Below are 72,089 nucleotides of genomic sequence, written 5' to 3' on the forward strand. Positions count from 1 at the left end.
CAGATGTTTGGATTATCAATGCTTTCTGGGTACTTCCCAAGGAGTTACTCACTGACAGAGGTTTTTAGGACCAGTTTTATTGGCTTTGTACTTGAAGGAGACACAGGTGTGCTAATTTTCAAAAGGAATATAAAACATAAAGTAGAAGCTGTGACCAGTTGTGGTCAGTATCTGGGCACTTTTATTTTATTATTTTTTTTAATTTTCTCTCTCTCTCTCTCTGTGTTTTTTGTTTGTTTGTTTTGTTTTTTCAGGAGAAATTAAAACTTCATTTCTGGAAAAATGCCAACTCAGTAAGTCTTATTCTTTCTGTCTACAGGTGCAAGCAGACTTATAGATGAGGCCCTTGGGAAGGTTACAGGTAGTCCTTATATCTAAGCCATTTCCAGGAGAACACAATTGCAAGTTCCCATCATCATCACTGAGACAGGATTAAGGTTTTATGCATTTCCCCTCTTTTATCACAGCAGCAGCGATATTTTAGTATTTAAAAAGTGATCCCAGTCTTACCTAAACAAGCTAAGTGGTGATGAATTTTTAGAAAGCACTTTGAAAATCTGTCAAATCCTTCATGAAAGCTATGCCTTTAACACACTGCCCTCGTTGGAAAGAGTTGTATTGACTGCATCATGGACAAGCTGTTGGCTCTTCATGCCATTTAAGGGCCAAATCATGCTACGTGCATTCTTCCCATAGTTTCACTTCCACCAGTGGATAGTTGGCAAATTGCTTCAGTCAGATAATGTATCCAGCAAGTCTTCTTGAATGTTCAGCTCTTAGAAAATGGAGAAATAATTCTCTCTGAACTGTGAAGTTCTGGTGGCACCAGGTATCTGGGAAGATGTAATGTCTTCTGTTAGGCCAATGGATACAACTGGGAAAAAAATATATGCAGAATATATAAAGAAGTTTTCCCTGTAGTCCTTATAATGAGAAAAAAGTTTTGTCTTATCCTGAGAAAAGACTGAATTTTACAGGTGGTGAGGGCTGAATTGTGATTCCCTATTCTCCTGTTAGACTTCATCTCATAAATGTTGCTGCTTCACACAGAAATTGTGCTTTAGATCTCTACCAGTTTGTTTTTTGTTCTCTTTGAAATATTTCTTCTCAAGTGTTAAATTCTTTGCATGTCACAGGACGGTATGTCATGTTTCGTAAATTCATGCATATGGATAGAACATGAATAAGTATTTTTCAAATATATTTTTCCAAAATTTTGATGCAGAATTTCTTGATATCCAAATGGTCCATTTGGAGTCACTCACATGTCAAGGGGAATTAGGTTCATCTTAGCTAATTTTTGATGATTACTGTATTAATATCTACACCTGAGTTGATGATACAGAGCCCATTTACACTAAATGGGCTGTAGTTGGGATATCTGCATCATAACTGATTAGATGTGGTTTATATGTCTACTTTGGGTTGAGTTGAATTGGCTTCTGGAACTGGAGATTTATTACTATTAAAGGGAGCCAGGTGTGAAGTTTAGATACAGACCTGTCTGCATTGCAGGTGCTTAAAATCTTGCACTTAATTACATCCAAGACATGAGAGTCATACAATTCAACTAGTCATTAATTTCAACTTGTCAGAATTCAGCTTAAAATTCTATTCCCAGCCCCTTTTGTTACAATATAGCAACTTGATTCTGATTCACGTTCCTAGACAACTATTAATATAAGAGCATCATCAGAGAAAACTTTGAGCACGGAATAATGTGATTTCCACTTATCTTGGAGCACTCTGGCACTGGTGCTGATATCTGGAGACTGGTGTCTACAGTTGTGTCTGCCAAAGGTCTGGCAAAAGTTGCCAGATGGCTGGCTAATTCAGTTCTATTTACTTGTTCGCCATGAACAGGTTGCAATTTTTTCCCAACATTCTGTCAAAAGATTTTGCAGATTTGTGGTTTACTGCTAAGAAAACTAAGCAAATAAGTCAAAATTAAAATATTAAAGGGCTGAATATCCTTTTCCATAGTGGTAGTGCTGAAGTTTAATTGAAGATAACAGCGTGAAGGTAAGGAGAATGAATAAGAATCTCAGATATTCTAAAATTAAATTTTCTTTAAGGACTACATGCTAAATGTTATCCATACATGTTTTACAAAGGTGTCCTAATTCAAGCCAGAAGATTTTAGTCATTTATTTAGACCCATGCTGCAACAAGTCCTATCAATTAGAAATCTCTTCTTATTAAAGTCTAGAAAACTAGTTTTCCAAATTAATGACAAAAAGGCTTTTGTTACTAACTTTCAAGCACACATTTTTCACTCATGTTCCTCCTTCTGTACTGTTTGGTTCACTGTGCTCAAGAAGTAGTGGAAAAGTTTGGCTCAATAACTATGGCTGACAATTTACACCAGATTCTTCAAAATAAACATCTGTTCTAATAAATTAGCCACTTGAGTAAGCTTAACCCTGTGAATGTAATATGAATATGGTGACAGGAGTATATTGTCAATTAACTTCTTCATTCCTGCCAAACACAAAGAGTTCAGCAGTAGCATTATAGAGATGCTGAAACAGCCATGTGACTGAGACAGCAAAAATGTAATACAATGTTGTAGAAAAAAAAAAACTGCTGTGAGACTTCCAAAAATGAACTATCCACTGAAGTGAGAGTACTTTGTTCTTAGTTACAAAATCATCCCATCACATGAGTTAGTGAAATTAGTTAGTTAAATGAAGGAGAAGAAATAGTAGTATATGTAACATTGACAGCCTCATATAAATGCAGACTTCCACCCTCTGTAATTACTTTCTCAATTTTTTTTTTTCTATAAACTTAGTCCTATATGAACAGTAAGAGTCTCACCTGCTTATATGTCTACTTATTGTTGTCATGGCTCTCTGTCATGTCAGATGCCTCAGAAGGAATAAGTAGCCCATTGCATAGGCAATTTCTGCATGCTTGCTATCTGGCATGCAGCATTACTGTACTCAACACTGTTTCATGGCTATCTTTTACCTTCATACCATTATGCTTTTTTTGACTTTTGATTTCTTTTTCACAAGTGTTTGTCAGAAAGATGATGGTGTTGGAACACCTGTGCTTTAGCTTCACTTCCCTAAATAGTCCAGCCTAAGTTGTGTTTATTTATATGTTCCATACCTACAGCGTGGCTTCACTCAGAAGGACAGCTTAATGACAAGGAAACTGCCCTTATTTTAAAGACTGGCAATTTTCCTAAATCCAAGGTCTGATTAATGTGGGGGAGTTTTAAATAATATATGATGTGCTAGATTTCAGTGCTCTATCATATATGTGGATGAGGATTTTCCACCTTTGACATTTGACAGGACATCAGAGTTTGTCTCTGAAAAGAAAAAAGCTAGTTTCCAGAGAAATGGTTTCAATAGCTATTTTCAGGGAATACCCAAAATAGTTTATCTAGGATGAGTCAGAAAGATAGAAGCACTTTAAGACATCTTTATTGCCAATACAGCTGGGGGCATCTAAACATCAAAGCTGTTCCCAGATTGCTGCGTTACTGTTTCTGCACTTGCTATGTTTATGGGGAAATGACCAGTGGCTCCTCTCTGCTAAATGCTTTAGCACTCTTTCCTGGAAAGTGGTGTTAAGGCTGAGGTGATCTGTGCAACACAAGGAACAGTGGGCTAGCAGTGGTGAACAAAACCTAGGCAGAGAGAGAGTAGAGAACAATTCATATACATGGAGGACTCTGCTTCAACTTATGGTCTAAGGCTGAGTGACAGCAGTGCTCCTAAGGAGCTCTCATTCTATAATAGTTACATCACTGCAACTTATTTTTAAAATATGTTGCCTATTAAATAGATAAGGACATTAATATAACATATGATTATAGTCTATGTACATATGTAATATACTGAAGTAGTACAATGAAGTTCTTTCATTGACTGAATATTGAATATCTGAGAAATTGAGCTCTTCCCTGAGAGGTGCCTCTGCAGTGGAGAGACCTGGCACCTGGGAAGGTGCTGGGAGAAGAGCTAGCTTCCCACTGGTGGCAAGGGTTATTCAGTTTTCAGGTGTTATCTCAAGAGCGTTTACCATTCAACAGAACACCTTGTTAGTATGTCAGCATGAAACAGCCCCAGCTGCACTGGCATTCTCTCAAAAATTATATCTATCTGCATGTGACACTCTCTGAACTACCACACACAAACATTCCTGGTCTGAACTGCTTTTAGGCATTCTGCCACCAGCTTCTGCAGGCCTGACCTGAGTGATCCTCACTCTGAATCACATGTTGGTCACTGCAATCATTTGAGTGAAAAAAAAAAAAAAAATCCAGAGTACAAACTGGAATGAATTCAACTCTCATGTGACTATGTCCTGTTCATTGTATGCTTCATTGACTTTAGCACAGACACACTGTACTTGCTACAGATATTTTGTAAATACCATCAGCAACATAATTTAAGTCTGCTCAGATGAGTGTGCAAGAATTTTCTTATGTTGTACTTTTAATTATCTTTTTTTCCTGGAAGGTACAAAGCTCAACACATACTTTCTCAAGAACACAGTGAGTCATACTAGAACCACTATATACAAGAAATGAAGGTTACATGGTTACAATAAATAAATAAATAAATAAAACCTGAACATAATATTTTATTACTGCAAGTAGCATTTTAGCATGTGCAGATAACTATAAATTACTAGATAGAAGTAAATCCTTCCACTTTCTTAGCAAAAGTATATTTTAAATCATTAATGAGAAGTACATCATATCTCTTGATTCATGTTCCTAATGACAAACTGTTTGTTTGTTTGTTTGTTTTCCTTAAAATCCACCCAAATAAACATAGTCCTCTCATTCTCTTAGTTAAAACCTGGGAAACACAAATTTAGAAGTTAAAATGATTTTTATTGCTAAACAACAACAGCAATGCAGGAGTGGGAGGGGGGAGGAAAGAGAGAGAGAGAGAGACAGAGAGAGAGAGAGAGAGAGAGAGAGCAGGAAAATATGGACACTCCTGTACATGTAAACAATACCACCTAAGTACTTTAATCCAAAGTCCTTTCTAGTTTACACTACTGTTAATGGGATTATTCCAGATTTACATGAGCATGGCCAAGGAACAGAACTTGCTCCATTCAGAGTTCAGTTTTATATCTGAATCATTTGCTCCCTTCTGAGTATTGGACCCCATCTTCCACCAGCTAGGATATAAGCCTTTCATAATTTCTGTGCAGCATGAGAGAAAAAGGAGTAAATATGTTCAGTCACTGTTAGGTCATCAGTTAGGCTAGATTGATAGATCATCAATCACTCTGGTGAAGCACATTGACTCCACAAGCACTAAGAAGATAAGAAAGGGTGGGACTCATCAACTTAGCCATCAGGTATTTGGTCTGAAGAAGTAATTGTTCTACAGCCAAAAGTGAGAGACAGGCTTCCCAAGGGGAAATATCTCAGCAGAGGTTATGCCGTTATGTCTGTCTTAGACACCTGTCTTAGAATGGTAAATTTCTGGTTGGATTACAGCTCTCTTAAAATAAAAATAAAAATAAAAATAAAAATAAAATTAAAAAAAAAATAAAAAGTGTGAATTTCTGATTGGATTCATCTGTATCTGATTTTCTGAGTCCTTTTTTCAGTGATGATAATATGAGTTTGTGACAAGACCTCCTTTTTAAATGGTTATGGTTAGGCGACTTAAATCCCACCTGCAGTGTGACTAATACTACCTGAGTGCTTGAGGATATTGGGTCTTTAGAGGTTAGGTGAAGGCTTAAAATTCTATGTCTATTGAAGTAAATGGACTGAAAAACTGAAATTAACTAAAAAAGGAAAAATGGGAATGGAAAATCACCGCAACACAAACAGAACCTTGATGTAGAAATGAGTTGCTTGTAAACAGAACTGCTCTTCACTCACATGCACAAAGTTAACTGATTGCCAAATCTGTGGTCAGGAAGAAACTCTCCCCCACCTCCCTCCCCAACATATCAAAAGAGATATAAATATTTTTGTTGTCTTCTTGGTCACACTGAGTCAGGCATCATCTGCTCCATCAAGTGGGCAGGTCCCCATGACCAGTATTAGGTAATTCTAAGTAAGAGTTCAGACTGCTGGCTACAGCTTCTTCCACTTCTCTAAAGGTTTATGATTAAAGACTAACTGAAAAGTGATGAAACAAATAATAATAGAAAAGAAACACTTTTAAAAATGTATTCTAAGTGCTAAACTTAAAAAGGCACTTTGCTTCCACAAAGAACAGAAGCAAAGGCATGAGGAAGTTTCTTTGGTTCATAAATTTAATTAGGCTACAGTTATGCCAATTCTTCTGACTAATAGGGAATGATGAGATGTTGGCAAGCCCTTTAAGAACTCCCCTCTCAGACATGTAACCCTTCACAGACCAAAGGCACCACATAATAAATAAACATATTTGCAGGTTGCAGTCTTTATTTTTCTACATGAAAAAAGAAAACTGCAGGTTTGCTTAAGCTGCTACAGAAGTCACCCATCACAAGAAAAAATGTGATGAGGTAAAAAAGACAGAGGGAGAAAAAAATATAGTGAGAAAGTACTTTCTTCATTTGCCATTTCAGAAATTTATAAAAGTAGTACTTCAAGGCAGAAACATTTTTCAAAGGTATTCTTCCAGTTATCTTATGTCTGGCTCACTGGCTAGTGTGTTAACCATGCCATTGACAAAACTATCAAATAAACAGACTTTTCTTTCCTGATCTTCTATTAACATAGGTTTTTCAAACATCTTACAGCAAACAATGACCAAAAAATGAATATTTTTCCATCACGTTTTCATATTTTGAGTTGACTTGGCTAAGATATGTCATCATAACTCATTGGAATGGCCAGTTTAACTTGCTATTTATCAGATTTGTCTGGACATGGGTGAAAAGAGCTGTCTTCAGATGAAACTAGGAACAAAGTAGTGTTGTAAATCATCACAGTCTATTTACTGTAAGGTCTCTACTGTTGTAGGTTGTCTCCCCATGACATACCTAAATTAGTTATTATTAGTAGATTGGACAATAGAATAGCTGGTAAGAATGTTCTTGTAAGACTTTTATTGCCACCTACAATGACAAGAAGTTAACAGTTTAGAACATTGTGGCCGGGCCCAGTTCTTAGTTAATGCAAATCACCTTACATTCATGAAAATGAATGGAGCTGACTTGCTATATGCAATTAAACATTTGACCCTTAAAGAGCACAGATGAAGAGCTGAACTAAATCACTTGTAAATGAGCTAAAACAGATGTTCTTAGATAGCTCTATATGTTCAAACAGCAATGTATGGCATACTTTAAAGTGGTGTATCACAGAATTACAGAATTATAGGGGGTTGGAGGGGACCTCAAGAGATCATCAGGTCCAATCCCCCTGCCAAAGCAGGCTCCCTAGAGCAGATTGCCCAGATAGGCATCCAAATGGGCCTTAAATATCCCCAGAGAAGGAGACTCCACAACCTCCCTAGGCAGCCTGTTCCAGTGCTCCATCACCCTCACCATAAAGAAGTTCTTTCACATGTTAGTGCAGAAATTCCTGTGATACATTTTGTAGTCATTGCCCCTTGTCCTGTCCCAAAAAAACTGTGAAAAAAAGTTGGCCAAATCCCTCTGCCTCCCAAACTTAAGGTATTCATAAACGTTGATAAAATTCCCTCTCAGTCTTCTCAAGGCTGAACAGACACAGGTCTCTCAGCCTTTCCTTGCAGAGAAGATGCTCCCGGCCTCATCTTTGTGGCCCTCCACTGGACACTTTCCAGGAGATCCCTGTCTTTTTTGCACCGGGGAGCCCAGAACTGGACACAGTACTCCAGGTGAGGCCTGACCAGAGCAGAGTAGAGAGGGAAGGATCACCTCTCTTGAGCTGCTGGCCATGCTCCATTTTATGCACGCTTCTTTTTATGCATTATGGCCTGCCATAGACAGGATAGGATAGAATAAGATAGGATGTCCTGAATTACCTTTTGAGAGGTGTTTTTTACTCACTGACTGACTCCCAGGTGGCAGGACACTAAGCACATATCTTATAATGTTCCCAAAAGACATTTCCCAGCCCCTCCTTTAAATTCCAATGTTCAATGTATATAGGAAGGGATTTAATACTTTTTTTAAAAATATTTTATTTTTTGATGAATTTAAACATTTTATTAGCTTTTCTTTGCAAATTTTTTATCTGATAATAGATGTTATGTTATTCATTATTGTTTTGCAAGTCTGTAGTCTAGACTCCTGGATGAATTCTGGAATGTAGGTACAATCCAGGGTTCAAAGTTGCTCTTCTGAGGGAAGAACTTAGAGGAGAAATGTGGGGTTTGAGACTTAATGTTAATCCAGTTCTGAATTTCCAAGTCATTAAATATTCTTTGAAATAATTTCACAATGTAGAAATGATTTTTTTTTTTCTCAAATAATAATAACACACTTTGCATCCATCCATTGATCAGAGCATACAAGTAGAATGGAACTAAAATCAAGACACTTGAAAATCTCACTTATGGTAACTATACCACAAGTGAAACACTATAATGTTTTATTACTATAGTCTTTGCACTGCCTCTCATCATTCTCATTTGCAACTCTGGCTGCTCCATTTGTTCCATTTGCTGCATCTAAGCTGTGAATTATTTGGTGTGGGAGCTGGATCCTTATTCTGTTCTTCACATGGAGATCATATCAACAAATTCTAGGGTAGAATTTCACACTGTTCCCACTGCTGTCAATGGACATTTTACATTGAAATCTGCAGAAGAGTATGACCCATTCAGCACACTTCTGAAAAACCCAAGCCCTTCACGCATGAGGAGTAATAAATCCAGCTTAGTTTGTTCTTTTTCCCTGTTCTCATTACTTTAACCACTTTCAGCATAGGAGAAAAGAAACTTTCACAATCTAATTTGCAATTAACTTTAGCTTGCTCATTTTTAGGTAATAGTGTTTTTGCAAACCAGAAGTGTTACTCAACTTCATTAAGCTGATTTTACAATACTATTCATTCCTATGCTCTTCTGAGAAGGTTGTGAAGTCTGGTGATCTCAGCAAGTCTTAGAAGCAAAAGGTCAAAGTTCTAACAAAGGAGAGGAGTTGATTCACTAAAGAAACCATGAGTAAACCATCTCATCCCTCTGTGTCACAACCAGATCCACTGTAAGTCTGGGGAAATGTGAAACATTACAAGGCATGACTGTTTGCATTAGACTACCTGATTCCAACACGTTGGCTGAGATTTCCAAAACTGATGAGGGAAATTCCCTCACTGGATTTGAAAACCTCAAACACTTAAAAAAAATGTATTTACATTTCATATGTGGAAAGCATGGCATACTTTACGGATCATTCATTGAATGTTTTGTTCATTACAAGTGCAGGAACTTGGTGTTCACTGTGAAATACTTCTTTCATACACTGCCTTGTCCTTTCATAATGCCCTTGCAAAAAAATGTCACTGTCAAAGTATTTTAATCATTATTAGAAAACAGCACATGAAAGCATAGTTAAACAGAACTTGAATTTTTAAAGGTGACCCTCAAATATTTTGCATGTATTGTGTCAGAGTGAGCAAATCAGGGACATCTTCACTTCTAACTCATTTCAACTTTCCCCCAGTTGTCATGCAATTATTTACCAGAAGGACAGTGGAAATGATTCTGCCACAGAAGTCATTTTTTGTACGCCTGCTTATTCAGAAAATTTTCAGTTCACTTTGTAGGCAGGCAAAAATATTTAAAAAATTGACTAGAGCTGGAAATCTCTGAGAAGCTATGCTCTTTCCTGTTAATTCAGATTCAGGGCAGGCAAAGCCTGTGAATAATGGAGGTTGTTCGAGGGCATAACTTTGCTTACAATGGAGGGAGTATGAATCAGCAAAAGAACAAGCACCCACTTATGTTCAAGAATGATTTACACAAGCCCATAAATCATCCAAATGAGGAAAGCGAGAAGTGGAAGTCAGGAATGCCACATGTGCCATGACACATGGTGTATTATTTAAAGATCCTCTTACAGAATGATTCCAAGTACCAGCACAGCTATCCAGAATAGAAAACTTTGTCAATTAGAGGGCCACCGATCTAATGCTTGCAAACATCACAATTTACTCACCATCATACTGTGGTGATTGTGGAGTTGCTGAACAGGGTTATTAGCAAGGTTTCCTGATTTAATCCTTCATTTACAGACTAATGTGTTTGCCCATTGTGAGCTCAGCCTTCCAGTCTTGGGGCAGCAATTAATGCTGCCTCCCCCAGAAACATTCACTGGAGGTCAGAGCTGTGGGGGAGGCTTCCAAAAATTCCCTCTGCCTGGACACTGCTGCCACCCACAGTTTAAGAGACAACCAATAACAAAACCAGCTTTTTTTTTTTTTTTTTTTTTTTTTCCTTTCTTTTCCCAGCAGCTTTTAGAGCTCTTGCAGCTCTTGATTTCTCAACACAGTGACTATGTCTCACAACAGAACACCTTGAGTCAGTTGCACCCAAGCTTGGACACAAAAGAGTAACCTACCCTGACTACTGGTACTCATGGTGTGCAGGTTCATCTCAGCACTTCAGTGCAAATTACACCACATTTATATGGATTATGAAAACTCCTTACTTAAATTGACATGATGTTCATGAGGAGAAAAATAGGCAAAAATAACATGGAATCATTCACTGATTCAACATAGATCCATATATATTGTAGATGGAAATTTATCTGCACTCCCAGGACAGTTTCAAAGTAAAGCAAAGAGTTTTGTTGCTTGAGTTCCAGTAAAATTGTTTGAATTTGTGCCACTAGAACCTTTCTAAGCTTTTCGAGATTTCCTCTGTTTTCTTAAAATGCTTTGTAACAAACAGCATAATATCTACTCTCTGGGAAATATCCTGTATTCCACAGGATATTTCAGTCTCCACAAGGAAACAGTGATTTTTTTTAAAGACTATGTATAGCCTGTAGAAAATGAACACTATACACAAACTGCTGTCTTCTCGCTATTCAATATAACTGCAGGGACTCTCAGCTCTGGGCCACAGTGGGCAAGGAAGAGAGGAGGAACTTTCCCTGCTCCCCTGGGCAGGAGCCATGTTAGAGGAGCCATTCCTCCCTACTGTGGGAGCACCAGGACTGCCCTTGCACAGTGCTAGGGAAGGGGGCAGAGAGAAGGCTGGTGACAAATCCTTCTCTTCCCCACATCAAACTGCACATGAAGAAATACCAAATGACAGAGCACAGGTAGAGGTTGCATGAAGCAGACAGCTACCTCTCAAGGGTAGCTGTAAACCCATGCAGGCCAGTGGCTAGATGCTGTAATTATGCTCTTTAATTTTCATGCTATTTATTTTTATTTCCCATTTTATAAGGTAAGGTTAAACTTGGAGATAATCTACTGAAGAACAGATCTGCAAATACAAAAAGGATATCTTACTGTTATTTTTTATTTGTCACTGCATTTTGGTTTCTGTTTTATTTCTCTGAAGGTCTGGAGAAAATGATCTGAAGATGCCTTGACTCTGTGAAGCATCTTAATAACTATTGCTTTTGCAACATTTTTTCATGTGTTGTCTCAAGCTTAATTTTAGTGTTATTATTACTCACAAGAAGTCTCAAATATAGATCCTTTGGGAGATATTTTGGAACCAAGAAATGCAGAAATGCACAAGACCATACAAAATTTCATAATAATGAACATTTTCAGATGTTAAGCATTACACTCCATTGCCTTCCCAATATGGCTCTTCAAATTCCTTGCCTTCTATTAATTTAATATTAAATCCTATGAAATCCTTGTGTAATATATTATTATTTTACCTCTTCCTTAACTGTCTAGGCTGAAAACATACATCACACTGTGCCTTGTGAGTTCAATCAGATTTACAAAAGAACTAGATCCCTTGATAGCTTACATGAACCAACTGCATAGCATACACCAACTGCATATTAAGGATCTGGCCTTCTGAGGTTCTTTTTAGGCTGTTTTGGATAAATAAGTGAAAAATTGTGAAGTATTATGTTTGCTGTTGCATGACACTCAGCAACAATTAAAAATATTTTGGATTAATCATTGACCCTTCTGCCTGGAGATACACAAAAACCCATCTCACCCACTACCTTTTGTTATTTACCATATACATCAAGAAGAGGGAAGAGACCTGTTAAGATGCTATCTGGAAAAAGCAATTGTGACCTTTGCTTTCCATTGCCTTTTTTTTTTTTTTTTACATTAAATATAAAGCAGGAATTTCCAAAAACAAGCATTCAAAAAGGGGAAAAAAAAGAATCCTTAAACAAACTACTGTGGTTAAAGAAAAATTACTCAACATTATGGGTTAATCTGACATGTAACATATGTAGCAACACAAGTTCCGTATACACTTGTTCTTCAGTGTCCATATAAACGCCACACCGATAACACACTGTACTTCTAATATTGCACAACAGTGGCTGTAGCACACAGAACATCACAGAGGAACAGAGTTTTATTCTGCAGTTATAAAAAGCAACTGACAAAAAGTAAATGCAAAAAGAGCTAAAGACAGTATGGAATTCACTTAATATTGATATTAAAAATATTTTTTAATGGCTTTTTCACTTTGTTTTATAAATTTAGAGCTAAATGAATAAGCTTTTCTCCTGTTTTCAGGGTCACGATAGTCATGAGGCCATAGAGAAAATCTAAGTATGCAGACTGGATTTTTAAAGGGACATTGTGTCTCATAACATTTGTAATAAATGTTTGAATGTTAGCAGCATGGAAATAGACATAGGATATGGTTTCCCATGCATTATTATTCAATCTAAGAATTCAAATTCCATGTTTGTTTGATTTCTAATGTGAAGAAATCATGTTTTTCACAGAAAATTAAGAGTGAGGATTTAACAATATCATTTATATTTATTGTAGCTTAGAGTGACACTTTAGATTTTCATCACTTTGTTCTGGAAAAACTACACATGCCTGTTCATTAAGACTATCATTCAAATGATATAGCACCATGTCTGCACTAAATGAAAATGCTTATTTACCTGATTACCCATCAGAGTCGTATATCAACATTAAGTTCCTCATTTGTGGGAAACCAACTTACATAATAAATTTCTCATTTCATATCAAAGATAAAGCTTTGGAGCTTCTAGAAATTTTATTTTAATTGGTAAAAGCAATTCTACTGGAGTTCTTTGTGTTACTGGCTCAATATTTTCCAGATTAAATGCTATCTGAACCTGTTTATTTAAAACAAGGTTACTAAAATCATAAAATTTTCAAAAGCCTTAACTGTAACAAAACTTCAATTGTCAAATTAAACAATTAAATATCATGATTAAGCCATGTAAGTGAAATCTGATGTTCGGGAGAATTTGTCTAAGAGGTAATTTAAATAATCCCAGTTCTTGTTATGAAATTGCTGTCATTAAATGCTTCAATGCATAGCTAGCTATTAGAAGACGAGTTTTCCAATATCTTTCTCCACCCTTTTGAAAAAAGTTACAACACAAAAAATATCATTAATGAGAGGATGAACTAAAGAGAACGTGTATTGGAAAACCTGTTTAAGCTTATCTTTGGGGAAGTACATGGGAAAAAAAAAAAAAAAAAAAAAAAAAAAGGAAAATCCCCAAACCAAAGAACAAAGAAGCTTTCTTTTGTAGCAGAGGGGTTCTTCTTATTGAGGTTTCAGTATAACAAAGAGAGGAAAAGACCACAGGAGAGAAAAGGATTTGGGAAACAAGCTTTATGAGGAAAGAGGAGCTTGGCCCAGCCTTACAGAACAATAAAGAGAGGCAGGGCCTCTGTCTGGTCCCAAACCCATAGCTACACTAACTCTGTCACAGCTACACTGAGGAAATATAAGCAGAAACAACCTGCAAAGGGTTCTCTGTTCTTTAGTTGTATCTCTCAAATGGAGTGTCAGAGAATACTCCAAAGCTCTGAAACTCACTCTGCAGTTACAAACTGCCAGGATGGTTCCTGAGATGGGACCTGTGCCAAACTGGAGGCTCCCCCAGAACCAGACGTTCCATGACAAGTAGCCAGTTTGGATGGAGCAACCTTATTCTTTTTACTGTGAGTTGTGCTGGCTGCAGAGCCTGAGAACAATACCATAAATTATTATTTTACTGGTAGATGTAGTCATTGCTTCCACAGATCACTGGTCCCTCCTCAGGCTCTGTGTTCTGATGAGGAAGCATGTTTGGGTAACGTGATGGCGATGGTATGGGAGATGTCGAGTAGCAAGTTCCTCTCACAAGTAAAACTGTCCTCTGTTTCATTTTGAATCTAATAATAATAATAATAATTACAAGGATAATCAGAAAGAGATGTTTTCACTGATTGCTTCTTTTGTCCTCTGCAGGGGTGACCTTGCAAAGTTTTCAGTGAAAGAGAAGATCCAAAGATCTATTTTTATACTGACATTGATGGATGCTGCTGAAAAGCAGAGTTAACATACAGTCAATGAATGACCAGTCTATGATAACAACAGATTGGAGATTGTCTTTTAATATCCCACCTTTCTCTGGTTCATTTCATATAACTGTATATTTTTGTCCAGACTGTCAACATCCATGTGTTTTTCACCACTTCCATGTAATTTCCAATAGAGAAATAAATAGATTCCAGTAGTGTCAAAACTGTAGTGTCTATTGAAATATGCAAGCTGCTTAACCTTCAACCAGCATGCCAAGGTCCCTGTGTCCAGCCTCAAGAATGATGTGTTCTTGATACATTACTGGAATGCATCCCACCACCTCCCAACATTACAGTAAGCTCCTTTTATGGCCCTATGTCCTAAAGCTGGATGATAATTGTGCCATTTTCCATTTTCCAACTGCTGGTCCCCTGCTCCTTCCCTCCCACCACCACCTTTTCAAATACTGTCCAAAGTCACAGATTCTACAGGCACTATATACCTGGTGGCTCACTGTAAGTGTTCTCATTTCTTTTTGTCTGTATTTAGAAGAGTTGTCCTGTAACCTCTGTTTTTTGCCTCAGACACAAAAATGCACATAAGTTTCCTCAGACCATTTAATAATGTTCAGATGGTAAATGAAAAGCTTCATAAATGCTTTCAAGGCCTGGACTTCTGTTGCAGCACCTTTTCACTTTCTTTGAAAGGTAATTCCTACCATCCCAGAGGCATGACTGAAACATAATGGCACAGTTCTCTGGCAGGAAGGATGTTTTCTTACTGTGTAGCCCTTTGAAATCCAAAGTAGTGGACACAGGTACTGCCAGAGACTGGAGGCACATAAACCCTGGGAGGTAGAGTAAATGGCAGGGATAAGAAATTGGTCAGAATGACACATTGGAAAGGAGATTTATTATTACCCACAATTTTCCCTGTGTTTTATGTTCTAACCTCCTCATTTTTGCTACCTGGACAGATTGAAAATTCTACCTATTACATCTGTGGTGTGAATTTCTTTTCTCATGATATACAACTTCCACATCCCATTCCATATTTCATCAAAAGGCACCAGGAAGACCTACAAGATCTTTTACCAACAGAAGTGCAAATAGTGAAGATAAGCACTGCAGCTATAGAAGCTTTGACCTATGGTGATCTTGCAACTCAGTTTTGTCATCACAGATGATGAGTTAACAGAGCTATGGGTGCCAAATTCTGTAACACAGAGGAAGCTTGAGCTGAATTAAATTCAATTCCCATAATACAAATTAGCTGGAAAATAATGACAGAGATCATGTCTTAAAAGCTTACTCTGAATCACACCCTAAAATTGACAAAACTCAATTTTAAGGGCACAAATATTTTCTACCTTTCTGAATACAATGCAATGCTCTTAAGTTAATGTTGGTTCTTCACAGCACATAGCCTGTTATCCAGATGACTAAATCACAAATGCATGCTCAAAACTCCAATTTAGATTTGGCTTGGCTGTCTCTGTACACACTGTATCTGTCATGTTTAGCTACTGCTGATATTTTGCTATCAATATAAATGAATCATACTCTGAATCACATCAGATTTTCTCTCAGAGCTGTTTTAAGAGCCATTATAATATTGTTATTCTGAATGTCAGCTCTCAATGAACTGAAAGGTCTGAAGTCAGTGGTAAGATTCATCGGCAGCTGGAACAGGCTCCAAATGTCACATGGCAAATCATCTTTCTCTCTCTCTCTTTTTTTTTTTTTTTTCTTTTAACTGTTTTCTCCGTGTCTTCAGCTCTTTGCTTGTCCTATCCTGTATGCCAGATTCATAAAATTTCAGGAGGGGCAGTTCCTCAAGTTATTGAATCTGTAATATATAATTGATGTCCAGACTAGCACAGATATTGACTATAAATCTGAAAGGTGAAGATAGCTTCCCAATCCACTGGAGCAGGTGTCTGTGTTCTCTGAAAACACTTCTCTCCTCACTACAAATGTTAAATTGTCTTTCAAAATTAAGATTGTTTCCTGCTTCTAAATGAAACCTTAAAATAGAAAATCTTACCAGTTGAAAGAAAAACTGATGCCCTGGTAGTGCATCATTGTCACCTTAATTTCAGCCCATGTTTTTGTAACAGCTCTGATTCTTAACTATGTCTTCAATCAGCAGTTTTCATTTCTTACCATGATTAACTTTTTATTTTTTTCTGGAAGACTATGTTCGTTCAATGCTGTTTATGGGAAAGACATTTAGCACAGAAGAGCTGAATGAAATACTTGACTGAGTATATTATTATAAAAATATGCATTTTTCCAATATCTGTATATTTCAAAGAAAAGTGATAATCTCAAATAAAATTTGTATGCTGAACAAAAAAAAAAAAAATCAATATTCTGACAATTTTTATTATTATTGTTGTTGTTGTTGTTGTTGCTGTTATTTTAGTTTAGCAAGAAGTTATGGCTCTTTAATTTACCAGGCTGGAACAACAATGTTTTTAAAACACCAGAATTGCCTTTTGAATAAAATACTTATTTTCAACTAGTTTCACTTAAGAATACATTGGTGAAACAAATCTTCTAGGGAAGTACCTTTTGTTTTATGCAGTATGTACAACAAATTCTGCCTAGGGCAACAATCCATGGCATAAATACAAGGAGGTCCAGAAATGCAAGATTGCAGCCAAGGAAAGTTAATGTCTCCAGAAGAGTGATGCCCACACAGATCAGGTTCAAAGGCTTGCCAGGCCCACAGAGCACTGTGATTGGCAACCTTCAGCTCTCAGAGTTGCTGTTCCTTGTGTGAGAACAGAGCATCCACAGGACAGAAGACCCAGCAGGCTGGCACACAGCTGGATCCAGGTCAGTCCCTCCTACTGTGATATATTTACTACCTCTGCCACTCTTTATCAAGTATCTTTTCAAATGACCAGATACTCAAACCTCAGCAAGGAACAAACAGAACCAGCTCACCAGCTGGTAATGCTCTTTATTCCATCTGTAAACCTCTCAGTTCTAAATTTTGGTTTCTGCAAGCTTTACACAGCACATGGTAAGAGGTTTCACTGTGCCTTCCATCACTCTGAATTAACAGTGATAATAATAATACTTAACCTTCGTAGAGTTCTTTTTATCTTCACAATGCTTAACTAACATTAGCTAATCATATTACAATAGCTGGGCTGCTTATCATTCCTACTCTTGACAGTGCCATGAATAATCTGATAATTATTTCTTTAGCTCATATAAACAGCTTGTCCACTCTCATGTCATTTTCTATTTTGCTTAAGCTATAAATATCTGATATTAACTGAAGAAATGGTGAAGTTTGCCAAGCTCGTCTTAAACTAAAGCATATAATTGCATTAATAAGGTATGTCTGAGACTGAATATAAGCAAATTCTGTGCGTGTTCTTTTGCTGTATTTTTTATATCTATATCTCTAATTATGGGAATTTGCTAAGGATTGTATTGTGTGAGAGTTAGAATGACTGAACTAGTTTGCCTAGAATCTGTTCATGCAGATTTTTTAAAACCACTCTGTATTTATTTCAAACATTGAGTATTGGTGTACTATTTGATACCAGGCTGTGGTAGTGTATACACAGTAGTAGGCAGAGACCATGGTTTAATCAGCTTACAGCTTAGTGTTCAGATTCTGTTTTATTGTTGAGAAGCACAAAACTCTGTGTCTTTCCAACACACTAGTCAGAAAACTAGCCTTAGGTAATCAGCAGTAGGATCAGGAATAGGAATTGCGAACTTCCTGTGTTTTATCCAGTGTCAACTCTTCTTGTAGAATGACCATTTTGTAGGGAAGAAAACACTTCATTTCGATATTCAGAGGTTAAATAGATTTCTTTGGAAAATAACTCTCTCAGTGCCCCAGTTTTATCCTTTTTCAGTGGAATAGCACCATTGCATTATCCCATGAGATGTATTGTGGTTTGGATCATGGTTGTTTGCCAGAGGCATTGAGATACTCAGCTGTAGATAATGCAAAATATTTGCACTGATGGTGCATTTACTTTGGGTCCCTGGCCCCTGATTATTGTTTTAAGATCAGATTGCTTTGAGCTTTCATCCTTGGGTCTCTATGCTTTACACTCCTTGCATTGTCAGTCCCCTGCTTGATCCAAGGTAGACACAAATGATACTACTACGTCCTTACTAGCATCTGTAACTGAATCAGTTATCCCTGCCCCGTCTCTAAGAGACAAGATCCCATTATTATTACTTTATTAATACAGTTTTGCGTGCATGGTGCTTTATAAGGAAAAGATGAGTCACTGTTCCAAGAGATCTCACTCTATAAATTAGATGTGGCACATGGAATGACGACAGTGAAATGATGGGGAAGGAATACATTTTAATATATGAATTTATTGAATGATTTTATGAAAAAAAAAAAAAAACTCATTATGAAAAAAATCTCTATCTTGTTTGTCTACAATATGCAGCTCTCCTGTCTAAGATATACAACTCAAAACCAAAAGTTAAAGAACTATGTTCAAAATGGGGCTAGACCCATTCCTTCTGCATACTCAGCTCTGCTGTAAGTTTGGAGAGGACAGCACTTGTTCCAAAGAAGGTACGGCAGCACTTCAGTAAGAACTTTATTCTTAGTCACCAAAAGAGATATTAAAATGAATAGTGACTCATCTCAGCAGGCATTCAACTGCAGCCTTAATTCCAGTCCTAGTGGAAGGTTAACAGTCATAATGCTTTAATGTAAGAAGCACACGTTTTTATAAAATTACAAATACTCCAAAAGCACAAGTGAACGTTTCTCCTGTTTCAGTCTGTGAAAGACCAGCTTCCATTGTCTCTGCACCAGGGCACTTGAATCTGACAGAAAACCTACTCTGGCACTAAAGATGTGCCCTGAATATGCTCCTTTCAGCTACCCAAGTACCTCTGCACCATCTAGTGGTACAAACTGCTACCAATAGGAATCAGGGCAAGAGAAGAGAATTTTTACTTCAGGCAGAAAACATAACAATTATTGAAGAGGAAAAAATAGCGGTGTTGGCTGTCCTACCCATACACTATAAGCATCTTGTACACCTGTATACATGGACTACATAAAGTGCTTATCATCCTAGGTGTTCCTTATGCATGTTAAAGTCAGATTCACTTAAGTCCTTCAAGCTAAATTAGTACAAAGCAAAATATTTAAATGCTTGTCACCTGAACAGTCACACAGCTCACCAAAGGGAATGTTTCATTGAAAAGAAGTAACACTGTCACCGTGAAGCTCAAGAGAATGCCACAATCCAGGAATACCTGGAGGCTGGGCATGCCATAATCATGCATGACTGCACAGTTAATTAAAGGAATTTCCCTCCCTGGAGATCTTCACAAACTGTCCGGTCATGGTCTTGGGTGACAGAGATGTTCCTGCTTGAGCAATGATTGTTAGACCAGATGACTTCCAGAGGTCCCTTCCAACCTCAGCCATTCTGTGGTTCTATGAACAAAGAGAGGGGATTTTTGATACAAGCAGGGGCAGAGAAGGTGAAATTGAGGAACCATCAACACTCTTGGACAGCATTTATCTTGGTTTGCTGTGGTAGACAGCTTTCTTACAAGTCCTGCAATTTGGTATAGATGCATCAAACAGCTACTAGTGCAGAGAAGGCAGGCTTTGTGGAATGCAGAAGCTCCTGAGAGGCATAGCAGAGGGCAGCTCCCAGCAGCACATCACGAGGCTGCCTGCTCTATTTCCTCTGGCAGACCTGGAAGAAATTCAGCCAGGAATGAGCATGGCTGAACTGTAAATAAGTGGAGTGTGTTTGTCTCTGTCTGGAAGGTTTTGCATGTATGAGAGTCCCACATGAAGCATGATGTTTCTTCAGGACCACCCTGTCTTGTTTTGCATGGTGTTCACAGAAACCTGAGTGTGATGCTAGTAAATAGAGACAAGACTGTGTCTGTGTCAGGAAAGCTGGCTGCTGGCAGCCTGGAGAAGCTCCCACTAGCTGGCCATCTGCTTATTTTGTGTTCTTACATTGCCACCCTCTGACAATCTGGTGGATTTAAACACTGCCACTCAATGGACAGCTGAAGTTTGAGAAAGGCACGTACATAAAGTACAAGCCTGAATACAACACTGTAGAAATGCATTGCTACTGCCATTGTTTCAAGTGAATTGAATATCTTTCAGGTATATCCCTTGTATATTTCTCATCTGCTGCTGTGAAAATTTGTTTAAAAGCTGATTTGGTGATGTGTAGCAGAGACTGAGAATGTGTAACTGGAAGAGATGGGGATGTCTAGCAGGGAGAGATGGGGATGTGTAGCAGAGAGAAAATTTGGCTCAGTGCAAAAAACAGATTAGTCTCCATGAGTGTTCTCCAAGCCCTCAGAAGAATTAGATACAAGAAATGTTGCTCTGTGTATTGTTAAAGAAACCACACCATTACTGTTTAGGGAGGCACTCTTTGTCAAGGTGTGTAGTGATAGGACAACAAGTAATAGTTTTAAACTTAAAAAGATGGATTTAGATTAGATATAATGAGGGAATTCTTTACTCAGAGGCTAGTGAAAGACTGGCACAGGCTGTCCAGAGAAGCTGTGAAATCCCCTTCCCTGGAAGTGTTTAAGGCCAGGTTGGATGGGGCTTTAGGTCTAGTGGAGGGTGTCCCTTTTTTTTTAAGGTCCCTTCCAATCCAGACCATTCTATAATTCTATTAATGAAAGCAGGGAGTATTTATTGAAAGTTTGTGGAAGCAGGAATATTAAAACTTTAAGACCAAAACACACAAGTACACTGTACACAGAAACTGTGAATATTAATCCTAGCGCAAGAACAGAAGCTACTGCTGTATCGTGTTGAAATCTGCACTTTCCCGAATATTGAAGGATATATTCTTATTCTTGGCCTACCTTTCTTCCTGACCTACCTTTCCACCAAGAGCTTAGCTATGAAAGTCAAATAACATTTGTAGCTCTTTGAATGTCAAATGTACAACAGATAAAGGGAAGAAAGTGCAGGATACTGGGTAAACACTTGTATCTTTTCATATAAAATGTTCAAAGTAATTTTATATAATAAATACCTTCACCCAGAATTGCCTACATCTGAGAGAGTAGTGCATTAAGAATAACTGGAAAGCAAAAAGCTATGCATATGTTTTTTTGCAATGGGAGGGATGTTGTATCCATTTCAGAAAGCATTTCAATTCCCTTTCAGTATTTGTGGCTTTGTTAATTTCAGCTGTGTATGGCATTTTATTTGTTTTTGGTTTTTTGTTTTTTTTTAACAGCATCTTATCAGTAAAAAAGAGATGTCAACAATAGTGAGCATAGTGAAGGTTTACCAAGACAGTTAAGGGGACAGGGACAGAGTCATATACAAGGAGATCCTGAAGAAACTAATTATTTAACATAGATAATAGAAGACTAGTTCAGTTTTCTAACTTCAGTTTTCAGTTATCTGAAGGGCTAAAAACATTTCATATGTTCATATGTTTTCATATGCTCCTATGTTTATATTTTCATAGCCAGACTTTTCATATGGGAGCATAATGAAAGAACAACAGGTAACAACCATGAGCTGCAGCAAAGCATTTTTGTTTTGATTTGTTTTTCTTCTTTTGTTCCCTTTCTGTTGTTTTATTATATCAATGGAAAGAACACCTGAAGCTTAAAAAAATTAAAAATAAATAAATAAGTAAAGAGCATTCCTGGCCTGAGTTTAAATACAAATGAACAGAGACCCTTAAAAAAGGCAAGCATACAATAAGATTATGAGGTTCAAATTCTACAAATTGACACACTACAGTAGTAAAGAATAAATAAATGTGGCTGCTAAAAATAGTTTGATTTCCTCTGATCATAAGAACAGGTGCTTCTGTTTATTCACGGGAATAATGACTAGGCTTTTTACACTGTGTTTATTGCCGTAGTATTTAACTGGAGTTGAGAAGATTCCCAATTGCTGTTCCGTTTATTTACCCATCTAAGAGATTATAGTTATATCTTAAAATTTTTATACCTTAAACCATATTGTGATAAAAAGCAGATGTTAAGGACACTGAAGTTAAAATCAGTTCTCTGGTTAATAAAAAAGACTGAAGTAGGAAATAAGCTTTAGAGCTTGAGTCATCTAGTAAAGGAATAAAAATAACCCCGTAATTAAGAATTATCAATAAATGAGAAAACTCAAATAAATAAACAAAATAAATTAAATAAATAAGAAAAAATGTATACTAACGTTTTAATGAACAATTTGAAAACAAAATGATATATATATTTGTTTGAAAGTGATTCAGGATTAGAAAGTAATAGAACACAGAATATTTGCTCAAATATAAAAAGATATTTATGTTCAGTGTTAGCCTTGTTTTTAGTTAAAACTCAGAACTTGATTTTCTGTACCTGAAGGGTCTATATTTCCAAAAAATCTAGATTTATGAGAAGGAACATATTTGCCAAAGGAAAATATGCAATGGGGTGAGTATGTCTAATTGAAACCCAAGTAAGAACTAGACAGATAATCACAAATAAAGATCTCTCCTCTCTTGGATTGTCTACAGCTAAAAAGACATAAAGAGAGATGAAATGAGAAGAGATTTGTCTTCTGCTCTTGTATGAGGAGTCAGGAATGAAGGAGTGAAGTTGAACCAGGAAAAAAGCAGGGGGTTGGGAGGAAGGTGTTTTACTTTATCTTTGCTTCTCACTGTCCAAATCCATTTTAATTGACAATAAATTAAATTAATTTTCCCTATCTGTTTAGCCTGTGACAGTAACTGGTAAGTGATCTCCTTGTCTTTATCTCAACCCACAATCTTTTTCATCTTATGTTCTTCCCTTGCCCTGTTGCAGAGGGGGAATTAAAGAGTGGCTGGGTAGGTGTCTGGCAGCCAGCCAAGGTCAACTCGCAACAATCACAGAAGATGGTGATGTCACAAAAGAACATTAAGCAAGAAAATACACTGGTCTAATCAGGACTGGAAAGCTACTGATATATGCTCAGATAACTTCTTTTGAGAATGATCTTCAGAGACAAAGGAATTAGTTCTATATATATTAAATACAACATTCTGGATACATGCAGATAAAGGACATGTCTCCAGATAAATAGCAAAATGATATTCATAACCAGATAAAAATAGTGCATATACAACGTGAGTATTATGGTGTTTTCTGACAACTGTGATTTTAGTTGTAAGGATTTAATAATAAATTGACAACAGAAGCAAGAACTATACTTAAGCTGTTTCGTCATGGAAAAAACATATTATTTTTATTTTATTTTTTGGCTTTGTGAAACTAAATTGTCTAATTTTGTTGCCTTTCCCAAGAAAAACTCTGGTCCAGAAAGGAATCATCACAGCAAAAATCAGTCCAATTTTTAATTGCTTTGGAAAGCTATGAGCACGAGAAAGCATGAGGTTGTAGTGGAAACTGTTTTGCAACTGTAACTACAGTGGCCTAAATGAATGCATGGTCTGATGTGCAAAGATGTCCCAGATGAATACTTCTACTTCAGAAAGTATCGTTGTGCTCAGATCCCAGGCAGCTGAACAAAATGTCCTTGGTGTTTCCACTGCAGACAGCACATAGTCTCAGTATGTTGCTCTGAAATGGGAAAGAGTAGGTGTACACTGGGGTGTTCACATGATTTCCTGTTTGGGGCGGTATTTGTCTGATGTTCGTTTTAACATTCTACTTAGGGTAATTTTACTTCTAAATTCTCAAAGCACATAATTAAGGAAGAGGGTTAAATGGTTGATTTTATTAAGTTAAAAGCTCTATCTAAAGTATGTGCCAGCTTCCAAAAAAAAAAAAAAAAAAAAAAAATTGGAAAAGATTCAGTTTTATCCTTACTTTCCGGAGTGGGCATTCTTCCAGACTCTGAATCAAGAGAAAAGAAAACCTGCTTAGAAAACCTTATCAAGTCAATACACATTCTTCTTCTCCCACATCAATGTCTGCCAGCTGCCTTGAAGCGCCAGCTTTAGCAGCTTCCTGCCTAGTTCCCCTAGACCAGTAATCTTTTGAGGATATTAGTAGGAGGAGTATTGTAATAGCATCGATAGGATTCTAGCCAGGGCTAGAGGATCCTCTCACATTATGGCCTGCACAAACAAGTAGAGAGTCTTGTTCTGCAAGAGCTGCAGTCCAAGAATGGCAAGACTGAAATCGTCTATCTCAAAAGGCTTAACAGAAGCAGAACATTTAAAGAACAGAAAATTAGACCCTTGAACTCTGTTCCCATGCCATAGGTAACCTTGAGAAAGCATATGCAACTTTCCCCTCTCTTGAGTGGAAGAGGTTAAGAGACTAAAGGTGCTGCCAGCTGGACATGACTTTTAGGTACAGGTAGCTTGGAGTCTGTCTCATCTCTTTTTTTTCTCACCGTTATCAGTTGCTGCATAGTATCCCAGCTAAGCCCATGAGTTTGCATGGGACAACATCTAAACTTTGCCAGTTGCAACTTTGGAATGGTACAACTGAATGGGAAAGTATTGCAGCATGGGCATGGAACTTCAAGCAGGAATAACGGCACTGACCTCACATAACCTTAGCAGACCTCACATCTCTCATCCTCTTCTAGGGTGATCCAATGTGGCATTGACATAAGCGATCCTCAGTGTTAACCAATGGTATACATGGAAGGAAAGGGAGGATTTGGAAGTAAACAAGTATTTAGGTGAGGGAGCCTTTTTAAAGTGCAAGATGCTTTGCTTACACTGTGTTTCAATGAGAAAGGAGGACTCTGCTGAGAAGTGAGACTTGAAGAAGATGAGACAGATAAAAGCTGAAAAATATGAAAATGATGTCAAATCTAAGCAAATAGGGCAAAGTGACAAACTGCCAGACAGAAATGGAAGATCTTCAATTAACAGTTTTAAAAAAAAAAAAAAAAAAGACACCCAATTAAAACAGAAACACACACAAAAAAAAGCATCCACACCGGCAGACTAAGTTCACTTCCTGATATTTCTTTCTCTAACTCTGGTGTCCTTATTAGTAAGATAACAATTAAAAAACTGTATTGAAAAACCTGGTGAGGAGTGTTAGGTCTTATCTCCTTCTACATGAAGACCTGCTACATGTGGGTTGGATCACGAGGTTTGTTCCATGGCAGAGAGCATGTAAATTTGTTTCCCATGAAACTATGGAAATTCCACTGTGTGAAAATATTGGGAATCTAAGAGTACATAAGTTTCTTTCTCTAAACATTTTTTTTTCCATGAGAGAAAGTAATACAGCTCTACTTTTTTTTAAAGATAAACACTGTAGGTTCTTTCTATGGACATGTATACTTAGACTATCAAAGACAGAACATGTGAGAAAATATGTTTATTTCACTTGCAAGGGAAACATATAGTTCCTCTGTCCCCTTCAAGTTTCATACAGACATTTGTATGACCAATATTTTATGTCTGTTTTGGGCACCAAATAGATTTTTTTAACTTTGTAAAGCCTTAGCTGGAAGACTTGTGTTTCAATATTAGCTGGAACAATAGCAAGTTGAAATACAATATGTATCTTGGTCTGGAAGTGAAATAGCTGATACCAGTAATGAGTTGGATAGAATTTCATGAATATGTACCCGTTCACATTAGTTCTTACAACATAAAAATTACAGGGCAAAGATAATAATAATTTTCCTACTACTTAATTTATGTTGCAAAATGTTCTAGGAAATCATTATTTTATTTGTTTGTTTGTTTTCTTGCTTGTTTTTCCTATAATATTGACTGAAAAACAATTCCCTTTTTGACTACATCCATAAACTTCTTCCAGCAGCTTTTATTAGCAATGAGAAATTTGTTCTATCTGTGCCAGTATTGGTAGAACTAATAGATGTTAGAGGAAGAAAGAGGTGACAACCAGGCCTCCACTAACATGCTGTAGAACTATTTTACAGAGTTCCACTGCTGTTCAGATGAGAGGTCAGAGCAGAAGTGGCAGGCTTTACTGTCATGAAGGGAGGGGTGTGTATATGGTTCTTGTTGTCTATGAAGTGGTTGCCCAGCTATTCTTCTGATAACTGGGGTAATGTTGTTGCTTAGAAACATCAAAAGGAATATTTTATCAGGAAACCAGTATTCGCACCAGAATGTGGCTAGTGGCATGTGGTATTTCCACCTTCTAGGTCACCTCTTTCTCTCTCTCTTTCTCTTTCTTCCTTTCTTTCTAAATTTTTTGTAACCACAAAACTTTTCTGGAATGATAGGGGGAAAAACACCCTCAAAATCAGTGAGCTTCAGGCCTGTAATGCCAAACTGCACTGATGGAAAATAAAAGAGGAAAAAATAAATAAAATAAAATAAAATAAAATAAAATAAAATAAAATAAAATAAAATAAAATAAAATAAAATAAAATAAAATAAAATAAAATATAAAAAATGAAAACAAAAAAAAAAAAAAAAAAAAGAAAGACTGAGTCATTCTCAATGGAAAAACTGCTACAAACTTTGTGCCATGGCAATGGGTTCAGTTTTGTAAGGGCTTCTACAAACATTTAAACAGTGCTCTTGTGAACTACTAGTTAGAAATTTGAATAACTGTCTTACACAGAGCAGTAATTCAGCAATTGACATTTCCCCATGTTTAAACAGTGAGACCGATGCAGTTTAAGCCAACAGAGTTTATTGGGATCAAAAGGAAAACACAATAATACAGCAAGTCAAGGAAACGAGAATTAAATGGCAGCATGCAAAATTACCATTCTCTGCCCCAATTTACCAGTCCTCTCTTCAGTCAAGATAGTCAAGATCACTATATTTTCACTGCACTTACGTCTAGTTCATTGCTCCAGTTGGCCAGATCCCCCATGGTATGGACAATTTTATTGGACTCCACAGGTGATTTCAGCTGAAGCGTTCTAAATTCAGTGACATGCAATAGTGCACTGGTGCAACTGCAGCTGCTCTGCTCTGGACTGTTTTGTGCTGTTGGCCATGGGTCATTGCTCAGATCCCAAACTGCTGGACACAACTCCCACCCATCTCTTTCAGATGTTGTTCACAGTAGAATTATAGGCAATTTATGCCCTCAGTGAGTCCTTTGTCTAGAAGAGAAACACTTCCCTAGTCAAATGTCACTTTCTTCCTCATTTTTATCTTATTTTCATTTTCTTCTGGCTTTTTCCAGAAACCATCTGTAGTGGGCAGGGGGACTCTCCAACCCTGGGCATGTTTGACTTTCAAAAATGAAAGCCAACATTATATTCACTTCAACAGTAAAACTTCACAGCTTATTTTTAAAATAAACTGTTACACAATTGACATGTAAAAGAGGCCTGGCCTATCCAGTTAATTTTCTCTTCCTTTTTTTTTTTTTTTTAATTTATTTTTTTTTTCAACAGCTGATGAAGGCAGATCATTTCTTGACTTGACATGAGTCTCTACCTCTCCAGGCATTCTAGGTTTCTTTTTTTTCCTACTTTCATGTCAGGTTTTCAATAAGCTCATCCTCTTTCACAACCTCCGACTACTTGCTTTACAGCAAATTATAGCAGCTCTAGCACCTCCAAGATAAACAGATTATAGATAGTGACATACACAAGTGATTCCATGTATTCTTACATGCTCTGTCAGTGACAGGGACAGAGACCATCCAGAGGCAGAAGAAATACTTGGATGAAAGCTGGGTTCCCACACAGCAGCTAACCAGGCTGAAGTAATCCACTGTGTCTCCTGTAAAGTAGCTCCTAATATAAGAAAAAATCCCTCGGTTCTGGCAACGATTAGTACTTCTTAACCTACTTTACATGGTGAGGGAAAAAAAAATTAAGGAGTGATTGAAGTTCCAGTGTAATAAACAGTTCCCGCAGCCTGAAGCACTGCACCAGTAGACTGAATAGGGGCGTTACAAGAAGGACACAGAAAGCCCAGGTCTCCCTGGTCTTAGTGGTTGTCTACGTGACTGTGGTTTCCAATACAGAATCAAAACAGTTTCTACTAGCAACTAGTTGTAAACATTCAGGATCCTGGAGGTAATGAACCCACTCTTCAGTTAACAAACAATAGAGTCATCAAGTACTACAATTTCAGTGCTGTAAATATAACACCGGTGGATATTGGTGAGCTGCTTCAATCCAAACACCTTACTTGGGGCTAGTGCTTTTCTTTAGAAAACAAACACAAACAGATGGGATTTGTTGTCATAATAGGATCAGGACTGTAAATGAATGAAGGTCATTCACAATTATGCTGCTTCTGTAGGAGCAAGTCCTTGCTAGTTGCTAGGAAGAACATGTTGTTTTTTATCGGGTAAACATATAATGTTAGTCTTCCTCCACTTAGACACAAAGCCACTTAGTGAAAGAGTCATGTGGACTACTTTTCAAAACTGTAGAGGAAATCTCTTCCTTTTAACAATGAATTTGCATAATAGATGGAATTCTATTGTAAGTGAGAGGTAAATACAAATCTGTTGTGTCACATGACTTCTATCTCCATTCACCTCAAACACTCTTCTCGGGAAATTGAGCCTTGTTACACCTGGAAGCAGTGGAGCACAGGAAAGTGATGCAAACTCCCCAGGAAAGGAGTACCAGCAGCAAAAGCAGACTTATACATCTGAGCCATTGTTCTGTGTATTTATCATGTGATAGTGTAGAAATCTTTTGGTAGCTTACACTTAAAGACACTGAGAAGAAGCAAGATTTTTTTAATCTTTTTTTTTCCCCAAACAACACTTTGAAAATTTGGCCAAATATGCCTTGATCCTCCTCATGTGGTTTAATGGACCCATCAATATGATTGTGATATATGTGATATATCAGTAGCCAGGTGATATAAATGAGTAAACTTTTTCCTTTGGACTTGTGTCCCTCTCCCCGCAAATTGCTAAGGGAGTCTAGGGGACTGTTGCTACCTTTGATGTCCCATACAGTACCTAATTGTATATGAGATATACCTGTGCCCAAATGTCCAAATTAGATGTGCTTGATTCTGACTTCATCAGGTTGTCACACAGGTAACTTCAACAGAACTACTTTTGTGCAAACAAGATTTAAGACTTAAGATTTTAAGGGAGGGCATTCAATGTATTTTAGTTCACTCATCTGAGATCTACTTCAGGATAGCCAATTCCTTTCTCATAATTTTTATGGAGATTCATCTACCATAAAAAGATTTATAGGCTAGTAGCATCATGTACATTAGATACAGGATTGAGTGTTCATGTCCAGGCGCTCTGCTTCAAAGGACTGTACAAAAAGTTATTTTTTCATGAACGGCTGTGTTGATCTCTTCCCAGCACTCTTGGAAACTCACATAACATACTTCATATGGGTGCAGCACATTCTCCCATCCCACTCTATATCTGGCTGGATCTGTGATAGCCTCTTTTCATTCTTCTCCACTTCCACATATGTCCAAAAGTGGACTTGGAGTGAACACAGCAATCAGCCCTGTTTAAGGAATGAGGGAAAATGAAGTTTTCTGGACAATCCTTCTGTTTCCAAAATTGGACTGAGACAAGAACTCATCGAAGAAATACTTGACAAAGAGATTGAAAGGAAGCTGAGGACAAAAAAACTTCTGAGAAGTGACTCATCCATGAGATAAGACCCTTCCTACCTGTGATTGATAATGCCTATTCTAGCCACAGCTAGAATATACACCACTTAGATTTATTTTTTTTTTTTGACTGTGATAGAAAGGATGCGTTGAAAGAGGATATTATATTTACATAAAATATGACATGCATAGGGTAATGACACCATAACTCATTAAACATAAATTCCACAGTGAGGAATTCCACGTAAGGGTTAATCCCTCACAATACATCCTATATTTTACATGTAACATAATATAATTAGCAAATTGTGGAATCCCAGTGCTTTCTCATACTGGGAAAATTTAGAGCTAGAGAATTAGGTAAGTGGAAAGAGGAATCGAAAGCTGAAAATTTGATGCTAGAAATGCTGGAAATCAAATGCTGGAAATGCAAGGCCTCTATTATCACCATACAGGATGGGTTGTGTATACAGAATAGCAGCAACAGTGCCTCATCACTTATTTTTTAATTTGCTAGGAAAGAGTCATATCCTTGTTATATATGACATTTGGCCAAAAACTCTGTACTGTGGACAATATATAAATATTTTTATGCACTAAATGTTCAGAAGAAACTTAGATCATACTGTTTTTATGGCAGATGTGTTATTGGATTACCCTCTGATTCAATGCATTTTGAAGAATATAAGAAACAGTATTGTCAGGAATCCTGACAACTATATCAGTTTTAAATTATGGAAACATATGGAGGGCAAACCATTTACCATGGATACAGCCTAGTGTTCAGAAATATTGAATTATGTGACAAGATGTAGAGGAAAGAGTATGACCAGCAATTTATTTTGTTTCAGGTATATTGTCATTCTCATCTTCTCATAACACAGTTGAGGTTGTATTTCAAATCTGTGTCAAAACTAAGAAACTTCACAGTTCTTTTACCCCAGAACACACTTAGAAGTGTCCTTCTTAGAAATGTCCTTCCATCTGATCACTTAAAATCTTGGAGCAATAGTCAGTTTTGTTGTTTTGTTGTTAGTAGGGGGAATGCCTGTTTACATGTGTTGATAGTCATAGGACGAGGGGGAATGGTTTATACTAAGATAAGGGAGATTTATGTTAAGTATTAGGAGAAAGTATTTTACTTAAAGGGTGGTGAGACACTGGAACAGGTTTCCCAGAGAGGTTGTGGATGCCCCATCCTTGGAGGCATTCAAGACCAGGCTGGAAGCAGCTCTGGGCAGTCTGTTATAGTGGTTGGCAATCCTGCCCAGAGTAGGGGAGTTGAAACTAGATGATCTTTACGGTCCTTTTTAAACCAGGCCATTCTATGATTCTGTGATTCTGCTGTGTAAATTAATATGCACCAAAAATTCTGCCACTGGGGAGAACATCAATCAAAACAAGAAGATCCATGTAGAAAGCAAGAACAGATGGTAGGTGATGAGTGCTGATTTTGGAAAACAGAGGAAGTCATATAAGAGAAAGTTTTGCCCTACTAAATGATTTTTATTCTGGCTGCCACCATTTGTTACATAAGCAATTTTTGCTATTTGATATGTCCTTTGAAAATGATTTAAACTCAGTTTATAAATCAGACATACAGAAGCACATAGATTATAGATTTAAAAAGAGAATTGTGGACAAATATGTCATGGTGGAATCTGCAAGAGGTGAAGTAGCTTTTTTATGTTGTTCTTAGGGTACTGTTGCCAGTAACTGAAATCTGGAATGACAAGTATTATTCAAGCAAAATACAGAATAAATTAATTCAAAGTGAGAAATATATTCTGTAAAATGTTTCTGCTTGTCTGAAACTTCACATAACTTTAAAATTTAGGGTTATAGGTTTGTGAATTCTCTTCAGACTGCATAAATTATTAAAAATCTCAAATGTTGGTATAGATCACCATCCATGTGTGTAGATCTTACATGAAAATACTTTGCTATGAATAAAATTAGAAAGAATTGCACTGTGTAATCCAACAGGTCTTTTTTTTTTTTTTCATTCTTTTCATCTTCTGCATATACTGTAGAAAAGAGTCTTAGGGTCAACAAAAAAAAAGCTGAAGCCACATTTTCTGACCTCTAAGCCTAGCTGCCATAAAAACTAATTCTTGATTATGTGTATGCACTGTTTTCTGTGGCCCAGGTTTCCTAAAGTCTAGCAATACTGGGTCCTGCTCTAAATCCCTCCCTTAAAGTTACACCTCACGAGCAAAGTATTTCAGAGGTACAGAAACAATCCATGAATCCTAGAATACCACGAATTCCATGCAATAGATCACTGTTGCACCATGGTGTTGAACAGGCTACAAAAATCTCAGGGAAGAACAATATGAGTGTCTCATAAACTACCTATCAATAATACATAGAAAAAAAATGTTATTATGAATAGCTGTAATGTGATGGATACTTGCAAGCTTATATGGCTTGCATCTTTAAACATCTTTACTACCTCTTAAAACAAGAGAGGATAAATTCTCAAAGGGCCTGAAACTCTGCTGCAATAATAAAACATTGGATATCATTTTAATGGATGAAAAAGATTTAGTCATTAACCTAGGAATCAGTGGCTGTTCAAGCAGAGGTGATTATGATTTAGTGATATAATTTCTGTTCCAAAATAGAATGTAGCAGTAGCCAGTGTTATGTAAAGGGACTTTAGTGCATCAATTTCCAAAGAATAAAGTGTTGTTGGAATTACAAAAATGAATAGTGCAGGCAAAATTAGCCATCCAAAATTATTGATTCCACTGATAGGAACAAATGTAACATAGGCATGTTACACAGATACATGGAAGCAATGTTAAAACATCAGCAAAAAAATTATATAAATAATGGGGGAAAAAAAGGAAGAAAGTAAATAGGAAGGATTTATCATTTTGTAAACTTTATGAAGTTAATAAAATAAAAAGGAATTTCATAAAGGAATTATTACAAAACAAAGCCACTAGGCAATAGCTTAAGTACATTGTTAAGTATACTTAATGAAACTGAATTAAATACAATTTTATGTGAAAAAAATACATTTTTATGCAAAAAAAAAAATGACAAAAATACCATATCAGTGGAACAGCAAGCTTTTCTTTTGGGAAAAAAAAAAAAAAAAAAAAAGAGGGGGAGGGGGGGAGAATGTGAAGAAGCAGCTGCTAAAGTTGAGCAGTTATGGAATAGTATGTTCATACATACTATTATGGTACTAGAAGTACCATAAACTATTTACCATCTTTAAACAAATTCAAGAACACTTCAACAGACTCAGAAATAACTGATGTTCTTCTAACATTTAAAAAGAACAAGAGGCATTTATTACCTGATGATTGATTCTACAGGGAATTAGGAAATGGTAATTTGAGATTTAACAAATAAATAAAAGTTATAAATATAAGAAGGAAAGTTAGCATGCTTGTTTGCAGAAAGTCTGCCTGATCCAAGAATTTTGTGTTTTGTTTTTTTTTTTTTTTTTCTGGAAACATCGTAAATCTAGATTGGAAAATGCAACTACATTGATATTTTAATCTTGGACTTTTCTGAGTCAATTGAATTATTACCTGGACATTTGATTTAAAAAAACCTTTGTATAAAATAATACTAGCAGGGCATTTGTTTCAGACTAAAACTGGCTAAGAAGTCTCAAAAAGTAGTTAATGTAAAGTTCTTGATGAGTAGGACTGTTTCTAGCAGAATTCCTCAGATTTTTTTTTATTTTTATTTTTGATCCTGTGGAATTTTATCAGTGACATGAACAGGGATAAATTGTCTTTTCTGGCCTCCCTAGAAGACATAATATTTGATAGGGTAGCAAATAATTAGGGAGCCAAATCACGGTAAAAGAATAATCTGAACTGTGCCTAAAAACAATCACAAACAAGTAAAATATGCTTTAATTAAACATGCAAATACTTTATTATGGGAAGCGGTGGTTTCACCATGTCTTTAAGTGGTTAATTTATCTGTTTTTTGTGAATTTCATCCAGTTTCTGCAGAAAATCTTTAAGGATTGTGAATACAAATGTTTGGGCTGGATTATCATGACCAGAATGTCTTCTGATTAGGAAGTACCTGATGGTGGCAAACTTTGAATCCCTCTCCTTTGGGATCTGAAGAGAAGGTAAGAACTTCTGGCTGCATTCCTCGTTCTCATAGTTCCTGAAGCCCTGTGTTTTAAAAATGCCTATATCTCATCTGGCCCTGAAATATATATATAGTGATTTCTTTGTCATGTGAATGATCAGCAGCTGGCCTTACAGATTGCAGAGGGGAAGCTGGACAAGAAAAATGCAACAGAGGGTGTGAACTCAACAGAATAACTTCACTGTCATATGTCTGGGTCTACAATGTCATTGTACTCTTCAGAACAAACTAATCACTGTATTTCAGGTCAGAAATCAATTTCCATAGATTAGGTTTGCAAGACTAAATACAAAGGTGCATGGGAGCAGCAGAAACACATTTCTGTGTAAGATGTAATAGATATCACCAAGATACATCCAACACAGTTGGCTTCTAGCAGGAGAACTAGACCACGGTGGGAGTTTGGACCAGCTGTCTGAGGCCTGAAATGATTGTATCTGAGGGAAGCTGTTGTGCTTCTCAGTCTCTCCAGGTGAGTGTACAGAGGCCATCAGACAAAAAATCTTAACAGTTGTTTTTAGCCTCAGATTCTTCTAAGTGTCTGCCCTACCTATACGAGGTTTCAGACTTTTTTTAGGTCTTTCCTGCTTTGCTTACTGAAGACAATAGTTGATCAATTGTTCAAAGAATATTCTACCAAAAATTAAGCAGAAATTAGATTCAGCCTGTTTTCAGAAATCTGTGTGCTTTGAAAGAAGAGAGACAAGATAGCAAAAGCAACCAAAAGAAATATTTTCCTCCTGAAATCTCTTTCAGCTAATTTAGTTACATGTAGTGATAGTAGATTAAAAATTCAGACTGAAGTGTGGCTTTGAAGTATCTTTCCCATCTCAATATTTTTTCCCTAGCAGTATCAGAGACTTTGATTTGGAATGTACACAACAAAGGTATAATCATTCAATTCAGATTAAAGAAAAACAAAAACACAGTTCTTGTTGTGTGAAGCCGGTAGATTGTCCAGGCTTTTGCATTTGTATCATCCAGAATTGGTCACCTGGGATACAAAATTATAAAACTCTAAATCCTGCAACCAATCACCGTGTCTTTTAAGGGGGTGTTGATTTCACGTGCAGAAGTGTGTGCACCAGTTTATAGCAACTAAAAAAAGCTCCTTTCTGTTTGCCATAAACTGAGCTGAATTAAGTAACTACAGTAAGGTGGTTGTTTAAAATGGGTGTGGCATCTTGATCAACATCTGGTTCTAGTTAACTTCTTCTCTGATGTTTTTGTTTACATTGCTGTGTTGAATTCATATTTAATTTTAAAACAAGACAGAGTATAAAGCTAGAAGTTCATCTGATTTGTACAAAGAAAAAGACCACAAAACAAATGTTATTGTCCAGTTTGTGCATAGAGAATTAGATGCTATCATATGACAGTTTTTGTCCCAAATCTGCTGTTAGTGATTTATGCTAGAAAGGTTCACTTAACTATCTTATATAGCCATGCCTAAGGGTGCATTGAGGTCAGCTTTCTCTAAGATCTTTTATTCACCACCTTGCACAAAGTAAGTTTTCATGTACTATGACTGCATGCAGCTTTTGTCTGATAGAATTAGAAACTAGCATTTTTTATGGAATAAAATTAAAATTAAAATGTAGTGGTTTGTTTGCAATTAACCAAAATATATTTTTATAAAAATGAAAAATCACATTATATATCATAGTTTAACATTTTAACATTTAACAGTTTAGATTTAATCTTTTAAAACCTACCATTAATACATATATATATATTCATCCATATTTCAGCTGGCTAGGTGGGTTAAGCAAACTAATTTTTACCATTTGGGGGTTTGTACAATCACATCTCACTTCTGTATCATTTTTCATGTGATTTTTAGTGACCTCAGAATAACATTTCAGCTTGTCCAGGCAGCACATCACTCCTGTCAATCAAATGGCTTGACCTTATCCTAACAAACTACTAGCAAATAAACTGTGATTAAACCAACCATTCCAGAGGACATCACAATACATATTTTCTGACAGAATTTAAAAGCACAAATTTCACATACATGTATTCACAGAACCAACAATCTATATTTAGCTTTATTGTATCTTTTTTCATTCCCAAACGTGCCCATTTTCTGACATGAATTTCCTGCCACTGCAGACCACAGGTGCAACACAGCACAATCAGCAAAATCTCAACAGTGAAAACAGGTATTTGGCTTAGCAGCAGCACCAGCAGAACATTACTTCCTATTTCTGTGGCTCCTCCCACCATCTGAACACAGTGATTTCATTAATTCACCCCAGTGTGTCAGATTGCCATCATTTACATCGGCTGACTTTTCCAACACTAGTTCACTTGTCTTGTTTTTTCTCTATTATGTCTTTCCTTCTTAGAATTTGAATCTCACAAATTACTTACTAACTTTTATTTTCATTATTGTGATACTTATTAACTCTCCCAGACTACTTATGAAAATACTTGATTTAATTCAAAATACTTTTTCTGGCTTTAATTCTCAGGGATCTGCAGGTCAGCCTCACCTTCATCTCTGAGAAGGTAATGGAACAACTAGATCTGGAAACCAAATCCAGGCACATGAAGAACAAAAAGATGACTAGAAGGAGTCAGCAAATGTTCACCAAGGTGAAGTCATGCTTGACCAACCTGATAGTATTCTATAATGAAAAGGCTGGTTTGGTAAACAAGTAGAGAGCAGTAGAAATTGCCTACCTAGACTTCAGTAAGGCTTTTGACACTGTCTCTCATAAGAACCTCATAGAGAAACTGATAATGTGTGAGCTGGATGAGTGGACAGTGAGGTGGATAAAAAACTGGCTGAATGGCTGGGCCCAGAGGGTGGTGATAAGATACATAAAGTCTGGTTGGAGGCCAGTGATGTACCCCAGGGATCAACTCCAGCTCCAGACCTGTTCAACATCTTCATTAACAATGTGTGTGGTGGGGTAGAATTTTCAGCAAGTCTGAAAATAAAAGTGAGAGAAGAGGCTGACCCCAGAGGGTTGTGCTGCCATCCAGAGTGACCTGGAAAGGTAGGAGAAATGGGCAGGCAGGAAACTCATGAAATGTAAAGTCCTAGAGTGGGTAGGAACAACCCCATGCACCAGGACATGTTGGGGGCCACACATCTGCAAAGCATCTTTACAGGCAAGGACCTAGGAGTCCTGGTAGACACCGAATCAAACATGAGCCAGCAATGTGCCCTTGCTCTAAGGAAGACTAATGTTATCCTGGGCTGCATTAGGTGAAGTATTACAAGCAGGTTAAAATACAATTTCACCTTTGTACATCAACACTGGCTACTCCCAATAAAATTAAAACATACATATATACAAATATACATATTTAAATAATTAAATAAAGTGTATACGGCAGCCATTGAAAAACCTGAGCAATAGTTTGTTTGTTTGTTTTTCTTCCTCTCCTTAATTTGGTTTACATTCTGTAGTCTAAGAAAGAGGAACAAGGATAACTTCTTCCACACAGCTTTCTAAGTAGGAACCTGAATGACCTTAAAGAAGGCCAAAAGAACTTCTGCAGTTCCAGCTCTGGGGACATTATATGACATATGCCTGAAAGGAAGAAATAAGAATTTTTGTCACTGAGAATTAAGAAAAGTATCAAACAACAGATTCCTTAGGGAATATGGAAGCTGACAATTTTTCAAAATCTATTAACTGAAAAGTAAAAATATGCAAATATATCAATAATCAGAAATTGAAGCATTTCAAATTAACTCTATGACTCAACAAATTCAAATATGGATAAGGACATTATCTGTTTTCCATGGAATAGCTACATGTCAGTCAATAACAGAGATATACTACAAGGAAAGCATAATTTATTATTCATCTGAACTCAAACTAATTCAACAATATAGCTTTCAGGCTTTAAGATATATATGTCACAATGTTGGATTCTGGGTCTCCGAGACATTGATTATTAGATATGACATGAGAGTAGAAACTTCCTCATTTATGAAAATAATTTAAAATATATTCAAATATTTTTGCATGAGGAGTGAATGGAACCCAACAATTTAGTTCTACTGACTTCACTGGAAGCATCAGCATGAAGAGAACTTTGCAAGGTAAACTTTTAATCCCTACTATCAGAAAACTTTTTCTATTGTAGAGAAAATCTACTTGTTAATAATTTATATTATGTCTTGTTCTATTTGTACTCTCTTCTTCTATTTTTTATTTTTTTTAAAAAAAGAAACATGGTACAATAACAGATTTCATAAAATAAATGGTCAGAAAACTACACCAGAGTGTACCATAAGAAAAATATCTGTGTCCAGGTTTGTTTGGTTTTATTTTACTTCCAGATCATTACTATGAGAAAGCATCAGCTTGAACTTAATACAGTCGCATTGGTGATTTTTATAGAGCTCTTGCCATTATTGAAAGTCGACTCATTACTTCCCCTAAGCATATGCCTGAATAACTGAAAGATCTGTGCATCAGAGTGGAATTAAAGAGGGGACAGAGTCATATTAAAATAGTGCATAGGGTAGGGGAAAATATTTTTTATTTCTTTGCCTTCTTTTATAATAATGTAAGGTCAGTAAAGAGACAAGTATATTTTTACTTTAACAAGACGTGAAGCCAGGTATTAATGCAATTTGGCCTATAGTGAATAGCCTTATCACAGAGATAAAGTTTTTTAGAGTCTGCCTCTGTAGTTCTCCACTTCTAGAATATTATTATAGAAAGTATGTTGAAATCAGATTCTACAGCTTCTACTGAGGACCGACACCAGTCTGCAAGCTCCAGAACATCTGCTAGTGCAGGAAGTGTCAGGTCATCTTGTTCTTAAGACTGTAAACAAAAATCAATATGTCTGAGAGTAGATTAAAAATAGAAAAAGGTTCTACATAATTACAGATTTTTACAACTGACAAAATATTTTTCATTTTAATTAACCTCTCTCCTGCCCCAGCTTCTGAAAATATCCCATCGGAGACCTTAGTCATCTGTTTAAACAGAAGCAAAATATTAAACCTGCAATTTCACATTATGGAGGTCACCTTCTATGAAAAAAATACTGAACCACTGCATAGCATTACAAAGTGTTTTGCTGGCAAGAAGTACTTTGTTCACAGTATTTTCATGGAGAATAGCTTGAAGTTTGAGGTTAAGAAAATATTCTCTTATAAAGACCCTAACTATGACTCTCAAATGACTGAATAGAATATGAATCTGATATCTAAACTGTCCAAAGTCTTCACCTTGCTATAACACCATTTTTTGTTTGTTTTGTTTTTAAAAAAGTCATAATTAAGATTCTCTCTACATTATCATTCAGAATAATGTCTTTGCCAATAACAGGGGTCTAGAATTATATGATCCTTCCAATGTAAACCATTCTATGATTCTATGATGATTCTAAGAATCAAGAATAAGGGACAGACAGTATACAGTTCTTTTAGAAGTTCAGTATACAGTTCTTTTAGAAGTTCAGGAGGTGCAAACAGACAATTTTATATTCTTTCCAGTATAGTTTCACAAAAAAAAAAAAAAAAAAAAAAAAAAAAACTTATGTATTTGATTTTCTTACCCTAATTGTTTAGTTGATTGTCTAAAGAAAAAGAAGAAAATAACAATAATGAATCACAAAAAGTGAAGAAAAAAAAAAAAAAAAACTGTTTTTAGATATTGTTTCTGTACTATAAATCACGGGTGAAGAAAAAAATAGAATATTCATTTTCAAATATTCTCTGCCTCTGCTTAAATGTATGATTTTTGTCTATTATACAATAAATACTTTGTCCAATCTAGTCTATGCACGCCAAAGAGGTTTTCACTTCTTCCTTTGGGAAAAGTCTCACAGATCCATAGACGTTGCTGTCACAGAGGTTATCCAGACATTTAACACTTGTTCTTACTCTATGCAGTTATTCATGCTTCTGCTGTCCTTTTTTAGGCTAAACCAATTCCTGCCTATTACTGAGAAAGCCCTTTGGAAATTTGCAGAGAGATAACCTTCTGCTCCTTCCTCCAGTCAGTGGGTGTCAGGCTCCTATATTTTTTTTGTTGTTGTCAGTGTTGTTTCTGAAAACAGACTTTTCAAAAACAGATCTGCAATAGGTTTGTGATTAAATTCTTTACTGTGGTATCACCCCGTGACTCCATTTAGTCCTGTGTCCTCTTGTAGTAGATGCTGTGCATACATGCTGATGGACATGAAACCTGAGCCAAAGAATTTTCAAAACTACTTCACAGCTCTCATCTTACTAACATGATCTGGTGAATCCAGAAATTTATTACCTATATTGTTATCTCCTTTTTTTGTGGAGAAAGTCCACTCTGGACAGACTTTACCTTCCATTTGGGTCAGTACTTAGGGGAGTTTCATCACACATGGAAGAAACAGGAGAGGAACAGCCAGCATGAGAGCCCAGAGATCCTGAGCATGTTGGTAAACCCTGGGATTGAACATGTCACCTAATGTGTCTTTTAATAACAGGAAATGGTATCTGTGCTGAAAAAGCTTGATTCTGAATGAAAAGCAATGGAGGAAAATTCCTCACATGTTGAGTTCCCCCCACTTGTCTATAGAGCGTGAGTCGTTATTTCTCATGGAAACCAATATGATTTAATTATTACAATTGTGTGTGTGTATGTGTGTGTGTGTGTGCATGTTCCTGTTCATTCTACATCTCACTACATCAGTTTTAAAAACTGGTTGCAAGTGCAATCACACAATATAAAGCAATTAAAAAATTACCTTGCAAAGTTGCTGAAGAGAAAGTCTTGAGATAATAATGTAAATGTAAATCATAAATGTACATTGAAAAATAACACTGATCTAGAAATTAAAGAAATAGCAATTGGTCTTTTTTTTTTCTTTCATTTTTTGATAAATTTTTGGGCATAATTTTCGAAACATATTCTGGAAATCTAGTATAGACATTAGTCTGCTTTCAAAGTTCTTTCTTCCTTTCTCTCTTTTCCTTCCTTCCTTCCTTCCTTCCTTCCTTCCTTCCTTCCTTCCTTCCTTCCTTCCTTCCTTCCTTCCTTCCTTCCTTCCTTCCTTCCTTCCTTCCTTCCTTCCTTCCTTCCTCTCTTTCTCTCTTTCTCTCTTTCTCTCTCCCTCTCTCTCTAACACCTTTTCTCTCCCTTTCTTTTTCTTTGCCCTTTTTTTCTTATTATTATTATCTGAAACAGAACCAGTAAAAACTTCTCATAATTTCCTCATAAATTGTCTAAAAGAAGGGGTTTGCCTCAGCCTAAATTGCCTGCTTGCACAGTTTTAATCTGACAGGCTGTTCAAAATATTTTTTAAGCCAGATGAAGGAATGGAATAGGTACATTTCTATGCAGCAGTGAGTCAGTGGAAAGAGACCCAATGACTCCAGGGGAAACAACTTACACATTTACTTGTCTTTTGAGCAGGTATTAATTATCTGGGGGAGATTATAAACTTGGTAGCCTGGATCCATATTAAACAGGTATAGTAGCTTATTTGTAAATGATTCATCATTTTGTAATGTGTTCTTCCTTTTTTCAATTAGCCTTGTGGTCACTTCTATATTTCATGTGATTGAACAGAAATCTATTACTTATGCCACCTGAGAGATTATTTTAATATTGTATTTTACAAATTATTTTCTTCTGGTGGTTTGTCTGTACATTTCTTGCTTTAAAAAGATAAGCCCAAGAAAATAAACAAACAGTCCTAAGAATTTTCTGATTTAAATACATTCTCCAGCTTCAGGGTTCCAAGAAAGCATGAATCTCATGGCTTCTCCAAGGCATTGCAACACTGAAAGAGTATGTGCAGAAAAGCTTGAGTTATATTCTAAATGATCTGCATTTAATCTATGGAGGGTTGCACTTCTACCCTTAATTCAAAAAAACTGAATAATCTGTTTATCTGTGCATATGCAAAATCCCAGTGGGAGCTGGTGAAAACATAAAATTCCCATGTGTATCTGGCATGTAAACCATGTTCAGATCCATATGTAGCCAGAAATACTTCTGAGAAAGAGACGGTCATTTTAAGTTTAAAACAGAAATTCTTCCACCTGTTTTGTATTTCCCATCTAGCAAGTTACAACTGTACTTACTCATGAGGAGAAGATCCTTACAATGCCATCATACTCCCAGTAATGGGCAATTCCTGGTACTCCAGTATGATGTTCACTGAATACAGTAAATGACTTTGTAAAACAAGAAAAAGAAATGCTATTAATGAAATGAAATGAAATGAAATGAAATGAAATGAAATAAATGAAATGAAATAAATAAAATAAAATAAAATAAAATAAAATAAAATAAAATAAAACAAAACAAAACAAAACAAAACAAAACAAATAAACAGCTAAAAAAGGCTTTCGTAACTAAAACTGTATATATTCTTATCTATGCATTTACAGTGAGGGAACTAATTTTTGCATTTCTATGTATATTTCATTAGACTCAGAATCTGATTTTGACATTCATTTTAAGGTTCCCATGTTTTCATTGCTTACAACAGGCCTTTGAGACTCAGCAAGAAGAAAGTTCTGGAAGATAAATATCTCCATTGTCTCCCATGAAACTCTATTTGTCTATGTCACAGGTACACATGGTGTCATTCCCATCTGTCAGCAAAGGCATGGCACCACGCCAAAATAACAGTGTGTTTAACAACATTAAAATAAAGCTACTGTTCTGGTTGCAAAATCAATAATCTGTCTGTTACAAAAAGCCAACATTAAGACCTTCCGATTCATTGTACCTCTGTCCTCTTGCAAGTAACTGAAACATTCCTTCACAACATGTCATGGTGCTTTTCTGCATTCTCTGTCCTATTGGTCAAGTGGAGCAGTGCAAAGGAAGATGGCTTAGGGCACAATGACTATAGCTGGTGACTGAAGGTTTTCCTGACATGTTTTTTCCAGTAGGCTTGATGGACTCTTCAAGAAGAAGGTCACTTTTGTGGTTCCCCCAGAAATTGCTATAGAGAAGATCTCCAGCCTGTTATTTTCTGGGTCACAGATTTCTTACATAAATCTGTAAAAGTTTATATATATATATATAAAGTACTGACAAAAGATTGTTATTTATGTCCCACTCACTGTCTAAACATCTACAAAGGAGACATTTGAGAAGTTGACCTGACAAGGGCTTCACAGGGACTTCTTGCTGCAAAAAGAGATCAGCAGTAACTAGGATTGTTGAGCACTTTGGGATAAAATAATGCATTGCTATAGTACACACCTGAAGAACAAAGGAAATCTTAAGGAGGACTGAGTGGGTATGCAGAATTACACAGTTCATTTAAATAATTTTCTTCCTGAAGATACATTTGGAGTTGATTAACATATACATAGACATTTGGCACCCTGGCTGAAGTGAATTTCCCTTCAAGCAAAGTAACAGCTCTTTTATTTCTTTTCATTCACTGAGCTCCATCAGGAAAAAAAATAAATAAAAAATAAATAAGTGTACCTGGATTCTGCAAAGGGCCCCTGTGTCCTAACACAGCAGAAACTCCAGCTTCATTAGCACACATCATTAAACATTTCATACAGAAAGGCACCATCTGCTCTTGAAAATGCTGGGACCTCTGCACATAAGGTGTTTGATTGCCTTCAGCCAAGAGGCAATCAGCCTTTTGACTTTACCTACTAGACTCAGAGCTGGGGTTATTTCACCGAAGTGAATATTTTTCTCTTTTGCACAAACTACTGCTCCCCAGTATCAACAGCTGACTCCAGCTCCCTCTTACATATTCTTTTTGGTCCCAGAGGATGGGAAATCATGCACTGGTTGGGCAGTAATATTCTAAACTATCAGTTACTTATCCATTTCCCCTCTTGCAATCCTCTTGTTAGATAGCTCTACCCTTACAAAAAGCATGTTCAGAGGCTTACAGTGAAGCAATCACAAGAGCTGTTCTCAGCCCCTTATTTTCTACTTTTCCCTTTCATGATCCCTGATCACTGCCCCAAGACTAAGAAGGACAGGGCTCACTGCTCAACCTCCATCCTACCTCACTGTGGCCAGATTAACAGGTGTTATATGCTGTACTCTTCAGGGATGCCAGAGCCCATGGATGGTGTTAGGTCAAAATGCCCATGAGCTCCTCAGATGGACTGTAACATCAAAAACCTCCTAAATGTGTGATTAATGCCTTAAATTTGTGCTAGAAGAGCGATGTGATACACCTCTTCCCTGATTTGTCAGAAAAATGAATGCAGAAAACAACTTTCAAGACACAGAAAACAAAACTTTCATGAAGATTGTATGATCCCTTAATTGATCAGATTTAAATTAGGGAAAACAAAAACAAAAACAACAACAAAACAAAACAAAACGTAATTTCTGGATTCATTGGAAGAATTTGCATATTCTTAGTACAGTTACTTAGTAGCTATTTTCTTCTACTCTTCCTTCACCCAGTTACTTGTTATGAACGTATGGAATTATCTGAACTGTGAAGAATGCTGTTCCCTACATTATTAGTGTGTAACTGGTTTATATTTTTAATTTTTTTTGTGTGCGCTTCATTTTTAAAAGCTTTATTTTTTTTTTTTTTCCCTTAATCATTAGAGTAGACTGAAATATTTCCATTTGTAATTCTGGTAATACTTATCAACCATATAAATAGTGACTTTTTTTTTTCTTTTTGCTCAGTTCTTCACCTGCCTACCATCTGATTGCAGTGATTCCAGCACTGCTACGCATGTTCCAGCCTTTTCTTCATAGCAGTTATTTACAAAATTCTGGGACCAATTTTTCACAATGTAAGGTCATTTTCCTTATGTATCTGTATTTGCCAAATTTTATTAAGACACCTAAAAAAATAATACAAAATAAAAAAGATTCATAAACTTTCCTGTAGAAAATATTACTGGTCTCCTCAATACATTTGATATGTAGCTGTGGCACAGAGTCATTCCTAGTAAACAGAATTAGCATTCCTTCAATTACTTATCTTTATAAGAATTAAAATTCTTTCCAGGATATTTAGTTCTTAGAGCAGTTTATCACAGCATGTTTCAGTTATAAACATGCTCTTTCTTGCTAGGAATGACACTAATTTTCCAGTTAGTTATCAAAGCAAATTATTCCTAAATTTATAGCAGTCTGCCATACATTTACAGAATTAGATCATAAATCTATATTGTTATCTTCAAAAACATAGGATGACGTGCATTTTTCCAGTCACAGTGTATAAACAGATATATTATTTTTTCCAAGCAAAAAATAGAATAGAATAGAATAGAATAGAATAGAATAGAATAAAATAAAATAAAATAAAATAAAATAAAATAAAATAAAATAAAATAAAATAAAATAATAAAATAAAGTAAAATAAAATAAAATAAGTAAAATAAAATAAAATAATAAAATAAAACAAAGTAAAATAAAATAATAAAATAAAATAAAATAAAATAAAATAAAATAAAATAAAATAAAATAAAATAAATCCTATCCCATTATCTAAAACATATCTGTCTGTGACTTGATAAATATGTTTCTTTAATTGTATCCTCACCTTCATGACAGGAATAATTTCTAATGGGAAAGACATGACATAGAAAATATTGATCTGTTGTTCCCTAAATTTGTACTATATCCATGAAGTGACATTGAATTAAAGGATAACATATCATTACTAATTCCTCACAAGTACAGAACTAAGGAAGCTAGTCCACTGTGATGAGCAAAGAGAATCCTACAGTGAAAATTTAGTGGGGGATTAAGACTGTTATTTCAGTATCAGGTCATCTGTCTTGGTTTCCCACCTCTCCCTCCCATGGTTGATTAGGTATATGCTGATGATTCTTTGTAATGATTCCTTTGCTCAAAGCATGAGAAGCTCTTTCACTCCAGAACAAAACAGAAAAATGCAAACAAAACCCTTCTTTTGCATTCCTGAGGGGCCATTGCTCTTTTCCCTCTAGTTGACTGGCACTATGCTCACAGTCATGATTCTGCCCTATTACTAATATTAGCCTTTGGATTCTTCAATAGTGAGCAGTAGCCTCTTTTAACCACAGATTGTGTTATTGGTTCCTATAGGACTGTTTATTTTCATGTTTTTCTCTTCTGACTCTCCACTCTCACAAAGGAGAGTGACCCCCTACTGTCTTCTCATGCAGTGGCCTTTCTTGGATGATAATTGTTTTCTTTATTCTTTTCCCTTTTTAACCTATTTTCTCTCCTGGCTTGTGCAACGTCTGCTATTGACTTCTGTGTCAACAGAACATTATCAGTAATAAAAAGGGAACAGAATAGACTATTTTTTTACTGAAAGTTTTCCCTATTAAACTGAGTTTTTATTTTTTTAAGGTAAAAAGAATTCCTTTTGAAATATACAAGTAATGTCTTTTGGATAAGTTTTATGTATGTTATGGTAAGATAGTCTTTTCATCCAACCCTCTTGTACAGATATGAGTTATTTCAAATACTGTAATGGTCCCCTGCAATATTGGCATTAAATGATCAATAGACAGTCATTTAGATGAGCTTCTATTGTCTTCTCCTATATTTATTTCAGGAAAATATCTAGTGCATCTCTGAATAACGTGGTAGAAATACGTATTATTGTGAATGACAAAACAAGTTTTAAAAGGAAAAAGTTCTGAAACCTTAACTGCAGCATATGTAGAAAGAATGTGTTGAGAAATGCAAGAAGGTCAAATATTTTTTAAGAATTTAATTCACTGGAATCTCTACGGAAAGGTTTGCAGTTCCTTTATATGGCGGTACAGACACACAAACACACATACACTTTTAAGTGGTTGTTTATATACCAACTAACATATTTACATTCCTAATAAAACATTGAAACATCTTAATCTGTCATCTCAGGATGCTCAGAGCCTGATGAGTGAAACATCAGATACAATTTAGAAATAATGACTAAGAACATCATAGGCATCTTGTCCCTTCCTGATGTATCCAAAGACAAACTGGCAAATGTCACAAAAAGTTATTACTACATTATCTTTATGATAATTTGCTACTCTTGAATCATCACTATGTCAGTGAGCCAAAGGTCATTGTAGCATTACAATACATAATTTAATATAAAATCTATACTTTGCAGGGAAATCAGCTTTCACCCTGCTGTGGCATGTGATATCATAAGTAAATATCTAAACAGAGTATCTGGCATATTTTGAGAAGACTTGGAGAAAATAGACAGAAGTTTGTCATCAAGGTTATTTTATTAAAACAGAAAATGCTTGTTCCATAAAACTGATTTTTCCTGTGTTTATTTTCAGTTTTCTGTTCTGTTATTAAGAAGAGAGCTACAGATGTTCATGTTATATCCCCCCACATCTCAGCCTTTGAGGAAAGCCACAAAATTGACAGAACTCCCTGATCAAGCATCAACAAAGAAGAGCAGGACAAAGACTTCACATTTAGCTGCTAGTAACTCCAGCTGAAGACTAATAGAAAGACTAATAGACTTTCACTTATGGAAAGAGGAAGAGGAAATTGAGCAGTACTTTCTGGGCAGCCAGATAACTAGCAACCCAAAACTTTCTGTAAATACCTTTTTCTTTTTTTTTTTTTTTTTTTTTTTCAGAAATCTCTTTCTGCTAAAACAAATAAATAACTACATATAATGTTTGGGGGTGAGAGGGGGGATTGTTCATTTTACTTTTTACCCCAAAACAGAAGAAAATCATTTTCCAAACTCTTTTTAAGCCCAGCAGATTTCTATTTTCCAAACAGATCTAGCTAGGATCACTCTGGTTTCTGACCAGGTGCCAAACGTACATCACATGTCTATATGGGGTTTTACTAGGTTTGCATAGTTCGGTAAAATCAGTTCCACTCCTCTGTGCTCCCACCAGCTCTCCCAGAAGCCATGTCCTGCCCACACATGAGGCTGCTCTTCATCTTCCCTGCTCAGCCCACCCTGCTCTACACCCAGAGGGACCTCATCCTGCACAATCCTCACCATGGTCCTGTCCCCAGGTGCCCTAATCCTGCTAATATTTCACAGGCATCTACTTGTGTTTCACAGATGTCAATCCACTTTACTAATAAGGAAAGGGGTTTTATTCACTAATTTCTTTGTTATTTTCTTCGTGAGAGTCAATAGTTGCATGGAAATCAGAAACGTTTGCATGGTTTAGTGGCATTCTGAAATATATGTATTTATATGTAATTTGTAATTGACTTATCTTCAGCATTTTATATGGTCCTAAATTTTTATTCTACCACACTGTCTTTTATATATATATGTATATATATATATATATATTCCTCTTTAAATTTTTATTATTATTATTATTAAAATATATATTAACTCAGTTTCTTGTCTGGTCTCTAGCTGGCAGATTTTTTGCTTTGACAAACAGCTGTTTAAACAAAGTAATCTTTTTACAAAGGAATTAATAATGAGGTGAACAGTGAGCAGAACTGATGCAACAGGTAGGGCTTAAAATAAATAAGGGGAGGTTGTTATGGCTTTTCACAAATAACTTTCTGTATAATACAAACAGAAGCACAAGCTCAAAGGGTGCCTTCCATTAACATAGCTGTGATTTTCTATCAATGCAAAGAACAAAAATCACAAGCTGACAGAATCAAGCTACTTACACAGGTAGCAACTTTTAACTGTTTGGGAAAAAAATATATTTATTTAGTTATTAATATGTTCTTATAGTGATAGCAGAAATTAAATTAATATAATTTAGAAGAAAAATAGTATTTTTTGAATAGTCAGACAAGAAGTCAGTCAAAGAACTTTACATTAATGTGCATTTCCTCAAAGCTGGAGCAGGCCCAGGGTCAGGTATATCAATAGGTGATAACTTGTTAGGCTCCCACAACTCTACTGTGTTCAGCTGTGTACCCTGCAGCTTATTAACAGTGTTGCCAGCTGCCTCACTCATTGTATTGATTCTTAACTTGTGCTATTGATATTTCACATTTGTGATATGCAAACCTTCCACCTGGGTAGTACCAGCTACCAACAACTCCCACTCAGTGGTGGAGAACATCAGTAACTGTCACATTTTATAAGCTCCAAATGCATTATAAAATGGGGGATTATAAATTTACCATATAAGTCCACTAACTCAGAAAAAAACAAGATAACGTACATTCCTGTGTGTTTACCACTGTGGGCCCCAACACATAGAGATAGCTGCTTCAGTGCACAAAAATAAATGCTATGTCTTGAATCCTTTATGGGAATACAAATTTTTATTTCAATGTGTTCTATGTCATAATAACATATTCAGGGAATTTGTGATTCTTACAGATTTGAGTCACTCGGTTAAATCTTAGAAAGCATCACAAAAGGTTATAAACTAATGAATGCCCTCTTAAATAAGGCAAAACTAAATAAACATTGGCTTTTGTAGGGGGTGTGAAAATATTCAGGAGAAAATTGTGCTTGATGCTGTCAGAGTGTGACCTATCAGAGCCCCTAAAGCAATCATGTACATGACTGAACAAAGGAATTCTGACTTAAACTTGTGAATATAACATTTTAATAAATTATAACTTGTACAATGAGTCATAGCACATGGGATTTAGCTACCATTGGTTTATAGAGAGAAAGCAACTCAGGTTAAAATATTCAGCTGAGATATGTAAAGAATCTTTATGGATATAAAAAAAAATAAAAAAATCCTGATTTTCTCAGGACTAAAGGACACACACACTAGCTTATGTATCTTGAGCAAATAACCCCCTAATACATCTCAGCTGATACCACCCACTATAATCATATTCACTTCCTCACTCACTTTGCAAGAACAGGACAGCTTCAGGCATAAATTTAAAGCAGTCTTCTCCATTACCCTAGGAAGAAAGAATGTGAAGTCCTTCCTTCATGCCCTGCATTTGTAACACCAAGGCAGTCTATAATTAGAGAGTACTGGGACCAGTGACTAATTCATATAAAGGTAAAGCACAAGCAGCTACAGTGTTTTCGTTACTTTTAATAGTAGACTGGAATGCTAGATGTCCTGATGCTATTCCTCAGACTGCAAATATTGGCACACCCTGTTCAAATACAACCACAGAAAGAAAATACAAAAGAGAGAAAAATAATAACTGCAGATGCTGTGTCTTCTCCTACAGTATGTATAATGCAAGGGTTCACACCTAGTATAACCATACTCACAATACAAAAATCTCATGCCACCTCCACAGTGACTCATTTATGCTTGTGACCAAAAAAAACATCAATTTTAAGTTGGTCTAGCATTGGCTTTGCTATCTTCTTCCTCTCCTTTCACATTTTCATTGTGTGCAAGAACTTTTTGATATCTTGGAACCTTAACTGAATGTAATTGAAAACAATGAACAGCTGCCATTATTATTCACTAAGACCTGAAATAACAGCTTTGATAATTCCTTTGTTATTACTTTCCCCTTCAAACCAAGCCGCATCTGCAGTACTAAATACTCAGTCACTGGACTGTCACCTTCTTCCTGGTAAACACGAAACTTGAATAAATATTGTGTAGTTGCAGAAAGCATGTATGTTTTGACTGATGAAGTGGGAGGGAGGGACAGCTGGCTAGAAAGAATTGTCAAAAATATGTAAACACAAGATAAAAAATGATACATTGTCCCAGCTAAACCAGGATGGTTGGTGTGTATTGCTATGTGTGTGTATCTAAACAGACTCATGTTTTCTACACAGATATATAAAATTTATTGATTCTCATAAGTTTTGCACTTTGGTGAAATCCAGCTCAGTGCCAGGAACCAGTTATAGGATCAATGCACCTTTGAAGTAGTGCCTAGGTTTATGTTGACCTTTGATAAGAGGATAAATTTCACCCTGTGTCATTAGTGCTGCCCACAAACATAAAAGGGATATGTTTGCTTTGCCTTAACATCTTTGATATTTACCCACTGCTTTGCTTGAGATATCAGGTATAAAGATGACCCTATCTTTCCTGACTATGTTGAAAAGGAGAGATATTTGTATTTAAAATAAGGTTCAAACCTAGGCCAGAGAGTTTTAGCTCTTGCTGAACCTTTTCCTAGCATAGTGCAAGAAGCCAGTGTAGGTAAGCTGATGTAACTTTACTGTAATACAGCAGAGCTCAAAAAACACTGATGATTTGTCAACTTAGAGGCCAAAACTTACCCTGAGATGGAAGGTCATGATACTGCAGAGATCAAACATTACCCAGTGACTGCATGACCCCAGCAGAGGAGAAAAGCTCAAAACCACACTTTTACAATGTGTGACAAGGATGTGTGGTGTCGTGGGTTTTTAGCACAGGTGCAAATCTCACTGCCCTGCTGCTGAAACTGATGGTTGAATTTGACTACTCTAGGGTAATACTGCTTCTTCTCCCATCACTCACAGCATGTTCCCAGTGTCTTCATCCTGCTATGATTTGGTTTGGGTAGTGGAGTACAGAATCAGACACAAACATTTTAGATACAAACACTACTACTATCCAGAGGACAGCTTCTGGTTCCTCAAGGGAGCTTGTATCTTCCTCAAAACAAGCAGGTCCCATCTTGTAATCTTCTCAGCCCTGCCTCTTCTCATCTTTAGATTTACTTGTAAGTTAAAGGTTTTCTGAGGGCTGGCAAGCTGACTGACACACAACAGATAATGCAAGCTGCCTGCAGAAGCTGAGTGACTGAGGCCATCTCAGCCTGTAAATAAAACAGGCCTTGACCTGTCCTTTGAGGCTGTTTCATGTAGGGCTTCTGCATGTGACTAAAAGGCACGTACACACAGAATGCAAAAATGAAATTGATCTGGGGATCCTAAAGGATGAGGGTAACAAGTGAGCAGGCTAAGGTGTAAATTCCCTGTGCGACACACATGCATAGATTATGGTATTCTCAAATATGGAGTGTTAATTGACAGAAAGTAAAATATAGGAAAACAAATGTACAAGTATACATATTTTTTATAGGGTTCACTTAACCCACTAGTAAGATAGGATTTCTACTATATACAAGGAATCATACCTGTAGTCAGTCTTTTATTAATTTAGCATCTTTCAACTCCATCACATAGGTATGATATCCCTGTGAACCCTTCTGACAAAGGGGTCCCCAGAATCTGGAAGGTCACCTAATTACAATTTAAAGATACCCACAGCAGCGATGATTAACTAAAGGCAGAAGTCTCCTGAGAGCATCATTAAAAGAGAAAGGACTGTGAGAGGAGCTGTGGGTGTTAGAGAGAGGTTTCTCTTCTCTCTGGGTGAAATGAGGAGAATTGCGCTTGTCCTGAAGTTTTGCAGTCAGTGCAGTCAAGGTACCTGGAGTTAGGTTTGGACTTGCTTATTTTTGTTTCTTTCTTTTGCTATGTATGGGACACATATTTATATGAAAAACTTATACTGATTTTTATGGAGTCTTTAGATTTACATGTGTTAACAAAACAAGAGGCATAAGGGATGCCTCCTGATCATGCATTCCCATCACATGCCCATCATAGGTATTGCAAACTCTGAAATGGCCTAGGAGAGTGACCAACTGATTTAGAAACAGCTGAGATTGACTGCCATCAAGCCCATTTATTCTTCTTTATTGCAGTCATCTTCTACTTGACTCACCTTCCAACCTCACCTGCTTCAGCAGCATGGTTGTGAGACAGTGCACGCCTGGGCACATGTGGGAAACTCTGCATTATCAAGCTGAGACCAAATGGGGCCACCCAGCTCACACCATACAGATAAAATCTTTTATCTCTCCTAAAGTGAGTGGCCTCACCCATATGGCTTGCAAGGAATGCTTCCTGGCCCACAGTATCCCACAAATGGATCCTGGACATCATTCCAGGTAGTGCCAGTGAGCCAAAACTGTTCCATGGGGCCACTTTACTGCTAACATTAACAGTTAAACAAGGGTAATTGTAGGCCAGATCAAGTTTGTGCCCTAGCATGTTTATCAGTAACTCATAGCCTAACCCTTCCAGTGATTGCACAAAAAGCCCTTTCTCGTCAAGGAGAGAACCTGTAAGTTCTCACAAGAGCATATGAAAGATTATTCAGTGAAAGGATTTATTTGGTTTAGGACTGTTCCCACAATTTCTCAAACAGCAAGGGGGAAATTAGGTAGAGCAATGAATAGACCAACCAGTAGATAAATGGATAAAAAGATACATTGACATGCTTCTCAAATAATTAATAATACAACACAGTACTCATTAGAAAACTCTGAGCTATCTATTGTTCAAAGAAAAATAGGTCTTTTCAGCTTTAGTAATAGTATCATTAGTACTTATCAACATCTAAAACATTGATCTGTCACTAAAATTATTTCTAGAAATGGATCCTAGATTTACTACATAGAATTCTGTAGAATTTTCTCTCTCCTCTTATATTGTCAGTTACTTGTTCCCTAATTTTACTCTCCACTAAGTCTGAGAACCCGATAATACCTTATATGTGCTTAAAGAAATGATAGCATGGATTGTAGCTTTGCACATCTGCGCTGGGTTTACATGGCAAAGGCTTGATAGCAGAAGGGCTGCAGGAGTGGCCTCTGTGAGCAGAGCCCAGAAGCTTCCCCATGTCAGATAAGGGCCAGCTCCAGATGGCTCCAAAAGGGACCTACTGCTGGCGAGAGCTGAGCCATGAGTGACACTGGTTGGGCATCTGGGAGAGTAGATTTGAGAAAGGGAAAATAAAAATAAAAAAAAAAAAAATCACTGAAACACTGTTGTGCAACAGCAGCTGGGACAATGACGAGTAAGAACCAGCCCTGCAGACCCCAAGGTCAGTGCAGAAGGAGGGCAGGAGGTGCTCCAGGCATGCAGCAGCAGTTCCCCTGCGGCCTGTGGAGAGGGCCCTGGTGAAGCAGGCTGTCCCCCTGCAGCCCATGGGTCCCACATGGAGCAGATCTCCACGCTGCAGCCTGTGGAGGAGCCCCCGGTAGGGAAGGTGGATGTGGCCTGGAGGAAGCTGCGGCCCATGTAGAGCCCCTGCAGGAGCAGGCCCCCGGCCAGAGCTACAGCCCATGGAGAGGAGCCCATGCAGGAGCAGGCGATCTGGGGGGAACTGCCGCCCGTGGGGGACCCATACTGGATAGGTTTGCTCCTGGGGGATGGACCTTGTGGTACGGAGCCATGTGGGAGCAGTGCTTGAAGAACTGCTGCCTGTAGGCAGCCCCCGCAGGCTCAGCTCTGGAAGGACAGCATCCCATGGGAGGGACCCCAAGTGGAGCAGGGCAGAGAGTGACCGTGAAGGAGTGGCGGAGACAAAGCATCAGGGACTGACCACGGCCCCCATTCCCTGTTCCCCTGTGCTGCTTGGGGGGAGCATGTAGAAGTGAATGGATGGGTGGAAAGTGTTTTTACTTTGCTTTTTGTTCTTACTGCTCTAGTTTGTTATTAATAGGCAATAAATTATACTAGTCTCCCTTATGCTGAGCCTGTTCTGCCTGTGATGGTAACTGCTGAACAATCTCCCTGTCCTGATCTCAACACCTGATTTTTATTTTTTTTTTATATATATTTTTTTTTTCATGGTATTTTCTGTCATCCTTTTGAGGAGGATGAGTGAGAGAAGCATGGTGGTGCTTAGCTGCTCATCAGTGTCAAACCACTACAACATCTTCATCAGCATCAGATCAGAATCACTTCAGATAGCTGCCAATTCCCAAGCCATGGCTGTGGTGACATGGAACCTCACTGCCTAAGGGGAAATTCAAGAACTGGTTGCACCCAGGTCCAGATCTTTGTGGGATGGCTGAGTGTGCTTCCCTTGGCTTATCTCTCCATGCCTCAGCCTGTTCTACCCATGCTTCTTCATCTCTTTTAGGTCCTTTGACTATTATATGAGAAAAGTAGTCCATATTATCCTCATATAAGGAAGACAAATTATTGTTGCTGTATTTCATATACATTCTTGCTAAGGCACTATACATACTGGTTTGATGATATTGGCATAATCCATAACTAGAGTGGTGCATGTTTGAGTTTGATTGATTTATACCAATTTCCTTTAGAAACCCACTACTAAGAAAATTATTTTTTGGAAGAATTAGATGAAGCACAACAGAGCATTTAATGAAGTTACTTGTTCTGGTGCCTGAATTAATGGCAAATCACCATGCTGAAAGATGGATTTATGGATGATTTAGCTTCAGCTCAGTTACTTTGTTTATCAACTTTCTCAACGGTGGAAAATACAGTATTCAAGCAATGCCACAATAAGAAAAAATAAATGAAATTTATGATGGCAATTTTCCAATATAATTTTCCCAAATATTTTACTATTTTGACATCTACATTAATAAACCAAATTGCTTCATTTTCATCCAGTGACTGACACTGGAGCTTCAAATCTTTCAAATGTCAGTGAAATGCATGCACATGAAACTTCCACTTCTTTTTGATGTACAGTCACCTTCTTGGGCAGATTATCTGTGCAGTGGATATTGGTTGGCTCAGCATCATGAAAACACAGATGTACTGCTTTCTGGGCTGACTTGGCTCTGGCATTAGTATTATATCTTCTATATGACAGCCAGACTGAACTAAAAAAAAAACTGTATGGGAACTTATGTGGCTTTATGAAGGACAAACAGCTTTGAAATCCTTTCCCAGTATTGGGAGGTCATAAGAAAACATACAGACAACCAATTGCCTCCAGACTGAACTGCTACAGGTGCAAGTGGGTTTATTAATCTGTATTTTGTACAAATCCTCATTAATTTCATGGTAAAGCAAAGAATGGCAGCAGCTCTAATGGCTGCTGGAAGCAGAGGAAAGTGACAGGTAGTGTCTGCAGCATGTTGCTCGGTGTAAATTAGCTCATGTGTAGAGCATGACCAGTACATATAATCACCTGGAAACTGGTGCTGCATATAGTCCTGGAATTCAAAGCACTAGGAAATATGGAAATATAGAAAGCCACTGGTGCATCTGCTTGTAGTGAGCAGCAAATAAGAACATAGGAGCACCAAATGAAGCTTGGAAAGGAGCTCTGGAAGTCATTTGGTTCAAAACCCTGTTCTAAGCAAGGCCAACTTTGAAGATAGATCAATTTGCTCAGAATCAGGGTATTGTACAGAACTAACCAAGAAATGTGTTGCCTGGGACTTTTGCCTTTCTGTTTGTCCAAATTCCTTTAAATTAAATAAAAAAGGAAAACCACTGGATAAATTCTAGAAGTCCTGAATTATGTTCTTCAGCCTCCTTACTGACAGACTGTTTCATACCATGACATAATGAACCCAATTCTAACTTTTCTTGTTTTTGAGAAAGCCAGTAATAAATCCACTAAAGTCAAGAATAGTTCCATAATGGGAAATGGGTATAAACAAACAGAAAAAACAAAGCTGGATTCTGCTTACAGCAGCAATTTTAATGGAGAGAGAGTTCTGCTACATGTTTTCTCTCTAAGTCTTCTTCCCCAAGGCTCTACCTAAACTCTATACACTGTGTGGTTCTCCAAGCCAAGACTGGTGGGAAGGGGTGTACAGAAGTGTACATTGATCTCCTTTCTGAATTAAGAAACTCTCAAAAGCTTCATTGGTCTTGTTTCATTTTACTCCATCCCTCAGCTTGCAAAGCCTGGAGAACACTTTGTGGTTATACTGGTTTTCAGTGTATACTGGCATAAGGTATAATGGTTCTGTCAAGATGCAGGTTGCCATGTTATAAATGTCCCAATAGCCTGGTTTCTCCATAAGTGTGTTCTGTCTATCTGGAATAAACTATCTTTGTACAAGAACCTATAAATTGGTATAACTGTATTGTGTTAAGTTTATGCAAGGCAGATATTAGAGAATAATTACATCCTTGGGTGTTTTTGCTTGTTTGTTTGTTTGTTTGTTTTTAAGCTAACGATATAAATCATTGCACAATAAATAAAACAATTACTAAATGGTAGCTATGTGTAAGTATAGTACACATGGCTAATCTGTAGCAAGACAGCTGGGAGCTGGAAGCAATTTTATGACAGCAGAAAGGAGTACTGCACAATGTAGTCTACTAGAGATTAACTCCTTCCAGTGACACAACAGATCTGACCATTCTGATCCTTCTTACAAAATAGTCTGTAGAACAAATAGCTAGCTTCTTCTTAAGTGTTTGAATCAAGGTGCATATATGAGGTGTGTAGATTCAATGCAGAGGGAAAAGCATCATAAGAATGCAATCGAGCCCTCTTAAACACTCTACAAAATGAAAGTCATTAATTCTGCAAGAGAGAGCTTCAGGAAAAAAAGAAGAAAAAAAAAGTAGAAATTTGTTGGAAGAGCTTCTAGAACATCTATTCCTCGTAAAATTAGTCTGATGAAGTCTATTCAATCTGAACCTCTATGCGTTCATGATATTTTCAAAGGTCTGAGATCTTTCAGGATCTAGTTTCTACACTCTTTTTATTGTCTTGTGAGCTACAGCAGCCAGTGAACACACAACAAAAACTCAAGTTTTCCCCTGTTCAAGTGGTTTTCCAGGTATCTGTTGAGATTAAGAAGCATTTTTACATGAATCTGGCCTACAGAAAAGTGTTCAAGAGTACAGAATTTAAATAAGCTAAGATCCCCAAAGCAAATATAATCAGAGGCCGAGAAAGCCTTGAGGTTAAACTCAGACTTTGAAAAATCTAGTGAGAGACCTCACGTATATCACAAAGTCTTTCTGTCTCCATTCTCCAGCTGTAACACATAGATAATTTTTCTGTAATTATCCAGGAGGTTATAGCATAAATTCATTAACATTTACAAGGCATTCAAATGTTGTATAAGTATCTAGGAGCAAAATACGAAATTGCTGCTGGTGAATGAAGGTCTTATAAATTGTTATATAAATAAATTTTGATTCCTTTTATATTTCCTTTGGAAAATTAAACTTTATTGTGGAAAAGAATGTAAGGATAGAAAATGGGTTCTTTGATTTTTGTCACTGGAGATCACTAATATCTCTATTGGTGGAAGGAGTAATAAAAGGACCACTATTAATCTTTGTTTTTTAAAATTAAATCTTCCTAATGTTTGCAATCTCAGCTCCTCTCCCATTTCACTTTCATATTATTTCTACCTTTCTCTACTTTTTCTTTTGCCTTTCTACTCCCTGTATTTATTATGTGTGCCAAGAAAAATCTTCCATGTAATATAACATCAGGTTATTTTAGTGAGACTGTCTGAAATTTAGTATTAATAATAATTAGACATAAGTGATGAAATCAGTTATGACCTCACTGAGATCAGTAGGAGTTTTCTGTTGACTTAGCAGAACTAGAACTTCATGTAGAATTCAATACTGATCCCTTAAACCTGTTGGCAAATTTGATATATCTTTAATTGAGAGTGCATTGACTTTGCTACAAATCCTAACAGGAATAGATGTCTTCAAAATCACTCTTCGAAATGTTCATTTTCTAACCACCAAAAATAATGGGTACCCAGGAAACAGCTCATGTATGAGAGTACACATGTCGTCTGATTCCCTTACTACTCAAGCAATAAATGAAGGTAATTTTTAGATGACTTTTAAACTCTTTTATACTTGAAGGCCTGTTCACAGGCAAACAGTAGAATGTATTAAATACAAGGAATATAGGCAGGCTGGAAGAAAACTTCTCAATGTACCTGTGAAATCAACATGTATTTAAACATGTAGACACGTGTTGATGAATACAGGTTGATCAACATGTATCAACAAGTATTTTTTAAATGTAAAAGGGCTCAGATTTTTATCATAACTGAAGTGCTAGGCTATAAGAGCATGTGACTGGTCAGCATGATATAACCAAAATTCACCATGGGAGTGAAAATAAATAAATAGATAGATAAAGATAGATAAATAAAAACGGCAAGATAGTTAAGATAGTTAAACTGTTTGAAACAGTCAATAAAAGCCATTAACACCTTCCCTTGTGTTATCTTCCTTTTTGCTTCCAAATTCAATAATATTCTTCAAGCTGTGACTTATAAACAAGCATATCATTGTTCATCATGGAGGATATTTTCAGCTACAAGAAGCTAACTGTGGTGTCAATTATGGGTACATACATATTACAGATTACAGATTACTTTTCTCTATTTGATGGAGGTTTTGTTTCCCTGGATATTTCTGTTAAGATAGAATTTAAAAGAAATACATAATTTAATGATAATAAAAATGTGCCCCATCTTCATATGTAGCACCTTTTGTATTAATTTGGGGATAAACACAAATGTCAATAACAGAAGAGTGAGTGACAGGCAAATTAAAAAGTATGTAAATTTTAATGAAAAAGACTAGAGAAAATAAGAATGTAAAGAGAAGTTTTTGTAATTGTAAAAATGCAAAATAAAGATTTTGATGAAAAATCTTTAAAAAAGCAATGTGTTATTTGACATTTAGGAAATTTGCTGTTATCAATGTGCTGTTTATTTTGATCTTTTGAGTAGTGTAAATACCTATGGCCCAACGTATTGACTGTCATTCATGCTAAAAGCTCTAACTGAAGAATGCACTTTTTACATTACTGGACTCATCCCAGTGACTTGGAGATTTTTTGTCTGATTTTAGTGTTTAACTATTTTTCAAAATAAATCCATGACAGCCTGGGCTGTTGTTATTATATCTACCTTTGTAAAACATTTTGATTCAATATGACCAGTTCTATACAAATATGCATGTCATTTTTATCTTTGTTGACCGCAGCTCCTATGAAAGAACTGGATCCTGTCAATGTAAATGCTAGGAGGAAAACTAAAGGGGTACCCAAGAAGACTGTTAATTTACTAATTAGTTAAGAGGTAGGTGTAATGTTCCCTCCTGCCTGAGATCCTAATTCCATTTTGACTGATGGACAATGATTAATTTTTGTAAGTCTTATTCATAAGTACCAGACAACCCCAGGGGAAAAAAAAAAATAAAATAATAATAATAAATCAATTATGGCATTCAAATCAGAACACAAAGTTCCCATGGACTTATGCCCAGAAGTTATTCCTGTGGATGCCCAGAAGTGTTTTGGTGTGAGGACAAACAGTTGCCCAAGTTCTGATATAACACAGTAACACCCTGTTTTTATAGTGTAAAACACAGTTACTATGTTTTTGTGTACTAAAATTCTGTTGCTACCCTACCTGTCATTTGGGAGTTTTGTCATAAAGCATGCTAACAGTTGTCATTATCCCACTTTTCTGTCCTTCACCCTTGATTAGTTTAATTGGCCTGGATTAGAAGATAACTAATGATGATAACGACTAGGATGAAAATATAACAAGTCAGAAAGAGAAGTCAAGAAAACATGCACTAAAAATTTGTGTCAAACATTCACTCTTTTATGAATTGATGAACGTTCCCAGAATGGTGGCCTGCTCCAAGGACTGAAAGAGCCATCAGGCAACTGCAAGATTCAGTCTCACCATGTAGTGAGGCACCAATCAAAATCTCAGGCCACTATACATCATATCTTGAACTGTGTTTTGAAATGCAAATTAGCATTTTAATCAGCATTTTCAGCTGCCAGCAACTCAGCTGATGAGAAGTCAGCTTCTCTTCCAGCTGAGTGATGATCCTAAGGATCTTACTTCTGCTTCTCTACCCTCCCCATAGCATACCATGACCCTGTGTTTTTATCTTGTTTATATTTTGTGGCTTGCATTACACCTTACAGGAGCACCGAGAGCAGAGTATGCCTGTAGTAAAAGTAAGCACAATTTGCCTCTCTTTGATAAACTGTTGCATATCCTTCTTACTACAGCTAGGTTATGTACCAGCTGAGAGAGACGGAGGGGAAAACACTTTCACTCAAGTTTCACAAGAACACTTTTTGCACCACTTTACAAGTGAGAGTCAAAGAGAAATAGAAATATATATTGTTAGTAGTTAAAGCAGGAACTAGAATCAACACCACCACCTCCCCTTCTCCCTCCTGTTCTTACAGGTTCCAAACAGGCAAACAAGGAGTTATGGTATGCTCCAGCCAGGAGTCTGGCTTAGGTAAGCCAAACAATAGTTCTGGAGGGTGCAAGAAGGCTTGGTAAAGCCATGTTTCATATAGCTAAAGCCATCTGTAGAGAGCATGTTTAGAAAGAAGAACAATGAGACGTAAAGTATGGAAAAGCATCAAAAGTGGCTTTATCATTTTTATTCTTACTAGAGAACAGTTTGGTCCATCCCAAAGTGCAGAAATGCCAGAAGGAAAGGATTATCAAGGGTATAAATCTGACAACACAAAGTAAACTTAATCCTGGAAAGGAAGGGTGAATTTCCACTTCTATCCTCAAATTCAATGATATTTCAGCTCTTTACAGAAGACATAGTCCAAGAGACTATGAGAAACCTTGGCATCCTTTACAGAAGATAACATAAAGCCAGTAAAAGATTCATTTTTTTCAACTGGTATTTACAAAAAAACTATGAAGGTAGCTGAAATGCTTGTCAGTGAGGAAGTACTTGCAGTTACATTGCAATGTGGGACCAGTCAGTTGCAATTTTAAAATAAGTTTAGACAGCTGAAATCAGAGGGTGTTCAGAGCTAGTGAACAGGTGTGATTGACTGTACTGCAAGAAAGTAAAGTACACATACATGGTCAATGCAGACTAACAGCACACAGATGCATAGTGTTGGTCTTGTTTTGCTCCCTGTTATGTCAGCTGAAGCCAGGACTCAGTCCCTAGAGTATTCAGCAATCATATCTTGTGACATTGGGACACAAATTTGCCATATCTGACATTACAAAATAGAAGTTAACTGTATCTTTATGAAATTGTGCCATTTGTTATTGACAGAAAGATCAAAGCATGACTTCAGGGTCACGTGTAAAAATCTCTAAACAGAAGCTTAAACCAGTTAAGAAGAGCATGACCAAGCTACTATTGCAGTGTTTGAAGCAAGTAAACAAGAGCAACTTCTTGTTGCTATTTCATAATGTTTTAAATAAGCAACCATTTGAAACACAGGATTTTACACTGAAAGGTAGGCAAACCATGTTTCATTATGAGCATTACTTTATATAATCAGAAACAGCACCAACTAGATCAAAGTTGTGGCTCTTTATTGATTAGTCCTCGGTGTGTGTTTAATCAGCTACTGGCCTATTCCAGGTGCACCGAGGATGGTAAATTAACATAGACACTCATCTGATCTGTTCTTGGAAATCTCATGTTGCCAGTCATTAGGAGGTACTTTAACTAATGTGCAATGTTTTAAAAGTGAATTCACATGACCATGGTCTAATTTATCAGCAAGCAGAGGATCAGAGATGTGCTAGTTATCAACTAATAAACAAACAAACAAATACTTTGTGTAGTATATAATTATACTGTTAGCCTTGACAATAAACTAATCTCTTTTCTTCCTACAGTTGTCTGTACTAATGAAACCAAACATATCTTTAACTGAATTTATTAGGTACTGTATTGCTGTTGCTAGATTCAGTTATAAGATTTCTGTTGCATGGGAAGCCCCAGCAGGGATTTTAAATGTTCAAAGAGCTACAAAGTGAAAAAAATCTCTCTTAGCTTCTTTTAAATAGTTTTACTTTCAAAAAGAAGTTCTCTATGTTCACGTGTTCTGAAGACAGAACTAGACTCTGTTTTCAAAGGTTATGTACTTGGTCCACAGAAAATGTTCACCCAGGTTTATCAATCCGTCTTACAATTCTCATACCAGAAATTCACTTTGAGTACCCTGGTCATCAACTAGTCAGTGCACTCTCCAGTTTGCCTGTGAAATACCTATGGCTCAGATTATAGATAGGCTGTGTTACACAAGGATCAGTAAAGTTCATTGTCCAAACGATAGGAGACCCAGCGCTCTTGTTCCAGGAATCAGCTCTCCATCATTACATGGCACCAGCACAAAGGCAGGTGGGCAGTGTGACTGAAGCCAGGCTGACACAGCACCCAGGCCCATGTGCACTGGAGGTCTGTAGGTACTTTGCTCTCACTTCACATTTGTAAGCCTATGGTCACTATCCTGCACATGAGGTCAGTCTGGCCTTGGTGAAGCTCAGGTCTATACTTACATGGGATACACACACAGTAAAGCCTTTCATTACTCAAGCTGGACCAGGTGTTCTTATGCCAGTAAAGGAAGGTAGTGGGTGGCACAATCTCTTTTTCCCATAGATGTAGAAAATGCAGTTCACTGTGAGTTCAAGGGCAGGGACTCTTGACCCCCAAGCCCTTCCAGCCTGTTTCTAGTAATCCTGTATGCTTTCAGCTGGTGTAGTCTCACAAATAATTTGGGTTTATAACATGTTTTTGCTATGAGCTTAGTCCTTCTTATATTGTAAATGCAGTATGTGTAACTCATGTGCAGCGAGGCATTTTTTTTTTTCCAACCTTTATAGAAAGTTTGCTTTCATAATCTTTCTTCCTACTATTCTACTGGGAAGTGCCTCAACCCAGAAGAAAGTTTTGGAGTTGGGATGTTAGTTCTGGTGAGCTCTTTTTTTCTAATTTCTAATCTTTAATGCAGGATCTCTGAAACTTTGTCCTTAAGGGATAGAAAAAATCTTTCTGTGTGTAAGTGAGGTCAGAATGTAGTCTTTATTTGAGACCTTGTTTGGCATTTATTCACGTTTTTAAGTTCCTCAGGGATGTTCAAGCTTCAGGACATATTACTGTTAGTGCTATGCCAGTCTGCTCACTGCCCACAATCCAAGACCTCCTGCATTTGTGCACAGCTTAATCAAGACACAGCGTGGCCTAGTTTTCCTGCTGTGATAGGGATATCCACGCAAGCTCCCAGCATGAGTACAGGTGTCACACTTACCCTTGTCACAGTTACACTAGGGAAGGGTATTTGAACATTTCAGAGCCTGAAAACGGGCTATAAAGGAGGGGAGTATTAACACTCTTTTGTAGCTCATGAGGTAAAATACAGACTGTGTGGACTGAACCACATGACAGAAAATCTCAACCTCAGCAGGGATTCAATCTGTTTTCCTAGGCCTGTGCTTGTTTTGTAGGGGATTTCTTCTTTCTTAGCTATGTAGTAACAGGTAATACCATACAGCAGATATGAAAAAATAGCATGTATGATAAAAGCTCTTCCCAGAACAACATCCTTATACCTTTATTGGAAAAATCCTTTCTCAGGGAAATAGTACTACCTGATTATTACCCAGAGAAGAAAATCAAAGTGACAGCTATACTGATCCTGTCATATTAAGGGGTTTTAAGCAAATATTAAATTTAATGAATTCACTTCTAGGGCAGTTCTTTGGCTCAGGGCAATGGAAGATGAGAACAGGAAGCTCTGAAAGTGAAAAGCCAACCCTTAAAGTGACATAAAACAGTTGGTTGAATTTGCAGCAGTCAAGGTGACAGCACTTCATTTGGAAATCAAAGGGATATGTATGTATGACTAGCAAAATACCTGTAAATCTTGTCTGAATAGAAGGGGGGGCTATGTTTTCTCTTATAAATTAGTATTTTAGTTGCTGTGGTAATGATCCTTGTATAACTTTTCTATGTAAATGAAACTCAATCCCTGCTGTCTCCAGCCACAAAGGCTGGAACAAAGGAAAACAAAACTGAACCAAAGGAACCCAGTCAACTAAAGCCTTACGATGAAAAATGTAAGAAAAAGTTAGGACTAAAAGTAGTTAGGTACTAGTTTATGAGAACACAAGCACATTTGGTCTTTATGTTGTCTTCATTTTGGTAAGGAAAATAAATTTTGGAAATACTTTACAAATGGGAAACATGGCAATGATGTTAAAACAATCATGAGCAGCTGCATCTGTCTCTTGCACCTGCCTCTGGTGCCTTGAGTAAATGTCTTAGAGAAAAAACATAGAGGTGCTGACTAACAGGTGATAGAGAAGTTTGGGGATGGTGGTGAACAAAGGGTGGGGTGGAGTACTATGAGATTACAGGATGGATTTGAGACCAGATAATAGTCTACTCTCACTATAATTGATTGCACACAGTAATTTTCTTTCTTTTAAAAATGCAAGGCAGTTGAAATCCATCTATCCTCAGTACACTGGAAATTTCAAAGCAGAGACAGTTATAGTTTAGTAAATAGCACTACACCATAACCAATGCTTTACTGACTTTATCACTATGTGTAAAGTGTTGCACAAACAGATTCAAGCTGGTGTATAATAAAGCAAGAAATTTGTACTGAGTGTAGCTGCCACCCTACAGTAAACAACCCTGGTCTAATCATCAAATGTTATGAAGCCCTGGGAACAGTTTCTGGAAGACACAACACAGAGCTTTGTCCAAGTGGCTGAAGCTGTTGGCTGTGGCACAGCAGTAGTTCAGGTCCCTCAGGGAAACCCGTCTGCTTCCTGACACTCATGGCTTTCTTTGGCTAAAGAGGATCCAAAAAAAGCAAAAGCAAGTGGACAAATGTCAGGATTGTGTAATAGACCACCTTATTAATTGTTCTTTTTTCCTCTCCAGCAAAGGACAAGGGATATTAATATGATGTATGCAAGTCAGGAGGGAATGGCTTATTTCTCTTTGTATAAGTCACAGATTTAACTCTGTCTTAATAGCATAGGTTTTCATATGCCATGTGTAACCATAGACCTAAGTAATAAAGGCTTTTCTCCTTTGCTGACATGTAACTGAGCTGTAAAAGAAAAAGAAAATTCCTCTACTGTATCCCTTTGTAAAGGGCAAAAATTTCTGTTCTCGTAGTGTTTACCTAAGATTCCTGTATTGCACAGATCAGTATTTGCTGTTAATCATTAAATTATCTCTCCACCTAATTACCTACCTCTCTGACTAATTGTATCTGGGAGGCCAGTGAATAAAAGGTAGAAAAGTTTATATCTATTTATCTTATATTTGCACCTGGCTAGTAATGTAAACATGGACTCCTCCCATAGTTGAGCTGACATGGCATAACATGCTTTTCCATAGGAACTGCATCAAGCAGTTATTTCCTTTCAGACTATGCTATCATTTCTAGCCATGTCTTTTTTACCTTGGGATGCTAAGTTCTCTGCATGTCCCTAGATCCTGGGATCATCTAGTGGCCCAGTCTGATGGTTCATGTAGACTTCCTGAGAAGAGCCATACACACAGACAGTGCTCAAACCCAGTGTCTGGTGAATATTTCCAGGTGGATTTCAAACTGTTTTGGTTCTGCAGCCTATGGGCAACATGTAATAATGTCTCTGCTGCTCAACACAGAGAGAAATGAGGGCAGAGAAGTATAGGTTTTCCCTTCTTTCCTCCCCCATCATTTCGGTAGGAATATGTACTATGAAACAGTTGTACGCCTGGAGTGGTGTACAACCTAAATTCCAACTGAATGGAGAACACCCGTATGCTGCAACATCTCACAGGTGAGAACAGAAAAGATGCTTGTGATGAAATCAACATCAACAAGAGGAACTATCAAGAAGAATTACCCCTACCATTGGTTATAAAACCTGTTCCATATCCCCAGGTCCAAAAGAGACTAGACTATTTTTAGACTGTTTTTGTTTGGGTGTGCTGTATTTTTGGTTTTGTTTGTGTTGGGGGGGAGGAGATTGTGTGTTTCTTGTTGTTGTTACTTTGTTTTTTACATTTCTGAGCATTCTTCACTGAGTACAGCTTTTTCATCTATTTTTGAGACAGCTGGAGCAAGGATGAGTTGAAATCAAAAGACTTTGGAATATAATATTTGTAAAACACGTTTTGTCTAAGCTTACAACTTTTTTCATTTCATGAGACAAACAAGCAGAGATCTCGATAAGTGCTAAAGCTACATTACCAAAATATTAATAGGTAAACATATTAACAAAAATGCTGGGAACTGATGAATCAGCTGTAGTTTGTTTGTTTGTTTGTTTGTTTGTTTTTATTTTCATAGATGAGAACCCTGATGTAGACCACTGCTGACCTGCTTCAGGGCTCAAAGCTACACATAACTCTGAGCTCCACAATTCATCCCATTTGTCTTTGCTTCCAGAGTGCAGGTCAGTTCATGGTCAATGGTACTGGAGGCAGCTGACATGTCTAAAAGAATCAGAAATGACACCTGATCTTCATCCATCATTGACAAGAATTATCAGCCAACACAAATATGTGCTGTGAATTCTGTTTCAAGTGGTTTGTAAATAACCATACATTATGGACTGAATTTCAAGTGAGCTCAATCCAAAAAGAAAAGCAGACTAAAGCTAAAGTAGAGCACTTCTGTGCGCTGACAGGAACTTACCCAAATTCAGTGCTCATAGCATATGGAGAGTAGGATTATCTGGACATTTACTGAAGGATGTGGGATCTGACACAAGGATTTAGGACCAATTTCCTACAGAGCAGAGATATTTAGGAAACAGCTAAGATGAAAGTGATGCATGTCATTGTGTGGAAGAGTGTCGGTTTTTAAACTTAGATTTATTGGGTACAATTACTGTGAGAAACAAGTTTAGAAACATTAAGTTTCAGTCTTTCAAATCAATAGTCATATAGAAAATGTTCATTTGGCACAATAATTCTCCAGAATCACTCTGAATTCACTTTACTTATGACTCTAGGGTTATTCTCTATGTTATTTAGTCCAAAAAGGGTTATTGTAATTGCTACGAACAGAGGATAAGGGAAGGAATGTTCTTTGCAGGGTGACAGGGGGACAGTTTTGTGTACATGTATGTGCCTCTGCTGTAACATCAAAGCCCATGTAAAAAATATTTGGCAGGGAGCATATCGGTAACCCTAACCTCCCCCTCACACCCTACTGCCCTCAGTCCCCACTGTCCAAGGTCTCAAATTCCTGAGTCTTTCCACCTAAAAACTCCTCCAGACTCTTTCAGTTACTAATATCCTGTTCCATATTGTCATTTTCAAAGGTCACCACCACTCCAAAATACCTTCTTCCCATACCAAAGCCATCCATATCCCTTCCCAGCTCTCTCTGCTTAGATTACTTTCATATCTCAGTTATTTTGCCATACCTTTCACCAACGCAATCGTCCTATTCCCCAAGTGCCAGTCTTCTCAATCCCCAAACCATCACACTAGAGAAACAGGCTATTCCCAATCCTTTTTGAACCCCAAAACTCCTTTCTCATCTGCCATCATTCTTCGCCAAACTCTATCAAGTATTTCACCAGACCTTAATTTTCCCCTCTATTTCCAATTCTTATTTCATCTCCTGCAGCCCCTGAGCTTCACACCCTCCATTCATTATTCCAATCTTCTGAATGGTTCTGTCCTTTTTTGCCCCCTTTTTAGTGTAATTAGTCAGTACCTATCTTCTCATCAACCTCTGTCTCTGGCAGAGCCCCTTCCCTTCCTCAGATTGTCCTGAGAGAAACTTATTGTCAGAATAATTAAAAGACAGTTGAAATTCCACTTTTACTTATATTTTTTTATCTTCTGCATTACATTCTTGTCTCTAAGTTGGAGAGACATGGATTTGATGGATGGACAACTCAGTGGGTAAGGAATTGGCTAGATGGTCACACTCAAAGTTTTGTGGTTGATGGCTCAGTGTCCAGGTAGAGATCAAAACCAAATGGTATTCCTGAGGGTTCAGTATTGGGCCTTGTGCTGTTTGATATCTTTGTCAGCAACACAGACAGTGGGATCAAGTGCACCCTCAGCAAGTTTGCTAATGACACCAAGCTGTGTGGTGCAGTTGATATGCTGGGGGGAAGGGATGCCATCCAAAGGGACCTGGACAGGCTTGAGAGGTAGGCCTATGTGAACCTCATGAGGTTTAACAGGGACTAGTGCCAAGTCCTGCTCCTAGATCAGGGAAATCCCAAGCATGACTACAGGTGGGGAGATGAGTGGATTGAGAACATCCCTGATGAGAAGGACCCAGGGATGTTGGTGGATGAAAAAATTAATGTGAACTGGAAATGTACATTTTCAGCCCAGAAAGCTAACTATATCCTGGGCTACGTCAAAAAAAAAAAAAAAAAAAAAAAAAAAAAAAAAAAAAAAGCATGATGAGCAGGTCAAGGGAGGTGATTCGCCCCTTTTACTCTGCTCTCATGAGCCCCCACCTGCAGTACTGTGTTCGGCTCTGGGACCCCCCAGCACAAGAAAGACATGGACATATTAGAATGAGTCCAAAGGAGGGTCACAAAGATGATCAGAGGGCTGGAGAACCTCACCTATGAAGACAGGCTGAGGGATTTAGGATTGTTTATCCTGGAGAAGAGAAGGTCCCAGGAAAATCTTATAATGGCCTTCAAGTACCTAAAGGAGACCTACAGGAAAGCAGGGTAGGGACACTTTACCAGGGAGTGTAGTGATAAGACAAGGAGGAAAGGTTTTAAACTAAAGAAGGTTTTAAACTAAAGAATAGATTAGATATTCAGAAAAAAAAAAAAAATCTGAAGTGGTGAGGCACTGGAACAGGTTGCCCGAAGAAGCTATGGATGCTCCATTCCCTGGAAGTGTTCACAGGCAAGTTGGATGGGGTTTTGGGCAATATGACCTAAAGGGAAGTGTCCCTTCCCATGCAAGGGGGGTTGGAGCTAGATGATCTTTAAGGATCCTTTCAATCCAAACCATTTTACGATTCTATGAAAATTCTATTAACCAAAGAAAGAAAAAATTTCAAAGTATGATACAGCTTCATTCTCCTTTTCAGATAATGTCATTTCAAATCCATTTTCAAATCCATTTCTCTTCCTGTTTTGATACTAAGTAGTCATGGACAAGGTGAACAAACATTCTTGGAACTGGCAAACAGGACCAAGAACTCTTTTTCCTTCCCTGTGATGTTTATTTTATAACCCCTAAGTTTCAGAATAGAACTTCATATTGTTCCCTCTTTTTGATTTCATTAGTCTTTTTTTTTTTTTTTTTTTTCTGTAACATATTCCAGTTTCAACAGAAGATGGAAAAAAAAATATACTGAATAACCTGAATCTGAGTAGTTAAAATGCTTGAATGAAAGGTGAAAGATGCGACTTTGATCTTTCTCAGTCTACCTGGGGATGGTCTAGCAACCAAATTTCAGTTTTTGTATTAGAAATGCTACACTTACCATATTATGAAGAGATGCACAAGTTCCCTTCTGGTTCCTTTAAAAAATACGCCTAACCGCATTTTGCAAGCAGTGCATTGTTCTTAGTGTTTGTTAGGAATACTCTGAGGATGCTTTACAAGTTAAAGGGAGAGTTAAAGGAAAGAATCATATTTCTGAAACTTGATCAGGTGTTGAACCAGCTGCTGAGCTTCTCATACCAGGACATTGTGAGATGGGCTGCGCAGAACTGATTCTCCTAATAGAAAAAAAGAAAAAGTCCCCTGGTGAACTTAGGTCTTTATATTGTCTTAACTGCAGCTGAGTAGTTGGTTTGGGAATCATCATTACACTTAAATACACCCAAGTTTTTCCATAAATTCCTCAGGTCTGTATTAGATCAACTGCTTTTTTTTTTTTTTTTTTTGATCTGCTCTTGTTTTGATTTTTTTTTTCAGTGTCAGTGTTCTAAAATCACTTTCAGACCATTCATAGAAACCTATTGTTTCTAAGTGTTTTTCTTCTTTTGTCCTCCACACTTTGACAAGTGACAGTGGTTCAATAATCTAAGAAAGCTTTATAGGAAGGATTATGAGATTCTGTCGTAGAAATTTGCAAGTTCCTGATGAATATTCATAATATCTCCTCCCAACAGAAACTCATAATGAGAAAATAAAAAAACTTTACAATTGAACAGAGAAGAGGGAAGTGGGAAGAAGAAAGTGGGAAGAGGGAAGAGAGAGGGAAGAGAAGCCCCCCTGCCAGAACAATCTTTTGTAATGAAAAAAGGATCACCAGTCACCAGACTGGCTTTGCCTGTTATCTTTTGTCAAGGGGTCACGTGAGGAGAGCTTGATTTCTTCTTCATCCCAGGGTTCTGGGATTCCCTATTGTCCTCAGGCTGAAACCTGTAGCTGCTCTATGCAAAACTGTTCTAGTTAGGATGTGGTTTTCCCAGTTGGATTGACAACTGCCTGCTGGGAAGTGACTAAGATGTCAAAGTTGTTATGTAAAGGATGACAAAGAACTGTCATATAACCACTGTCATTGATTTCTGTATATAACTTTTTTCCAGTTTATACAATATTTCAAATGTGAAATATTATATTATATATATGCACTTCATAAGTGGGAAAAATGTTATTTTTCTCATTCACATCTTTTTCCAGAGTATCCTTCCTTTACTCTTTTCTTACACCTTCAAGCCTTGCAATAGTCATTTAAAAGCTGAGTAACCGACACTGAAAATTATGGATGAAATTCATTCCAACTGTTACATCCATGTTAGGGACTTACATATGAGGCAGATTTGGCCCTCCTTTTTAAAGTTTTAAATTGGGAGTTTCAAAACAGAGGTTTCATAGTAGCCTTCACTATTTAGCAAGCTTTGGAAATGAACCTGCAAGTCTTTTAAAAATCCATTTCGCCTAAATAACTTGCAGGTAGCAATTGTTTCTGAGACTAAACCAACAATGTGAATAAAGAAACTTTGCACTGAGAAACTTCCCAGTTTCTTATTCTGTTTCAGTCCTAAAGAATGATTTTAAATGGTACCTCCCTGAAACAGAAACTAATTTCTACAATGATTATCACTCATTTCTGTAATACTTCTGAAAATAAATAAATGAGGAAATATCTGTCAGAGCCATGATGATCTGCAAAGTAATTTTTCCATTTGCTTCCTCCCCGAGCAGGCTTCTGGTGCTTTTCCAATAAATGTTAAATTGAATGGTCTATAAATCTCTGCAAATTGTTTGCTTTCATTTCAGTACAGGAAAGATTTTTTCAGTACTAGTGTCTATCTACATTATAGATAGACGTGCTTTGAATTGACCACTTAACACTCAAATCACTCACCTTTTGCTTCTGATTCAGACACCACTGACCCAATGTTGCCCTGAGCACTTTACTGCCCATCTTGTTCCCATGTAAGTGAGTCCTGGCTGAAAGACTTGTTTCTAAGATGCTCCATGGCTCATAGATAGCTTCTACACAAATAGCAAACCCATCCTTTCCAGTAAGACTTATTCTCTTGTTGTCATTCAGCTCAACTGAGCAGAGCATTGAGCCTGAAACAACCAGGCTGAACCAGCAGGGGAATCCATGCCAATGGTGAGCAAATTTGGTGACTTAATACTATGCGTGTGTCTCTGCTAGATGGAAGATTTAAAGGCTACCCAGGGAACTTGGGAATTCAAGCTGTTTTATCCAGCAGCCACATTCCTTACTACATGACAACTGAAGGCCTGCCCTAGGTTAGCTCTTTGATCAGTCCACTATGAGAGCTCTGCTGTTAATTGAATTTTTCCTTGTATTGATCATGTAGCATGGTCTCCTACTTTGTGTTAGTGGCAGCCAACAATTG

This window comes from Netta rufina, assembly GCF_964035555.1.
Source record: "Netta rufina genome assembly, chromosome: 1".
Classification (NCBI taxonomy): domain Eukaryota; kingdom Metazoa; phylum Chordata; class Aves; order Anseriformes; family Anatidae; genus Netta; species Netta rufina.